Below are 72,089 nucleotides of genomic sequence, written 5' to 3'. Positions count from 1 at the left end.
GCGCAGTATCTTTGCTCTCTTCCTGCTAAAGGCTCCTTGTTCCTGACAGTAAGCCTTCTTGAAGATGATGTTCCCCTTAAATGATCCTTGTGTGGCTCCTTTCTCCAAAATCTGCATCTGACTTACCAGTTATGGAAAGCATAGACTTCTTTCTTTACTCTGTTGACTCCGGTTCAGACTTTTCCTTTGGAATTTCTCAGGTGGGAGTCAAGTACCAGATGTTTATATTCTCCAAACTTTAGTAGACAAACATTCACTTCTCCCAGCAGTACCTTGTTTAATTCATTCAGTAGCTTTGAAGTGAGGAAGAGGCACTTTTCCTCCCTACCTCAAGAGTGGGGGATAGGTAAACTGCCGCTGTATTTGGATAAATTGTGCTAAAGAAATTATCTCATTTATTAAGTTTTTCCAACTACTTACATATCCCTATATTAGATAATAAACCAACAAATGCAAAAAATATTTTGGACTGCCTCCTTTGCATACCCTGTATAAATCATTTAACAAGATGGTTTGAGATGGAGGGCAGGTGGCTTCAGTGGCCTGATGTAAAAGTAACCAGATGAAGTACCATTTTAACATTGTTTTATGTTTTGTATCTAGTTTTTATTTTTCATGACATTACTGTGTAGTCTGTATAGTCTGGCTAAGCTTTTATCTATAAAGAAATTTAATTGCAATTGACTTGCTACATTAACCAAAGATTTTAAAGGTAAGTTAATCATCTGTTTAAAGCTGTGTTGAGTATATACTTGCTGAGCACATTCATATTCCTGTTTGGAAATAGTAATATTTTAGGTTAAATTATATATACCATGATTATTTAAAAATAAATAACCATTTATATAATATTTGTGATGAATTATTAAAATAGTTCATATCTTGTTTGGCATTTAATTTCCATGCTTTGGTGGTAACATCAAAAGCAAGTTTTTCTTCTTTATCCTAATGATTTTGTATTGTGAATATAAGACTCTCACATTCAACTTCCTTCTTAATCTCAAAATAGGTCATGCAAGCATTAGGAGTCCTGATGAATTCTCTGAACTTTTTGAAATTGATACAAAAGTTTGTGCATAAATCTACATTAATATAATACAACTTAATTTTAAAAGGACAAAGCCTTAAAACAGATAATTGAAAAAAATCAACCTGTATTTTGATCAAAGGAAACTGAGTCTTGTTTTTTAAAAGAACTTTGTAACTATATATCAAAATAATTGTGTTTATACATTTGGATTTGACTGGATTTATAGAAATACATTGAGTTGAATAAAATTTTTTTAAAAAGGACTTTCAGTTTAAAATTGGAAGCATATAGTATTATTTCTCCTTCTCTAAGAAATCATAAGTACATAAGAAAGATAAAATTAAACACAAATTTTTTCCTCAATAAAACTAGATGACAGGTGAAACTCCACACTCAAAAATTGTTGCAAAGAGTTCTAAAACAGTTCTAACTGGTTCTATATTATATTTTCTAGTCTCTTGTTAAAAATCTCAGTGTGTTCATCTATCCTTTCCCCTAATTCAGTTAGCATTCTTGTTACTAATGCTTTGAACTCTATCTGGTGAATTGTTTCTTTTTTATTAGTTTTTTCCCAAGAGGGTCTCTTGTGCTTTCCATTGAGGCTAATTCCTCTGTCTCCTCATTTTACTTTTCTTTCTGTCTCCATGAAATGAGGTGAAGCAGTCACCTACGTCGATGTGTCCTTATGTGGGAACATTCCTGCAGAGTCTGCATGTGCCCAGTGACTTTGGTGAGAGCTGGATTTGCTGTGAACACAAGTCACGTCCTTCCTCAGGTATGCTGGCAGCTGTCACCGTGGGAGGATGAGGGGCTGAGGCCTGAGCCAGGCCTGAGACAGGGTTTCCCCACTGTTCAGTGGCCATCACTACCCCAATGGGGCCAGAATCAGGTCCTACGTTGCTAGAGAAGAAGCCCTTGGTTCAGGACCGAGCTGATTCAGCTTCATTTATGTGTGTGCTCTTCCTCCAGCACCTTCGCCCCAGAGCAGTGCTGGAGCAAGAGGGGCTGGTGTGGGTATTCAGAGGGGGCTGGTGCACGGGTTGTGGTGGTCTGGCTGCTGTTCGAGATCCATTCTGCCTCTGATGCTCTCCCTAAGCAACAGCAGTAATGGCTGCCCCCCTCCCTGCTCAGACCTCACATAGGGTATGAGCCTCTTTAGTGTTTCAGAGGTAAATTTTTCCTCTCTGGTGGCAGCCCTTGCTGTCACGTGGAGCTGCAACACGAGACAGGCAGTGCTGGAGCATTTGCTTGGCTCAGGTTGGGGCATACCCTGCGGTGGTCCTGGAAAATCAGTCAGCCACCTTCATGGTTTCAACCTGCCCTCTCTGCCCTGCTTTACGAGAAAGAAAGCATTTACGTGCATCTCATGAGCTGAGTCCAGGCTTCCCTCAGCTCTCCTGTTAGTCCCACCCGCCCCTCAACCGGCCAAGAGGGCTTGTGTTCCCTTTGTCAGAACCCAGGACTGGGGCCCCCAGTATGTGGCTTGAACTTCTCACTCCCCAGGGCAGATCTCCACCTGTGTGATCTCTTCCTTGGAGTGTGTCCCTTCCCTGGGGGCCAGGTTCCGACCTGATCATCTCTCTTCCCTTCCTACCTGTGTGGATCTTTCTTACAGCCTTGACTGTACAGGATTCTTTTTGCTTGTCTCCAGTTAGTTTTCAGTGAGAATTGTTCAATATGCAGGTATATTTTTAATGTGTTTGTAGGAGGTGGTGAGTTCTGCATCCTTCTATTCCACCATCTTGATTCTAGTCTGGTCACACATACATTATATGTTTAAATCTATGTTATGTGATCATATCTTTTAATGTTTAGATAATGAATATGAAGTTTTAAAATTTTTATCTTAGTTTATACAGATATGTAGTTTTTATTTTTAGAAAAAAAATGTGTAAAATTTTGAGAACAATATGCAAAAGATATATAGTTTTTACTCTCAAAGGTGGCCTAATCTGGAAGAAGTACATGGTCATTCTTAAATCGTCACATTGAGGTGAAGCTGCTCTGTCAGTAGATGGCAGTCCTGACAGCCTTATTTAAGGAACAATCATGCCTGTGGGGAAAACCAGTTTAGTTCATATGTATGCTTATGGAGAATATAATTTGATTGTAGAGAGAACTGTGGCTTCCTTGTAGCCATTTCATCTACTTACCACAGATTTGTATAGAGCTGAAGTTAAGCTGCTTGATTCATGCAGACATTTAAAAATTTGTATAGAAGTGTAAATTATCTTTGTAATTCTTTCTGTCATTTGAACTTGTCCCATTTTTCTTCTATAGATTGTGTGAAGTTAGACTGAAACTACAAATGAAAAATAAAAGATGATGTTTCAATTTTACCAATATGTTGAGGTTAGTGAGTGAAAGTCGCTCAGTCATGTCCAACTCTTTGCGACCCCATGGACTGTAGCCCGCCAGGTTCCTCTGTGCGTGGAATTCTCCAGGCCAGAATATTGGAGTGGGTAGCTGTTCTGTTCTCAGGGGATATTCCCAACCCAGGGATTGAACTGAGGTCTACCACATTGCAAGTGGATTCCTTACCATTTGAGCCCACTATAGAAAAGAAAGGATGATGTTTTAATTTTACCAATATGCTGAGGTTAGTAGAAAGTGATCATTGATTAAAAAGAAACTATGAACTCATGGACTGGAAACTCAAAATCTTACTTGTCTAGGGTAGAGTTGAGAACTTCAAACTTGATGTAGTAGAAAAATGTTTCGTTACTTCTAGAATTAGGATGAAAATTAAATTCTAGGCAGAATCTCAACCTGTATGTATTTATGATTTGCAGTTGAGCTGTCAACTGAATTTAATTATCTTTGAATATGTTTGTACTTATATTAGGCATTTCAAACATGGTGTTTATATATTTAATTGACAGGTCAGAAAATTTCAGACTTTAAGATAAATTAAAGCAAGGTTTTTTTTTTTTTTTTTGGAAGGTGGATGAAGGCAACTAAGTTGGGTGAGGTTTCCTCCTGTATCTCTGCCTTTTTCTAGGCTATTACTGTCCTACGTTCTGTGGTCAGAGGAGATGATATGTTCCTGGACTATGCTTTTACTTACCAGATGTGGTAAGGGACATTCTAGGGCTGACTATGATAAAATGTATTTGGAGAGGAAAATCTAAACTATTTAAAAATTTATAGCATAAAAGTAATTTCCCAGGGAAAGATGGTGATTGTAATTTGTAATATTAAGAGGAAGTGGGGGAAACAACGATTTTTTCAGAATGGAAAGTATAGACTAATCTGTGTGGAAGATCTGTGGCAACTTGCCAAAAAGCCATAGTCTTCGATCAGGAAGAATTTAAAAGTATAAGAAGAATGAAGCTGGGGAAAACCCAGCCTGGCATAATAGCATTGAGATGCAACTAAAAGGAAATTGACTTGAAACTCAGGAGTTGAAGATATTTCTCTTCCATGATCTAGGGCACTAGGGTTAGGCACTCAGCATTCCTGGTAAATATCTCAAACTTTTTAGTTTGCAAGTCAGGGTCTTTTGTGAGTTGTCTCAGCCTCTGTTTCTTGTTAATCCTTTATCAGCCAATGTGTATTCAATGAGTAGACATCCAGGGCTGCTCAGTGTCAGACCTTTGTCTAGCCCTTCCTGTCTCAGTGGTGATGGTCCAGGCTCTTGAATCCCTCCTTACCTGGCCATCCACACCAGCACTTGGAAAATGCACATACTCCTCTTACTTGATCGCATGGATCACTTTGTCTATACCTCTCCCACTGATTCCTTCAGTTGGAAGTACTTGTGAAGTGAAGTGAAAGTGTTAGTCGTTCAACCGTGTCCAACTCTTTGCGACCCCATGGACAGGATCTTGCCAGGTTTCTCTGTTCATAGAATTCTCCAGGCAAGAATACTGGAGTGGGTTGCCATTCCCTTCTCCAGGGTATTGAACTTGGGTCTCCTGCATTGCAGGCAGATTTTTTGCTGTCTGAGCCAATCTCATTACTATAGATCTCATTTGGTCACTTAGGGCCTTGTGATTTGAATGTTGATGCATCCCTTTTCCAGGCTGTAAACTCTTGAGGAACAGTTTGTATTTTATTTTTCACAGGGTGAGCCAGACTTGCCAATAAATATGTGCAGGATAATTAACTCATAATTTAATATGTAATTATTAAATTAGTATAATTATAAAGATAACACCATAATTAAAATTATTAATCAAAATGGGTTATTTTTTCATGCAGATTATTGGGCCTTGAGGTCATTAATTTAAAAAAGATACTGAGAACTGGAGAGGAAATCACAATATGGAAGGAATTTCTCAATAATTTAAATCTGTTCGTATAACATTAAGTGAAACTCTAGGCTCATTTACTTTTATCATATCTAGTTTTTATACTATAAGCAACTTTAAATAGGTGTCTGTCTACTGGAATACAATAGCAGGTTGAAAAAATAGTATTTTCTTTTTTTTATGACCTGGAGAACCATAGCCAATGAGAGATATGTCTTCTCCTGGCTTACCAGTGTGGGTGAGCACAGCTCCTTCTATGGAACACGGGGCTCCCGTGTTTTGAGGTTTTCTTTGGGAGCTGTATCATTTCATTGGCTTCCCTGGTGGCTCAGTGGTAGAGAATCCACCTGCAATGCAGAAGATGCGGGTTTGATCCCTGGGTCGGGAAGATCCCCTGGAAGAGGGCATGGTAACCCATTCCAGTATTCTTTCCTGGAGAATCCCATGGACAGAGGAGCCTGATGGGCTACAGCCCATGGAGTTGCAAAGAGTCAGATACAACGGAAGTGACAGCACGGCACAGCATACCATTTCCTCACGTGTTACACTGGTGAAAGCATCTAGCATATTACTATCATATATACTTGATAAAAAATTATTTACTTTGTTGTTGAATTACCAAGTACCTCTGAAAGAATATCCTAGTTATAATCATGAGCTGTGATATAGTCTGAGTCTTGCAAACCACCAGTTGTGAACAGGTTGTGCATAATTTAGGAGTGTAAATGATGCTGTACATACCAGATAATTCTTCTATTTTTATAGCTAGAGAAATGACAAGTCAAGTTGACAGATTTGGAGTTTTTATTTCCTTTAAAAGTCAAGTTCTACTGTAAATATTGGGTAGTGGTTTTAGTTGCTAAGTCATGTTTGACCCTTTTGTGACCCCATGGCCTGTAGCTTGCCGGGCTCTGGTGTCCATGGGATTTTCCAGGAAAGAATACTAGAGTAGGTTGCCATTTTCTTCTCCAAGACAGAAAAGAAACTCTTCCAGACCCAGAGATTGAACCACATTTCCTGCACAACAGGCAGATTCTTTAATTGCTGAGCCACCAGGAGTTATAATATTAATTTTAATAATGCTTTATTTAATTAAATACATAACATTTAAATTATGATATTTAATTGAGCCCTTAGAAATAAGAGAATGCTTTTAAATATTCACTTTAATATTTTTCCTAATATTTAAACAGAAGTTTAGCAAAGTCTTTAAATTGATACTTTAAAACTATGTACCAGATAATTAAGTTGGGATTTGTCAACAGAGAGTGATATTTCTATGTTTCTATGTGGTGGCTCAGAGGTTAAAGCGTCTGCCTGCAATGTGGGAGACCTGGGTTCAACCCCTGGGTCGGGAAGATCCCCTGGAGAAGGAAATGGCAACCCACTTCAGTATTCTTGCCTGGAGAATCCCATGGACGGAGGAGCCTGGTAGGCTACAGCCCACGGGGTCGCAAAAAGTTGGGCATGACTGAGCGACTTCATTTTCACTTTCACTTTCATGCAGTCATACAGGATTCTCAGGTGGTTCAGTGGTAAAGAATCTGCCTGCCAATGCAGGAGATTCAAGTTCGATTCCTGGGTCAGGAAGATCCCCTGGAGGAGGAAATGGCAATCCACTTCAGTATTCTTGCTGAAAAAAATCCCATCACAGAGGAGCCTGGCAGGCTATAGTCCATGGGGGTCACAAAGAGATAGACATGACTGAGCACACACACACGTGCATGCAATAATAGATAGGGAAATTACTTAAATATTATTAAATTTTTAAAAAGAGGTCTGCTTATACTGAAGGAAAGAATAAAAAAGGCTGTAGTGTTTAAATTAAAAATAAAATAATTTCTAGACTATCTCTGTGTTCAGAATGATTGTGCAGCATTTCCCCATTTGTACAGTAGATGTCGCCAAAAAGTTAAAGATGCTTGAGTAGCAAATGTTATTACACAGACGAGGTGATCATGTGTTACTTGAATCTAGTGAAAAAAATGCCAGCAGAAGAAAATGTGCTTTTTCATAGACTATGCCCAACTGATATCAATTAAATGCAATGTTTCTTTCTATTGGACGGATTTAAAGCCCCTGAAAGAACAATGTATTTTATTTCTATTTTTCTTTTTTTTTTTCACATCTTAAAAAATTCCAGCCATGCTTTTTATATGTGGTTTGCAGGCTCTAAGAATAAAAATACCTCATTCAGTAAAGGTTAACCATCTAATAGGTATCAACCTCTGAGATTCTTAGGTGAAAGATATTAAATGAAATTCATGGCTAATTGCAATATGTTCCAATCATTGTATTATTTTTAAATACAGTAAAAGATTCTCCCTGTACCATCAATAATGCCACATCATCATGTTAGAATTTTTGCTGTATAGTCAATTAAGGGTGGTTGAGAGCTGCTTCTCTTGGTTGGAGGCAGAGAAAGAGGATAAGGGCCTCCCAGCTGCTTTCTCAGAGGTATTTGAGGTTACACAGTTGACACCTGTGTTAGATACAGATGTTTGGACCCAGAACTAGTGGGAAATGAATGTGGATTAAAAAGTCTTATGAATAGGCCCCAGCTCAATTTTACCATCAAGGCATGGGGCTGTAGCTGCTGCCGCTGCTAAGTCATTTCAGTCGTGTCTGACTCTGTGCGACCCCATAGACAGCAGCCCGCCAGGCTCCCCCGTCCCTGGGATTCTCCAGGCAAGAACACTGGAGTGGGTTGCCATTTCCTTCTCCAATGCTACTGATTTTGATTTCCTGAAAGCATTGAGGTTGCTGAAGTTTGGGAAGTGGGATGGCCTCAATCCTGCTCTTTGTTCCCCCAGCCCAAGGGCCTGAGATATTTTGGAGGTGTTGTCTTGGGGTCAAACAATCAGTGCAAGCTTGGAATCAGTCAGACTCTGGTAAGTTGAGAAAGCAGCAGCTGCTGCTGCCAAGTTGCTTCAGTCGTGTCTGACCCTGTGCGACCCCATAGACGGCAGCCCACCAGGCTTCCCTGTCCCTGGGATTCTCCAGGCAAGAACACTGGAGTGGGTTGCCATTTCCTTCTCCAAAGCATGAATGTGAAAATGAAGTTGCTCAGTCATGTCCGACTCTTCGGGACCCCATGGACTGCAGCCTACCGGGCTCCTCAGCCCATGGGATTTTCCAGGCAAGAGTACTGGAGTAGGTTGCCATTGCCTTCTCCTGAGAAAGCAGCTGGGAGGCCCTTATCCTTTTTTCTACCTTCTACTGAGAGAAGTAGCTCTCAGTCACCCTTAATTGTAAGGCAAAAATATTCTAACTTGATGATGTTGGCATTATTGATAAGGTGTCAACTGTGTAAGCTCAAATGCCTCTGGGATCCAGGCAAATGACAAAAATGTTTGAACTGGTCCAGACTATTTGTTCTACCATACTACACTCCAACTCAAACCTTTGTCAACATTGCGTCCACCTGAACATAAATGTAAGTCAGTTTTAGCCTCCAGGTCCTTAGCTTTTGACTCTCTGATCTAATGCTTGGTTTATGTATATTTATATATCTCTAGAGAGACAAATCATTAACTTAGGTCTTTATGAAAGCAACCAAAGGATTTGTGCAGGCAGACTGAGTGTTCTCATGAAATTCATGAAGCAATTTTTAACATAATCATACAGGTAAAATTGTAAAGGACGCTGTATATACAGAATAAAATTATAAAGGATATTGAGGGGAGTCCTTGTGTCTCTTTCACTTTCTCCTCACTAAGCACCTTGAAATGATTTCTAGTTAGAACATTCCTGGTTCTGTCTATATTACCTTTTTTGTTGTCATCAGCCTGCACTGAACTTCAATCTCTTGTTTTAGAATCCAAAACATTGTCAATTAATTCAGTGAAATAACTCATCAAACCTTCCATACCTGAACTGATAGCACTGACCAGACATTGTATTGAATGTAATTCCATAGCACACATGTAATTTAAGGATATGGTTTCTGAAATAAATGGCAAAATAGGTTTAACTTGAAGAGCTATATTTAATTATCTTGAGATTATTGAATTCCAATAGAAACCTGAGAAATCTTTTACTCTATTTCTCTCCCCAAATAAATTATAACAAAATATGGATAAAAATTAGGTTCAAAATTAGCAATATTTTCTCTCAAAGTTGTTTTTTCCTTTTCCACATTTTTCTCTGTTCTCTACATCTATGCAGTTTTTTTCAATAGCTATTTGCACTTAATATTTACAATATGTAGCTAGAGTTGGATTATAAAGAAAGCTGTAGAGAAGGCAATGACAACCCATTCCAGTAGTCTTGCCTGGAGAATCCCATGGACAGAGGAGCCTGGTGGGCTACAGTCCATGGGGTCGCGAAGAATCAGACACGACTGACTCAACTTAGCAGCAGCAGCAGCATAAAGAAAGCTGAGCACCAAAGAATTGATGATTTTGAATTGTGGTATTGCAGAAGATTCCTGAGAGTCCCTTAGACTACAGGGAGATCAAACCAATCAATCCTAAAGGAAATCAGTCCTGAATATTCATTCCTTATGTGTCTTTTCAATTTCATCTTTTCCTGAATATGTTTGATTAGTTTTTCCTCTTTATTTATGATATATTTTATAATAAAGAAATAATAGTTCATAGAATAATCTGTTTATCTTTTCCTCTATGGTATCTTTTCTCCCCTTCTTTTTATCAAGATTGTAAATGAGACCACTTTCCTCCAAAGTCTTTCGTTAATTAGCACATATAATTCTTTCTGGCAGCTAAACTGTGGGTAACGTCCCTATTTAGTCATAAATCTCCTGGTTTTGTAGAGAAGGCATGTGATAAAAATTAGCTTTAATAATTCTCATTAACTTTGAAACACTTGCTACAAATATGCTATTATTTACTGTCAACTAATTTCATTGGGAATAACTAAAAATAAAAACTTGCTAGTAATTGGAACAATTGAAAATGCAGTAAATTTTGATACGTGCTGTGTGTGTTAGTCATTCAGTCATGTCCGACTCTTTATGTTTCCATGGACTGTAGCCTGCCAGGTTCCTCTGTCCATGAAGTTCTCCAGGCAAGAATACTAGAGTGGGTAGCCTTTCCCTTGGCCAGGGCATCTTCCCGAACCAGGGATGGAACCTGAGTCTCCTGCATTGCAAGCAGATTCTTTACTGTCTGATGCCAACAAGGAAGCCCAAATTTTGATTTAGTACTGCACAGTTCTGTGAATTTTAGGCTATTTTTTTCCCTTCAACTTACTTACCTAATATTCAACTCTAAGCACCAAGGAATCAATTCTGAAGATTTTTATTTCTCAAAGATATAATGAAATCAATTATTGTTTTATAGAACATACAACTTGTATTAACCAAACAGCTAATTTTCAACCAAACAGCTAACCAGTTTCTAACTGGTTATTCAAAATGTTAACAGTTGCTTTCAAGTTAATTTTCTCTTTATCAAAAAAGAGGCCACATGATTTAAGAATTTTTTGTTTTGTTTTTCTGGACATGGCTGTCTTTAAAATATTCCAATTTATTGATGAAAGAGTGACCTATCCTTTTTTATATAAGAATTTGGGAAGATGAGATGATATCATCAACTTTTAAAATATGAAATATATCTACTACTCAAAATTTGGTTCAGAAAATGCTTTATGCTGATAGGGATTGACTATAATTTGCTGAGTGTCCCCATACAACCCTTCCAAAAACAATTATTAATCACTTAGGCCTAGTGTACTCATTCAAATAGACTAAATAAACTGAATATTTGTTTAGGTCTTCACACATTTCAGATGCAGTAGGGTTTCCCTGATAGCTCAGTTGTTAATGAATCTGTCTGCAATGCAGGAGACCCAAGTTTGAATCCTGGGTTGGGGAGATCTGCTGGAGAAGGGATAGGCTACCCACTCCAGTATTCTTGGGCTTCCCTTGTGGCTCAGCTGGTAAAGAATCCACCTGCAATGCAGGAGACCTGGGTTAGATCCCTGGGTCGGGAAGAGCCCCTGGAGAAGGGAAAAGTTACCCACTCCAGTATTTTGGCCTGGAGAATTCCATGGACTGTATAGTCCATGGGGTTGCAAAGAGTTGGACATGACTGAGTGACTTGCACTGCACTGCAGTTTATTCTTCTTGGTCTTTGTAACATCTAACTGATCTCCAAATCAAGAGGTAAGAGAACAAGAACATGTATCTGGAAGAGATTTCTTAAACCTCATGATCAATCAGTATCACAGAGAGCAAACCACAAATTAATGGAAAGGCAAGACAGAAATCATTGTATTTCTCATTAGATCCTCTGCCTCCCACCTATTAGAATTGCTGACCCCTGTTTCACAAACCTTGATGTATTCTGAGCCCCAGATCCCATCAGCTTAATATCATGTCATTATAAGCTATTATTATTCATTCCTAGAGTGCAAATGAGTCCTCTCATTTGGACACCAAGGGAATGATAATTTGCAAAAAATGAACACATGATTTATTTTTGCCTCCCGAGTTTAAGTTTAATTTTAGGTTTTAAAAAGGAAAAGCTAAAGAGACTGGAGACTTGCTATGGTTAATTCTAATCCTATCATTTCATAATCATAGATGACAGAACCTCAGGGTCGGAAGGCATCTGAGAGTCTCCTACTGAAGTCACACTGGTCTCAGACTGTTGTGTGAGAGATCTTATAAGGAAAACAAGGGACCAGTCTGTGGGAAAGCCTGCAAACAGGAAAGGAGGATGGCAGAAAGGAAGGGAGATGTTCCAGGCATACTGGGATCAATTTCAGTATCTTTTACTCAGGAAATCTTTGCAAAAATGTATTCCTTTGTGAGGCTCTTGTGAGACTTCTCTCTCTGGTACTGTAGTGAAATTCTTAGTGCACTGAAAGTATTGAAAAAACACAGGTGAACCAGAGCTTGCTGGAAATACTGCACTCCTTAGTTTGTCCTAGAGAAGAGTGCAGGGCTAAGGGTGAAGTGACAGCTGTTTCATGCTGGCAACTTTGTTTTATTATGAAATTGCTTCTTTTTGTTTCCTGAGTGAGAGCTTCATTTGCCAAGCAGCTGATTCTTACAAAATGGCATTACTCTAATATTTTTCTTATATTGGAGAAAATAAAAATCACTTATATCCTTTTTCCATGAGGAAGTCTTCTTAACCTGTGAAATTCATATTAAAGTAGTTGTCAGTATTGTCTTCAGACTTCTTGGTAGTTCTTTGATGAAATATTCTAGGTCCATAGGAATTACACCTCATTGTCTTTCAGGTTTTATTATACAGGAAATTCAGGGAAAAGTAGGAATGCTTTGTTTCTTTAGCAGGTACATGCTTGGCCTCTCATGACTGTGACTAATAATGTATTTTCAATATAAAGCATTTTTTTTTTTCCCAGGAAAGTGTTTTAGGGAATATACAGCCAGAAGATTTAATTCTTTGCTGGCTGTTCTTGCCATTGCAGTGTTTTAGGATAATCACTCATTTTTGCCTGTTACCTAATACTCTGTTCCTTCAAGCAACTGAACAAAATAAAATCTGGACACGATCCCCATACTTAAAAAGAATTTTGTCTTGCTTTAATTGCTTGTATATGAAAAATCTCTCTATTTCTCTTTGGTTTTATTTACTTTCTAGATTTTTCAGTTCAGTCACTCAGTCATGTCCGAATCTTTGCAACCCCATGGACTTTAGCAGGCCAGGCCTCCCTGTCCATCACCAACTCCTGGAGCTTGCTCAAACTCATGTCCATCGAGTCGGTGATGCCGTCCAACCACCTCATCCTCTATTGTTCCCTGTTGTCTGTATTATTAGCCAGTCCCTAAGTAGAGCAGGGCTAGGTTTCTGTACTTCCAATCACTATAATCTGAATTTCTTCTACACTCTTTCCCATGGATCATTAAATTGCATTCCCAAATTTACTTTCAAGTAAACTTTCATATCTTCTTTTTGGATCTCCATCTTTCTTTCTTGTTTATTGAAAAAAAAATCTTTGTCTACCTTTGAACTGCTGACTTCTGCTGACCTTGAAAGATCCAGCTCATGTACAATGTCTATGAACTTATCTCTAACTGTTCCAGTCGTAAGTGATTGAACTCTCATCACTAGATGTATTTTGAGCACAAACTGTGTATGAGGCATTACTCTAGGCTCTGATAGAAAATTTCATGAATGAGATGTCATTTAGGAAATGCCTTCAAGGATGAGTAGAATTTGACAGTTAGATTCTTGTTTTTTGGAAAGCTTCTTGGGTGGAGGTAAGGCAAAAGTCATATTAGTGGGGAAGTCTGCAGGCTGTTATGTTAGGATGTAGCTGATAAGCTAGTTTAACTGGAGTATAGGATTTATGAAGGGGAATAATGGGTAAAAATGCTAGAATGGTAGGTTTAGGCAAAGTCTTGGAGAGTGCTATGGGCTTCCCAGTGGTTCAGTGGTAAAGAATCTGCCTGCCAATGCAGTAGACACAGGTTTCACTCTTTGGTCGAGAAGATCCCATGGAGAAAGAAATGGCAACCCACTCCAGTATTCTTGCCTGGGAAATCCCATGGACAGAGGAGCCTGGTGGGATACAGTCCATGGGGTTGCAAAAGAATCAGACATGACTTAGCAACTAAACAATAAGAACATATATAATTATATATATTATGCTATATATAAGTAATATATATAAAATTATATATACATAATTTTTAAAGCAATCTTAAACTTACAAACTCACAAAAAATTGCAAGTTTGGTGCCAAGAACTTCTATTTTCCTCCACCATTTGAGAGTAACTTGTTGACTTGAAGTCTTATCACATCAACTACTTTAGTATGTATTTCATATAAATGGAGACATTTTCCTATACAACCATCCAACATCCAAATGTAGAGGAACCATCCAAATGTGGAAATAATATCTTATCCTTAGACATCATTGCATTTTCTCCAATTTTTCCAGTAATATCCTATACAAGACAAAGACTTTGGTAAAAATCACATTTGAAGGGTATTTCTGAGTATTTCAAATACCCCTGTAGTCCTGTTAAGGGGCTGTGTGCAGTGCTCCAGGAAAGACATATTTATCAGGGCCCTGAGAACCTTAGTTGGTCTCAAACCACTGAGTATTGTGTTCCCAGTGTATCACAATATTTTCTCTGTAAAATCTATTTTATTTTTCTTGTAGTAGTTCTATCCTGATGACGTTTATAGAACACCATGTGGTTTTGACTAGACAGTGAAACCAGGGCAAACCCAAGTGTTCTCTCTTGTCCACAGCAAGGTGATGACACCCTCCCCAAGAGGCAGTGCAGAGGAGGTGGCCTCTTGGTCAGCTCCAGCCGTCCTCCAGTGAGTCCCCATGTCTGAACCTTCATGAAGACATTGCTGAAAATCCCTGCCCCCATTTAAACTGTCTGAACTCAAGGTTTGAAATTTAAAGCTCTCTGGTTTAGAATTTCTATTTAATTGAAAGCATGGAATAGATATATAATAATAAAATTTAAAAAACAAACGGTAAAGGGATGCTCTGTATCACTTCATCACCACCCCGACCCCAGGTTGGCCGCAGACCTATGAGTCAGTATTAGTCTTCACTGGTCTGCGTTCTACCCACAGGTGGATGCTCACCTCACAGCACTCCAAACAGACGTGTTCCTCTTCCCATCACAGTACCTGTATTCACAATAGGCTCTCCTTGGCGTTTGTCAGCCTGAAGTCATTCTGTCATTCTGTGTGTTCTGGTGGGACTTCAGATCATCCAGCTTTCCGTTTCAGTTAGAATATTTTCATCTTGTTAGTAATGAATCTTTAGGTCAGAAACTGATTTTCATTTGGTTTTTAAGGCAACTTTTTGGAAAATTCAAGTAATGGGCAGCATAGTTTAAAACGTTAACTCTGTCACAACATTGGAGTACTAACTGTATCAAGCTCCATCAGTTCCAAATCTATGTCTCCACATTGTGATTACATTTGGCTATGATAGTTCTATTGTATTATTCTTCATAATCTTATATATTTCCTTACTTTCATCAGATTTGAGCAGAAAACGTACCTGGAAGCATCAAAAGATTCCTAGCAGAATTTCATCCGACTCTGTGGCTGTCTTCTCTCAGGGCCTCATTAGTGAAGACGTGGCCTCTGCAAAGTGGCTGCCAGGCGTCCTGCTGATTTCATTCCCTGCTGGTGTAGTTGGATCTTGATGAGGACTGGAGGGAAAACAAAGGAAAACAATCTGTGACCCAAAGCCCTTGTGTCATTTGGGAGAAAAATGTTCCCAATGGGACCTTCAGGACTGAACTCCAAGGTTTGCACACATATATGCAAATAACATTGGATTCATGTTTCAAATAATACCATTATTTTTGAAATACAAATGTGAAACATAAACTTCTTCATCTGTTTATGTAATGTGTCATAGTTGATGCAGAAAGAATAATAGGAATATTCTCATTTTATCTATATTGTAAGGGAATGATGTGCTGAACTGGAATTTATAAAGGGAAATTTAAGGAGGAAAATTTCCAGCGTAGTTGACCTTTTCTTTTTCAGGATGATGGCCTTCTTATCATCCCAAACAAGTATTCCCCATCCTTTGACACTTACTAGTAGAATATTTGTCATAGCAATGAAAACCGTTGTTTGTTGTTAAAAGGACATTTATTACCTATTGTATAAGTTCTGGATGTAGCTTAGAGGATAACAGGCAATTTCTGGTAAGGGTGTTAACAATTTATTTCCATGGTCACTTAATATATGCTTAGTTGCTCAGTTCGGAGAAGGCAATGGCACCCCACTTCAGTACTTTTGCCTGGAAAATCCCATGGATGGAGGAACCTGGTACGCTGCAGTCCATGGGGTCGCTGAGGGTCGGACACGATTGAACGACTTCACTTTCACTTTTCACTTTCATGCATTGGAGAAGGAAATGGCAACCCACTCCAGTGTTCTTGCCTGGAGAATCCCAGGGACAGGGGAGCCTGGTGGGCTGCCTTCTATGGGGTCGCACAGAGTCGGACACGACTGCAGCGACTTAGCAGCAGCAGCAGTTGCTCAGTTATGTCCAACTCTTTGTGACCCCCATGGACTGTAGCCTTCCAGAATCCTCTGTCCATGGGGGTTCTCCAAGCAAGAATACTGGAGTGGGTTGCCATGCCCTTCTCCAGGGGATCTTCCCAACCCAGAGTTCGAACCCAGGTATCCTGCATTTCAGGCTGATTCTTAACTATCTGAGTCACCAGGGAAGCCCCCCACTTAGTAATAGTTTGATCTTAAATTAAACATAAAATATTCATACTAAATTCTTTTGATTATTTACTTTTTTAGTTACGCCAAAAATTAAGTTGTACCTTAAGTAGATTAAAACCTTTTAGGGTAGACATTGCTATTATTAGATTTCTGGTTAGATTATTGAATTCTTTTTCTTCACATCACTGAATATAGCAAAAGTAGGAGACAACATATGGCTTAAAATGTGGGTTCTCATCCATCAAAGGATCACCTTGAATTTTACAGAAGGAATATCTAAGAGATGAATGACTGGTTCTTCTAAGCATTATTGAATGCTCTTGCAGTTAAAACATTTACTTGTAACAAATTGTGTGTGTCAGTCACTGAGTCATGTCCAACTCTTTGCAACAAGTTAAACTTTCTCTAAGTCAGTTTCATTTGCTGCCCAGTGAAGATAATAACTGGAAGGTCTTCTTTAGTGATTTACACACGATCATATGAAAAAGAAAGAAAGAAAGAAAGTGAAGTCGCTCAGTCATGTCCCACTTTTTGTGACCCCATGGACTGTAGCCTACCAGGCTCCTCTGTCCATGGGATTTTCCAGGCAAGAGTACTGAAGTGGGTTGCCATGTCCTTCTCCAGGGATCTTCCCGACCCAGGGATCGAACCCAGGTCTTCTGCATTGCAGGCAGACACTTTACCATCTAAGCTACCAGGGAAGCCTGATTATATGAGAAAATTTCTGTAAAATTAATTTATAAATGAAACACTATACATATTTGCATGACTGTTTAGGTTTAAGATCACTAAATGTTTACTTTTTTCTATTAAAAAATTGAAACTAAGTACTAAATAGTAATGATTCAGTATGTGCACAATAACTCAGTCATGAATTTGGGACAGTGCTCTCTTGTGTGCTCACAGCCCCACCAATAGGAAGGGATGCCCGCAAATAGGAAGGGATGCCCGCCAATAGGAAGGAGACTCAGAGAGCACTGAAGCCCAGAGCACTGTGGGTTGAGGGGCAAGGCAGCTGAGAGGTAGCTCATCGTCTTTGTCTTCCACATAGCAACTGAAACTAGTAGCTGAAAATTAAGTGGGACATCAAACCTACTTTTGGAAGAGACATTTTTATCCCAGGGGTAAAAAAAACCCCTCAGCACATTACATTATTCTATTTCCCTTTCCTATCTTCATTTTAAAGAAAATCTGTCAGAGGATTTTGAACTTTCTTTTTTTTTTTTTTTTCGGGATGATTATATAATAATTTATTTATTATGGACAAATCTATTTTTGTCTTATAAATTAATACTTCATGTCCATTTCCATTTTTTTTAATTAATTTTTTTTTATTTAATTTTAAAATCTTTAATTCTTACATGTGTTCCCAAACATGAAACCCCCTCCCACCTCCCTCCCCATAACATCTCTGTGGGTCATCCCCATGCACCAGCCCCAAGCATGCTGTATCCTGCGTCAGACATAGACTGGCGATTCAATTCTTACATGATAGTATACATGATAGAATGCCATTCTCCCAAATCATCCCACCCTCTCCCTCTCCCTCTGAGTCCAAAAGTCCGTTATACACCGCTGTGTCTTTTTTCCTGTCTTGCATACAGGGTTGTCATTGCTATCTTTCTAAATTCCATATATATGTGTTAGTATACTGTATTGGTGTTTTTCTTTCTGGCTTTCTTTTTAAATCCTTAACCTTTTTGATAGTCTGTTAACAACTGCCTTTAAGACTTTTCTAGTTGTAAAACTATTCAGTAAGAAGGACACTTGAAAAAAATCAATTTGAGGAGGTATGGACATACATCTCTTACAGAGGAGAAAAAGGTTTTCCTCTGCTCCCCTAATACCAATGGCTGGGTCTGAAAGTTAAACTGACAAAGAGAGAGGAACAGGAGAAAAGCATACAAATTAATTAAAATAATTTTTACTTGACACAGGAGCCCTCATAAGGAAACAAAGACCCAAAGAAAATCTGAGTATCATTTTGCTAGCTTTGTTGAAGGGTGGGGCAGTGTGGAGAAATAGGCTAAGGAGTATGAGTTAAGTGTAGTAAACTGGGGGGAACTTGGCAAGGGATGTTCAGATTCTTCTTGGTTGTCCCCTTGTCTTCTCAGATATGAATGCTCCTTTCCCTGAGGACAGGGAGGATACCTCTCACAGGAGGGTTTTACAACATGTCAGAGGAGAAGGGTTGGAGAAATGTCAGGGTGACCTTCCTGCTTTTGCTATTTTCTCAAACTCTTTCAGCTTAAAATGTTCAACATGCCAAGGTGCCATACTTTTGTATGGCATGTGCTGAATCCCATCATTCTATTAGTAGAAGCAAGGAATTCAAGATGAAAAGGTGCCTTTCTATTCAATCTTTAAGAAAGTCAGTCTCATTCCTGTCTATTTTTACTTCTTGTCTTTGGAACATTTATTAGTTTCCTGCTGGTTACCTGTGGAGGGAGGGCTGGGAAGATGGGAGAAAATACACAGAAATATAAATGCTTTGGTCCTCAAGGACCTCAGTTTTAGTAGAGATGGATATCAGCAGTATGAAACAGAGGACCATTAGAAAGTAGTATGTATAGTGTATTTAACTGAATTTAAGGAAATCCTCTTTTATATTTTATGGGCAATTAGTGTTAAAACACTATCAGTGCAGGATTTTTTTTAATCTAAATCATAAAATAATTGAAACTTGATTTTGATATCTCTTCCTTCTATCAATAGTTTGCGTACTTACTTTTTGCTATTTCATCCCTACTCTTAACTTTTACTTGGATCTTTCAGTGATAAGAATGAGCTATGCTAAAATTCCAATGTAAGCACATTTTGTTTTTCCCTTCTCTTCCTCATTTTGTGTCAGAGATTTTTATTCCATTTTATAGCCTCAAAATTGGAAAATAGGAAATGGAAACTTTTATATATCTAGGTTAATTTGATAATTTTAAATGGAGTGATAGTTCTGGATATTTCCAACACTCTTCACTGAACTATGGAAAGGCTACTACTAAGATTTGTTTTCGTTAAACCTTTGTGAAGTTTGCTTCTATAGTACTATGAAATAAAATTGTCCCACAATGTATAAAAAGGCAAATTAATATGGGCAGAATTTCAGGCTTGTGTTTCCAATTTTTAAATTAGAAGGAAAAAAAATTCCTCTTGTATTTGTAATGAATGCATATCCTTATTCTTCAAGTTCCATTTCTTTCCTCATTTATCCCAGGACCTCTAGAAAATCCCTCAGATTCTCACTTTTCCTTTTTTAGCTATTGTAAAACAGCATGCCCTGTTTTTGAAAAACCTCTTTGTAGGATAATTTCAAACCTGTTTTCTCCAGTGGAACAGTGAATGCATTTGCGCTTTTTCTGTTCAGTTTATCTCTTGTTTACAGGTTTATGGGAAATGAGATTATCATCATTTTCAACCCTTTCTATATTATAGTTTCCCTGATGACCAGCAGAAATCTTTAACTGACTTAGTCATGGTAAATAGCAAGATTGGCCTGAGAAACCGTGCAGTTTCTAGCTCATTCTTGAATTCACTATTCAGGTAGAAAAATTTTTTTCCATGTATTTAATATGTCAGTATAAAATATTAATCTCACAATGAAAATATGAATCCATGCACAAAAATATATGTACAGTTCTCACAGCATTCAATGAATTACTCAAAATTCCCTTTTCAATTAACTTAAAGAATATAATTTTCTAAAGAAGTAATCACAGGAAGTTAGGAACTTCACACTGTTATAGTAGAGTATAAGAGGTAGTTTATCTTGCTCCACTTACTTATATCACTATTTACCAGGAAAGGAAGAATTCTTGAAACTTCTGGGATCAGGATTAACCTCTTTTCCCAAAAGAGAAATTAATTTGGCGAGGGTGGGGGGCGGTGGTGGGGGAGTGCAGTTTGTAGCATAGAATTAGCATCCTCTCAGGTAATTTTCTGTTTTCTAATTTACCATATATTTGACTGAATTATAGCATAAATGCAATGATTGCAAATTCTGTAAAACCCATAATACCTTGATCACACAATTATTTTATGTGTAATGTGTGACTTACTTTTCTACAATGTTTAAAATTCCCTATTATTTGTTTTATTGTATTGCTGAAACAGTAACAATTAGGTACTATAAAATCTAATTGATTAATATGAGGTGAGTCCAACTAGCATGCAGTTGACAAAAAGTCATTATATTTTTCTGAATAAAATAGTAGCACTAATTTTCAAGCTCCATAAGAGCAGGGAACAGGTCTGCCTTATTCACATTTGTTCTCAGTGGATTTGGTATAGTGCCTAACATACAAAAGTGTTGAGATAATTTTTCTTAATAATTAATAGAAGAATTTTTACTTAAAAGTCATAAGTAGATTTCTGTATGCTCTATAACTGGAAGGCTTTCTAACTATATAGTCAAATAGAGTCAATATCATGCACACACATATATCTTCCAGCAGGAGTAAACATGTTGGAAGTGTTTTTGAATATGAAGAGTTTTTGTCTGCCGCCACCGCTAAGACTCTTTGGTCGTGTCTGACTCTGCGACCCTATGGACACAGCCCACCAGGCTCCTCCATCCACAGGATTCTCTAGGCAAGAATACTGGAGTGGGTTGCCATTTCCTTCTACAGTTCTTGTCTAAAGGAGTTTATTAATCAATCATTTGAACCTAGTTGAGATTGTTACTTCTGAATCAAAATATTAACTGAATGAATTACTTGCTTTAAAAATCACTTGTATGTATGAAATCACTAAATTTGATATTTCAGTAGCCATCATCAGCTTTTCGCATGTCATTTCCTTAGGAAATATAGAATCCATGCACAAAAATATATGTACAGTTCTCACAGCATTTGGTTAGAAACATCAATACTGATGTTTTAGGTTTGTTTTGTCAAAAGATCTAATCAGCATTATTTTCTTTTCTTAAGATATTCCTGAGTAAAGAATTTAGAAACTGATTAAAATGGATGTGTGTTTAAACTACAAGAGCAACATTAGGAAAATTTTATGGCAAAAGATATCATTAAGTTTAGCTAAAGAATCTTGGTTTTCAGGACATTTTACACTACTTTTAAAATGAGTGACCCATTAAGATTTAATTTATACCAGCTCTGCTGTGCTGTCACAAGCAGCCATTATGTCTCCAAAGCATGAAGCTAATGAAATAATGGCTATTTGAAGTTGGGTATTACACGCACAGAGATATTTTTTCGTGTTTAAAGCTAATTAACATGAAAGACAACTTGATAATTTTAAATGAAATGAGAAAAAAATGCAAATAATGTGTCACAATGAGCCAGACAATGGAAATTTCAAGCATTGAAAGGAAAGGAGAACAAGTATAAACCACATACACTTTTCACATTTTCTAACTTTGAGAAAAGAAACATCTTTTTAGGAAATATTTTAACCAAGTACTGTTAGCTGAAATGATTTCTTCATCAGATAAATTCAGCATAATTCACTGTCTATTATATTATGTATGTGACTCTTGGTATTGTTATTAGTCTAGAAATGATGCAAGAAATCCATCAAGAAAAGTGAAGAAAGTGAATTGAAATAACATTTAAGAACATTTCTCGATATAGCCTTTTGTAGCTGGATCTTAGAAGGGGCCTTATTTGAAAAGAGCCCCTGGAAATACTGAAATTGAGAAAAAAATCACAAGAAGTTTCATTTCAGACTTCTTTGCTATAGAACTGATAGATTCATCCAAATAAAGAGTCAAGAACAAAGGTTGGAGTACCCCAGTATTCACTTATGGCAGAAAGTGAGGAGGAACTAAAGAGCCTCTTGATGAAGGTGAAAGAGGAGAGTGAAAAGCTGGCTTAAAATTCAACATTTAAAAAACTAAGATTATGCCATCTGGTCCCATCACTTCATGGCAAATAGATGGGGAAACAATGGAAACAGTGAGAGACTTTATTTTCTTGGGCTCCAGAATCACTGCAGATGATGACCGCACCGTGAAATTAAAAGATGATGCTCCTTGGAAGAAAAGCTATGACAAGCCTAGATAGCATATTAAAAAGCAGAGACATTACTTTGCCGACAAAGGTCCGCCTAGTCAAAAGCATGGTTTTTTCAGTAGTCATGTATGGATGTGAGTTGGACCGTGGAGAAGGCCGAATGGTGAAAAATGGATGTTTTTGAACTGTGGTGTTGGAGAAGATTCTTGAGAGAGTCCAAGGGTGGATAGCAAGGAGATCAAACCAGTCAATCCTACAGGAAATCAGTCCTTAATATTCACTGAAAGGACTGATGCTGAAGCCGAAGCTCCAATACTTTGGTCACCTGATGCGAAGAGCCAACTCATTAGAAAAGACCCTGATGCTGGGAAAAATTGAAGGCAGGAGGAGAAGGGGATGACAGAGGATGAGATGGTTGGATGGCATCACTGACACTATGGATATGAGTTTGAGCAAGCTCCAGGAGATGGTGAAGGACAGGAAAACCTGGCATGCTGCAGTCAATGGAGTCTCAATGAGTCAGACACGACTGAGCAACTGAACAACAACCAGTATTTACTTGGAATTTTGACACTGCTAAAAAAGTTTCAAGTTCTTCATAAATGGAAGAGAAAACTAAGGATGTCCAGAAACTTGTAACTTCCTATACTGTGCTGTGCTTAGTCTCTCAGTCACGTCCAAGTCTTTGTGACCCCCCACCAGCCTTCTCTGACCATGTATTCTCCAGGCAAGAATACTAGAGTAGGTTGTCATATCCCCCTCCAGGAGATTGAACCCAGGTCTACCAAACTGCAGGCGGACTCTTTACTGTCTGAGCCACTAGGGAATAGTGGTGGGCAAAAGTTACCCTGGAGCCACTGTTAAAGTCAGGTTTCTGGGCTCCACCCCAGAGATTCTAAGTCTGTAGGTATAGGCCAAGAATCAATATCCTGAGTATTTCTGATGTAGCTAAGTCTTCATACTTCTCTTTAAGAAACACTGACCTAGAAACAGGACTAAGGTGATCAAAATAACTTTGAAGACTACTGATACTAATCAAAATGTATAAAATGAATGAGGGAAATAAAGCCCTGTTCCAAATTCTGTTGTTGTGTGCAAGCAACAGAGGAAAGAAAAGGCAGTGATGGTGGGGAAACAGAAGCAGTTAATGAGTCTGCAAGACCTTACCTGGAACTGAAGCATACACCAGTGAAGGAAGAGTGCACAGAACATTATGAGTTAACTGGAAAAGTAAGGATACCTTGGGTGAGATAGAGATGGAATAATGAATATCAAGTGAGAGTGAGTGTTTGCTAAGTCACTTCAGTTGTATCCGATCTTGGCCAAACTATGGACTGTAGCCCATCGGGCTCCTTTTACCCTGGGATTCTCCAGGCAAGAATACTGGACTGGGTTGCCATGTCTTCCTCCAGGGGAGCTTCCCAACCCAGGGATCGAGCCCGTGTCTGCATCTCCTGCATTGCAGGCAGATTCTTTACCACTGAGCACCAGGGAAGCCCTTGTCAGGTAAGTGCTTGGATGCTTTTAACCTTTGATGCTTTTAACCTTTGCTTTTAATCTTTGATGCTTTTAACCTATTGCACAATGATCTCAGGTTTGATATAACTTATAGAAGATTCTTAAAAATACTTAACTGACACTAACTTTTGTTTTAAGAAAAGGAAGTAAGTTGGTATAGGGAAAGCCTTCCTGAGTTGTCACAAAAAAATGTGGAAACATTTAAATTTTATGCCTAAAAATTTCATCATGTATCTTTGGCTTATTTCTTCTAAAACACACCTAATTCACACATTTAAAAAACCTTACCTGCATAACATGCATAAGATAAATGCTTTTCTGACAGTTTCATTCCACATGCTTTTATAATGTTTACTTGTCTTATGTTTTTCAATACAGTATTTATTTTGAGATACAATTTTTATTTTGGGACATACATCTCACCTAGTTTCTCTTATCATTCACATCTTATATTACCAGGGCACATTTGTCAAAACTAAGAAACCAACATGTGTATATTAGTATTAACTGGAATGGCAGGATTTTAAAGGTTTTTCCATCATTATCATATTCTGATCCAGGATCCAATCCAGGATACCATATAGTATTTAGTTGTCTTGCTTCTTCACTCTGTTCTAGTCTGTGATAGTTTCTCAGTCTTTCTTTGTTGTTCACAACTTTGATGGTTTTGAGGTGCATTGGTTAGGTATTTTGTAGAGTGTCCTTGAATTTGTATAATGTTTTTCTCCTGTGTAGACTGGGGTCATTGGTTTTGGCAAGAAAGATCCTGGGATGAAATGCTCTTATCATCACATCATATTGGGGGTGTGCATGCTATCAACATGATTTACCACTGATGATGTTAACCTTGATTCTCATCCAAGGTAGCATGTGCCACATTGCTCCACTGTAAAGTTATTATTTCTTCCTTTCCCTATTTTATCTTTGGAAGCAAGTCACCAAGTCCACACTACATTCAAACAGTAAGGGAGCTTAAGCTCCATCTCTTGGAGGGGAGCATACTCCCATAAATTATTTGGAATTCTTCTTGAAGAAAGATTTGTCTCTTCTTCTCTATTCGTTTATTCAGTCATTTATTTATACCTGTATGGACTCAGGGATGTTTCTTTTATACTTTGGATTATAACCCAGTATTCCATTAATTATTTTTTATCTGAGTTATTCTAGCTTTCATCAGTGAAATCTCTTGCAGGTGGGCTCCCTCATCCCTTTGACATGCCCCATTTTAAAAAATCCTTCCTTCCTTTTTGACACAAGATGTTACAGGCTAACTGTGTATTTGCCTGGCTCTACCATAGAATTAGTTGGCTTTGATTTTTAAAGCCATGAAAACAAGGAGTAAATGTATTTGGTTTCCTATATATAGTACATTGTGCAAAAGCATAATTGCTTGTGGTGATAGTGATGGTAAAGGGCCAAGAACAAAATAGGATCATTTTAGGTTCATTTCCTGCCAGGACAAAATGTAATGAATACTCATTTTTGGCCTCTAGACATTGTTTGGAAAGTGACAAAAGAGAGACTTTAGGATGGATCGCACATTTTCCTTTCCCCTTCCTGTCATTAAGTAGGAATAGTTTGGAGAGAGCAAAGTGGGGAAGGGCTGTGGCTTCACCACTCAACCATCCACAGAATCAGGCATGATCTTGGTCTTTGTGCAGGAACCTTTGTTTCCACAGTAAATAACATTGGCTCTAAACTCCAAAGAGCTGAGAACTATTTTCAGCAAAAGATAAAGAAGAGTAACTTAATGCTTTCTTTTCCTCTCATCTCTCATTATTTCTTGATTAACATGTGCTAAAATTTCTGGGACTTTCATTATTTCAACCAGGAAATGAGTGGCATTGTCCTCTAACATCCATCTTTCTGATGTTCTTATCTTTCTCACCATTGTTGTACCCCAAACAGGTAGAGAATAATGAACAGATTCTTACTACCTTCTGGTAAGCTGGAAATTAGATTAGTGACTGAGTTTGCCTCCTTCCTTCTTCTCGAAAGTTGGGGCATGTACTGCCTAAAAAGTAGTGACTATACACTACAGGCATGAGAGACAGGGGTACATTTAAAAAGAACTGTCCTGAAATGGCTTCACTATAAGCGAGGACTACAGGGAGGTATTGCTCCCAATAGGAATTAGGAAAAAGAAGCAAGTAAATAAATGAGATAAAATAGCTCTGTTTGGCAAAGGAAACCATCAATAAAATGAAAGGGAAACTTACAGAAAAGGAGCCAATATTAGCAAATCATACAGTTGATAAAGGGTCCATATGTAAAATATATAAAGAACTAACCCAACTCAATAGCAAACAAATTAACAGTATGATTAAAAATTAGGCAGAGGAATGAGATAGATACTTTTTCCAAGATGTACAAATAACCAACAGATACATGAAAAGTGAACAACATCCCTAATCATCAGGGAGATACAAATCAAAACCAAAATTAGCTAATACCTCACACCTGTAATAATGGTTATCATCAAAAATGACAATAAATAAGTGTTGGTGAGGATGTGGAGAAAAGGGAACACTTGTGCACTGTTAGTGAGGATGAAAATCATGTAGCCACTATGGAAAACAGCATGGGGTTTCCTCAAAAATTAAAAAAAAATAGAATAACATTATTGTTGTTCAGTTGCTGATTCCTTTCTGACTCTTTGTGACCCCACAGACTGTAGCATGCCACACTTCCCTGTACTTACTATTTCCTGGAACTTGCTCAAACTCATGTCCATTGAGTTGGTGATGTCATCCAACCGTCTCATCCTCTGTCACTCCCTTATCCTCCTGTTCTCAATCTTTCCCAGCATCAGGGTCTTTTCCAGTGAGTCAACTCTTCACATCAGGTGGCCAAAGCATTGGAGCTACAGCTTCAGCACCTGTCCCTTCCATGAACAATCTAAGGAATCTTCTCTAGCATCACAGTTGGAAAGCACCAATTCTTTGGTGCTCAGCTTTCTTTGTGGTACAGCTCTCACATCCATAAATGACTACTGGCAAAACCATAGTTTTGACTATATGGACCTTTGTTGGCAAAGTAATGTCTCTGCTTTTTAATATGCTGTATATGTTTGTCATAGCTTTACTCCCAAGTAGTAAGCATCTTTTAATTTCATGGCTGCAGTCACCATCTACAGTGATCTTGGGGCCCCCCAAAATAAAGTCTGTTACTGTTTCCATTGTTTCCCTATCTATTTGCCATGACGTGATGAGGCCGGATGCCATGATCTTCTGTTTTTGGATGTTGAGTTTTAAGCCAGAATTTTCACTTTCCTCTTTCACCCTCATCCAGAGGCTTTTTAGTTCCTCTTCAACTTCTGCCATTAGAGTGGTATCATCTGCATATGTGACGTTGTCGATATTTCTCCCAGCAATTTTGATTCCAGCTTGTGATTCATCCGGTCTGGTATTTCATGTAATGTACTCTGCATATAAGTTAAATAAGCAGGGTGACAGTATACAGCCTTGTCATACTCCTTTCCCAATTTTGAACCAGTTCATTGTTCCATATCTGGTTTTAACTGTTGCTTCTTGACCTGCATACAGGTTTCTCAGGAGACAGGTAAGGTGGTCTGATATCTCCGTCTCTTTAAGAATTTTCCATAGTTTGTTGTGATCCACACAGTCAAAGGCTTTCACGTAGTCAATGAAGCAAAGTAGATGTTTTTCTGGATTTCTCTTGCTTTCTCCATGGTCCAATGAATTTTGGCAATTTGATCCCTGGTTCCTCTGTCTTTTCTAAACCCACCATGCACATCTGGAAGTTCTTGGTTCACATACTGCTGAAGTCTAGCTTGAAGTATTTTGAGCATAACCTTACTAGCATGTGAAATGAGTGCAATTGTATGGTAGTTTGAACATTCTTTGGCATTTCCCTCCTTGGAATTGGAATGAAAAACTGACCTTTTCCAGTCCTGTGGCCACTGCTGAGTTTTCCAAATTTGCTGACATATTGAGTGCAATACTTTAACAGCATCATTTTTAAGGATTTTTAAATAGTTCAGCTGGAATTCCATCGCCTCCACTACTATATGAACTACTATATTATCCAGTAATTTTACTTCTGGGTATATGTCCAAAGGAAGGAAAATTGCTATCTGGAATAGAAATCTGCACCCCCATGTTTATTACAGCATTGTTTGTAATAACCAAGACATGGAAACAATATAGTGTGTATATGTGGGAATGAATAAGTTAAAATTATTCACCCATAGCAAAGAAGGGAATCCTGCCATTTGTGGCAGCATGGAAGGACTTCAGTACAGTGTTAAAATAAATCAGAGAGAAAGATTTTAACTAAACTTATTGTGGTCATTATTTCACAACATATACACATATCTAATCATTTTGTTGTATAACTTAATCTAATGCAATGTTATAGGTCAATTATATATTGATAAAACAGGAAAACAATTTAAGAAATGCTCTGAATGTGTCCCTTAATTTATCTTACAAGAAATTTCTATCCATGAAAGAAGCCATTTCTAGTGGAAACCTCACAATGATTAGTTGGTATATTCATATGCGTAGAAAGATACATTTCAATGTCAAAATACATTTCTGAAGGTAAGTTTCTGGAGCTGCCTGAAATACAGCTCCTGGACATTTAATTTCAATACACAGTACTTGAGACTACCAAATATTTAACCTCTAAAGATTTTGTGTCCTCTAATACTCTTTCAGTTATTCTGCTTGTGTATTGGATAAAGGCATAGTTAGGTGTTTATACTATTCTACAAGGTCTGTTTCAAATTGTGGCAAACACAAACATAGAAACCAGATGGTCATTATTATTGTGCTAGTAAAAGTGACCTTTAGTACCTAGAGAAATGGACTTTTCAGTCTAAAATGTCCCTGGGGAGGTATATCAGCAAAAAAGGAATAACAATGCACTGATAATTCCTTTAGATAAGTGATTTCCACACTTGATTCTACATTAGAGTCACTAGGGAAACTGTAAAGAATGATGCCCAGATTATAATATCTGAGATGGGTCTAGACATTGGCATCTTTTAAGGCTTCCTAGGTGATTATAATGTGTATCTAATGTCATAGAACAATAATTATTAAATTTTAGTTAACATTTTAAAATATCTGGATAATTTGTTAACAAGGCAGATTCTTGGGGCCAACTGTGGTATTCACATCTATTGATCAGGTATAGTGTCCAAAAATCTGCACCTCTAAAAAATAAGTCCTTAAGTTCTTGGGTTCATTGCATTATACTTAGATCTTGATTGCTATAGCTGCTTGTGATGCCAGTCAAGTTGTGATAGCAGCCAAGCCCAGGTGTCCACTGCTGCCTGGAGCTGGCCAAAGCTCCATGGAACTGCTTGGTTTTCTTTGCAAGCTCTGAGCTCTTCTTATTTCAGTTATGCCCTTTCACAACTGTCTAGATAACTCATCCTTTGACATTCAGCTTGCTTAGCTTACCCATGGAATTTCTCCAATCCTCCAAGCTCTCTCTGTCCCTGTGTTTCCATGTGATTTTCTTACTGTTTTGTAAATCTTAGTATTCTTATCTATGTTTTTCATGACACACTAAATTCCTTGAGATGACCAGCTGTGAGTTGCTCATTTTTATAGTTCTCACACCTGCCTCAATTCCTTATCATTGGGTGCCCTCAAAACTCCAAGTGTAACAGACAAAACCTTTTCAATAATTATAATATTTTGTGAAATATTCTCTCTCAATGATAAATGCAATATGCCATAGCAATCCAGATTTTTTCATCTGTAAATTAATTTATTCATGACATTTCTTCTTCCCCACAATTAGCATGAATAATTCAGAGGAGGCTATATTCTGACTAGTTGTGAATAAGAAGTTCACATGCAGTTGACTCAATTTTCCAAGCTATTGGAGAGGAACACAAGCAGATAATCCAAAAATCACTTATGTTTTTGTTTGGAATACATTTTGGCATTTCCTCTGGAATAATAAGTGTGGCTGATGATCTAGGAATTTCTAATATTTCATACAAAAATTTGAAATCATATCTGTAAGACCTGATTCTCCAGAAGCCAGAAATTGCCCTCCTGTTTAGTCCTCCACACACTAACCATATGGCCTGCTTTCCTGAGAATTTCTCTAGGCGTAAGGGAAGCTATTTATTGAAATAAAAAGGAACAAAAATAGGATTAGTATTTGTTGTGCGCTTTGTGTTTTAATGTAGGACTCCTACCCCTCAAAGGTAGTGCTCTTCTATTTCTTTCCACATGTAAAAGAATATCCTATTTATGTCAACAAAAGAGTTAATGAAGCAAAACAGTTTGTGATACATTTAAGACCTTGAATGCAAGCTAAAAGAATCAGGGGTAATTTCTTTAAATGATATAGTGGATTTATATTTTTACCCATAAATATTTAGCCATTTATAAAAAAATTATTTTTTTTCAAAAAGAATTTTAGGAGTTCTTACAAATTGGGCAGTTTAACTTTCTTTAACATAAGTACTCAGTAGAAAAACACTGTAAATTTACAACATCCAGATTAAAATTAGTTACCACAGTTTCTATTAGAAGTGTAAAAATATGCTCATAGATATATACATGTGGTATGTTCTTTATTGTATTCTCTCATCTCTTTAGATGATAGTGATATATTTTTAAAAATTTATAAAGTCTACAAAGAAGTAACTAAAATATCCTCCTTAAATCTCTGACTTTCATTGTGGACATGATCAGGAGTCTCTCTAGCAGTTACTTTCTCTCCCTTATTGGGCATATATAGGGTTCTGGGTAGGCAGAAGCCAAGTAGCAAAATCATATCTTGGTAACTGGTTTGGAGAACTTAAAAAAAGTTGATCTACTCAGAGGAAAAGTGGGAATTTTTAGTCAGTAGCTAGGATGGGAAACAGTCTCCCTTTGGAGTAATAGGAAAAGCACACATGTATCCAGTTGCAGTTGGCAACCATCTAGTTACCTCAAACTGACAGATCCTTGGTGAAATCTTTTAGTCATCAATCAAGCTATCCTTGAAGGCAGTCCTCCTTTAGTGTTTTTAGTTGTGTTAACTACTAACTATTTTGTACAACAGTTCAGTCGGTTCAGTTGCTCAGTCGTGTTTGACTCTTTCGACCCCATGGACTGTAGCACGCCAGACTTCCCTGCTGCTGCTAAGTCACTTCAGTCGAGTCCGACTCTGTGCGACCCCATAGATGGCAGCCCACCAGGCTCCCCTGTCCCTGGGATTCTCCAGGCAAGAACACTGGAGTGGGTTGCCATTTCCTTCTCCAATGCGTGAAAGTGAAAAGTGAAAGTGAAAAGTGAAAGTGAAGTTGTTCAGTCGTGTCTGACCCTCAACGACGCCATGGACTGCAGCCTTCAAGGCTCCTCCGTCCGTGGGATTTTCCAGGTAAGAGTACTGGAGTGGGGTGCCACTGCCTTCTCCGCCAGACTTCCCTATCGGTCACCAACTCCTGGAGCTTGCTCAAATTCATGTCCATCAAGTCGGTAATGCCATCCAACCATCTCATTCCTCTGTCATCCCATTCTCCTGCTTTCAATCTTTCCCAACATCAAGGTCTTTTCCAATAAATCAGTTCTTTGTATCAGGTGGCCAAAGTATTGGAGTTTCAGCTTCAGCATCAGTCCTTCATATGAATATTCAGGACTGAGTCCCTTTAGGATGGACTTTGTACAACATGTGACTTTCAGTGCTTCCCTGCACTTCCTACTCCATCCAGTAGCCTGACCACATGACTCGCTGAGGTAAAATGAGTGATGTGGCAGAATCATGGAGTGCACTTATGTAGGGTGGCTTGTGCTTGTACCATTACAGCCAGTCCCAGAGGGTACTGTTATTCCATCCCTGATCCTAGAATCAGAGGACCCATGGAAAAGTTCCTCTGCCTAGAGTAAGAATGAGGATACAGTTAACATTAATGAGGAAGAAACACTTGTTATAGTAAGCCATTGAAAGTTGGGGTGGTTTGTTATTTTAGCAAAGCTGACTAATATTCTAAGGCTCAGGAGCAAGTATGCCATGTGTTGTAGAATAAAGAAAAGAAAAAAATCCTGTGCATTTAGAAAACACTTTCTGCATTTCTCTGGCTATATAAAGGACATAATACTGTTTGTTTTTTTTTTTTCTTATGTGACTAACATCTTACAGAACCTGGGTTACCTTGTATCTTCATTTTTGCTAACTGTGGGGAAGAAGAAATCACACAAACAAATCAAATTACAGATAAGTAACAAAATCTATATTAGTATGGCACTTTGAGTCCATCCTGTGGTAGGAGAAACCCTACTGTATATTATTTAATGTATCTCAAACTGGACTGTTGATCTCTTAGGAACAGGTACTATTCTAGGGACTAAACCTGTAGAGATTAAGATGACATGCTTGTTGAGATCAAAGAGGTCAGAGTAGGTTGTCTTGTTGTTGTTTAGACATTGGGACCTGCAGTAAGACTACTGTGATGTACGAGATTGAAACACCTGTGAAAGAATACGGCATACTATATCTGTTTAGAAATGCCAGGAAATTCCAAGAGAATCCAAATGCTAAACAGTAAAAGAAAAGTTATCAAAATAGGGGCGGGGCCAGCCTATGCAAAGTTAGGCAGTCATTAAATAATTCCACAGGCAAATGTGGGATGACAGGGAGGAACAGACGTGAGCCTAACCAGAGCAGACTTTATAAGACTAAGGAACTGGCCTTTGTTCTTTACATAATAACAGATCACCTAAGGAATATTAACAAAATGCTGACATGGACAGAATTTAGTTTTGCAAATATCTCTTTTTTTGGGGGGGGGAGAATGAAGAATAAAATCTGGTATCACTAGTAAGAGGACTTTGAAAGTTGTCTGTGTTACTGTGGGTAAGGAAGGCTAAGACGTTGCATTAAAAGCGACAGCTGTGGGACAGAAGAGTAGATTTTTTTAAAGGTATACTGCTGAGTTTTGTGAAAGTTGAGGTAGAAGTCACTTTTCCTTAGGCAAATAGATATACAGGAAAGTTATGTCAGATATTTTGATTAAAAAAATGTGAAACAGCCCAAGGCAATGATTTTGGACTTGAGACTAAGAGAGGATATCATTTATTATCTCTCTGGTCTTTTAATTTTTTATGTCTCAGTTTCCTCCTTGTAAAATAGATACAATAAAGTATCTTTCTTATAAGGCTGTAGTGACAGTGAAATAATATGGAGCATAAAAATATTTTAACCTTCTGACCCATATAAGGGGCTTATAATATTTTAGTCATATCTCTCCCCAACTAATTATTAATTCTAGAACATCTGCTAAAAGAGGAAATATGGGAGATTTGGGATGAAAGATGGGGAGAGAGACAATTTCAATCTGAAAATCTAGACTCTGATTTTTTGTAAGATACCCATATGGAAGTATCTAGCAGGTAGCTGGCAATTCAAGGATATATCTAGCAGGTGACTGATAATTTAAAAGAGACATAAAAGAAGGTACCGATGGGAAGTAGGGCATATTAAAATTGATGTCATAGTTGTAAATGACATTGCCAGAGACAGTGTATAGAAATAAGAAGGGAAGAGGGACCCCAGTAAAGAAGGGACCCCCAAAAAGGATACTGAGAAGGAGAAACCTGGCAGTGAGTGAGTGAGTGGGTAACCAGCGTTAAATAGTGTTTTATAAAGCAAGGAAGGAGTTTTTAAAAGAAAGGATTTAATTACAGGTAAATACTCCAGGTAGAAGGGTATAATATGTTGAAAGGATCAAATGTAGACAGTTACAGAGACGTTAGACTGAAAGATGCTCCATGAATTAAGCAGTGAATTAAAAGTGATCAAATAGGGAGCAGTAATTTAAGATTGTTCTTTTCAGACCATGAAGGGTAAAGGGAAGGAGACTGTAAAGGCTCCTGTTTGCCTGCTCAGTCGCCTCAGTCGTGTCCAACTCTTTGCGACCCCATGGGCCGTTGCCTGTCAGTCTCCTCTGTTGCCTGCCCACGGGGATACTCCAGGCAAGAATACTGGAGTAGGTTGCCAAGACCTTTTCCAGAGGATCTTCCCCACCTCGGGATCCAACGGGTGTCTCTTATATCTCCTGCACTGGCAGACGGGTTCTTTATCACTAGCGCCTCGGAAGAAGCCAATAAAGATTCCTAGTTGCGTGCTTTATATCAGCTTTGTCCTTTTCACTGAGGCACAGAACTCTTATATGATTGATCACAGTATTATGCCCAGTTTAATGCTGGACAGAAAAAATTTCTTCCCTGGCCCTCACCCATTGGGTGGCTAGTGAGTATGATCGCAGGCCATTGGGCGGGGCTTCCAGGGAGCCACTTAAAAAGGCTGCCTCAGCTGGGGGTCATGTCCTTTCCCCTTTCCAATTCTACCCTCCTGAAATGGAGACGAGATGGCAGAAGTCAGAGCAACCACTGTGGGACCTTGAAAAAAAGTCACAAGAGTCTCAGGTACGTAAGCACTAGTATTCTTGAACTGAGTCAATGTCACCAATGGTTTACTACTGTTATGTGAGAAGAATAATTATTAAGTCCTGTGGTTGTAACTCTGTTTTTAGCAGCTAGATGCAATTGTAATTATAAACTGACCAAGTATAATATCTAGGTGACATAAGATGAGAAGAATATGTGTATATTCGAAGCAGTGACTTAAAAATCCTCTTGACATTATTTTCTTTATATTTTTACTATTCTTCCTGCAGTAAGGAACACTGAAAAATCATGATCTGTACTTAACAGGTTACACCTGGTAACCTCATGAACACCTGGACCTGATTTCAATGATTTTAACCTGGTGCTCTAATGGGAGCCCCTTTGGAAGGGACGGTCAAACGTAGGAGCAGATGCTCCGCATCGCTGGGAAAGGCAAATTAAAACCAAAATGAAATATCATTAGGTATTCACTAGAAGGGCTAAAATTAAAAATACTGATAGTACCATATGTTGGAGAGGATGGGGGCAACTGGACATCTTGTAAAATATGCAGTGATTCCAACACTTGGGAATAAAGTTTGGCAGATTTTTACAAAGTTAAACTACACTTACCATAGAACCCAACAATTCTCTTACATATTTACCCAAGATACATGAGCACATGTGTTTACACAAAGAGTTGTCCATAATCATACAGCTTTATTTATAATAGCCCCAAACAGGAAACAGTCCAAATGTCCGGCACTAGGTAATGCAAGCATAATGGTGGTCCATCCTACAATGGGATACCCCTACCCAATGCCCGAACACAGAGGAGGTGCTGATTCCAGCCCACTCCTAAGAGACACAGGACTCTTCTATGGGAGACTGACTGGAGGATGCCCCTTTGACCTGGCCAAGGCTTTCTTGGGGTTGCACTGTGCTGCCTGAGTATTTCTCTACCCTCTCCTTCTGCCTTCTCATTTTATTCGCTTGTATCAGAGCTGCATTAGTCTGTAGGTTCTCCACACCTTGGTTTTCTTCCCTTTATCCTTCACATTATTTCCCCTAGATCTATTTAATGAGGAATTATCTCTTGGCATCTACTTCCTGGAGGATTTAAATTAACATAATGAGTGCCTGAATCAGACAGTAGAGGCATGAAGGAACTTTTGGGTATGATGGAAAAATGTTTTAGGCTCTATCATTGTGGTGGTTACATGGGTATATTCGTTTGTTGAAAAGTGAGTATATTTTATTCCTAAATAAAATTGACTTAGAAAAAATAATCCCAGTGGTACCATGGCTTACTGTTCAGGTCAGGTAGTGGTTAGATAACATGTTTTATACAGACTACAAGGCAAAGGGGATAAACAAAGCACCTGGTGTTGAAAAAAACACATTCCTCACTTATTTAGGAATTGCCTTTGTAAATCTTTAGGAATCATAAATCTTCTTTTAAGGTCAAGCCTATACCATTAGGTCACTTTGGTGATTTGCTCATAAGTGGGTGTAAAAAATATTAAAAGCCCAAATGGCGATAGCAGGGGTAATATTTGAATGCGATAGAGAAATTACCATGAAGTAATGGCTTTATTAAAAAAAAAAAAAAGGATAATGGTTCTAGAGGTAGCTTTTTATCTGATAATTATTTTTTCCTTGTAAATCTGGAATGGCTCCTGCATTTGTAACCACTGATGGTGCAGGGTGAGAGGATGTTCTGAGACAGCATCCAGCATATGTTACAAAACAGATACTGGAGAGAAAAGGCAGCTCTAGCAGTCTTCAGGGTATTTAAATGCCCCTTCCCTGTCCATCTTTATCCCTCATATTGTGATTTCAAGGAGCATGATGACCAGGGCTTTATCCATTCTCTCTGTTTCTGGAATCACTAGGTCACTATGGGCAAGCAATACTTTTTCATTGAATAAATTATTAAAGAATAAATAACTTTTCATCACAACCCTCCTTCTCATGGGACAGTCTCTCAAGACATAAATTGCTCATTTTCTTCCAGACAAACTCAGTACCTATAATGACAGGGTTGTTTTATTGATTGTGTTTTTCTTAATTTTGCCATCTATTTATTTTACTGTCTATTTTGCCATCTATCTATTTATTTGCCATCTATTTTAGCAAAGGTTTAGCCTTTGCTGAAAACTAAGGAGCCAGATCAAAAGAGGATACCCTATTGTATTTGAGGTCAGAAAGCTTTGTCTTCCAAAATCTTGAGTGGGGATGGTTTGACATTTCATATAATTGAATTGCTGTGTTGCTCAATCTGAATGCAATCTTTTCAAGGTGACTTTACTATAGAAGAACAATTAGAGATGTCAAAATCCATCTGATGTAGAATTTTTCATTACATAGCTTTTAAAAAATCCATAGTGCCACAGTATGAAGAAAACAATAGTTCTCTTTTTAAAAAATAAACTTTTAATTTTCAAGTACATTTTGACTTAGAGAAAAGTTGCAAAGATAGTAGAGTTCTAGCTACCCTGATGTTAACATCTTTTATTACTCTGGTATATTTATCACACTAAGATGACAACCTTGGTTTGTTACTATTAACTGAGCTACATACTTTATTCAGATTTCACTAGTTTTTTCCCTAAGGTCTGTTTTCTGCTCATTATATTTTGTCATCATATTGCCTCAGTTTCCTCCACATGTGATAGTTTCTCCAGCTTTCTTTTTTTTTTTTTTATGACCTTGTCAGTTTTGAGGAGTACTTTGTAGAGCATCCTCCAGTATGGGTTTGTCTAATGTTTTTCTCTTCGTTAGACTAGGGTCATGGGTTTTGGGGAGCAAGACCAGAGAGGTGAATTCTTATCACATCATATCAGGCTACATGTTACTCCCATGATTTATTAGTGATGATGATGCTAATCTTAATCATCTTGTTGAGGCAGTGCTCGCAAGGTTTTTCCAATTTGAGGTTAATTCCTCTCTCTGTTTTCCTTGCGCTAAGGACACCAGTCACTCTGGGTAGCTCACACTTAAAAGTAGGGCATGATTTAAGCTCCATCTCCTGAAATGGGAGCATTCAAATACATTATTTGAAATTCTTCATAAGGCAGAATTGTCTCTTCCCCCTTGGTTCATTTATTACATCATTTATTGATATCTGTATGGACCTGAGATATGTATTGTATGCTTTGGATTATCATCCAATACCATTGTTTTTTTGTTTTTCAAGTTATTCCAGTTCTGGCCATTCGGAACTCTTTCACTCTGCCTCCATTGACAGGCCCCAGTCTTTTGTTCTCTGAGCACTTTTCTTATTTTCTGACCCTTTAAGATGCTCCTGATTCATCATGTCTGTTCCCTTCCCTAGCTCTAGAAACAGCTAGCTATTTCTCCAGTGAACTCTGGTTCTTTTCATTGGAGAATGGTATCAGAATCCAAGATCCGGACATGGGATAACTGGTATTTTTTTTAAGAGCACAATTATTGAAGTTCCAGCACCTACCAATATACCATTATCTTTACTTAGGCATAGTAGCATTGTATCTATTTATGTCTAATATTTAGCTAAGGGAAGAATTTTGTTTTATGTATTAGATTATTGGGGTTCTGTCTTACATTATTTTTCTTTTAGTTCAGTTTATTTTTTAATTTCCTTCTAACTTCTTATAAAATGTATGGAATTATGGATTATGGTAGGCATAGTTTTGGCAGCAAGAAATGTCTTATTTTGAAAATGAAGTTATTCTGGATTAATTTTCTCCCAGTAGAGTTACACTATAGCTGCTGTGCAGAGTTCACTGGGTTGAAGAGGCCTTTTACCTAGGTCTGTTTTATATTTCCAATATATAAAGATATTTTCATTTGGTGGATTAAGCATATTTGGAGTTTTGTCCTCTTTTGTTCCTGCCGTTTTATTAGAGAAAGAGCTGATCTATCGCTCAGGAGTGGACTCATGTTATTCAAGCTCGTAGAAATGGATAAATTCCATAATTCTGTTTTATTCATTTACAGTAAGAAATGCAGTGATAAGTGAACTAGGATGCTTATATCAGACTCTTTCCTATCTAATGTCTGTTTAGGAAGCAATAGTACATTCAGAAGCCTTTCTGGTGAGCATGGTTCAAAATAAGGGGAGTGTCACAATTTGCCTGTTGAATGTATGCTGTCTAAGTAGCCTGCTGTTCCTTCTCCCTGATAAGACCATCACTATCTCAAGGAGTAGAAAATTCTGCATGGGCAAAGCCTGCTTCTAGTTGTTTGGGTCTCTTCTTTGGTCCTCTAGCCTGACAGTTCTGCCTTCTTTCAGCATTTATTCACAACACACTACATGCACACAGGGCATTTTCTCAATACAAAATTTCCATATACCTTCTCTAGAAAAAACTGCCTAACAACCTTGATTCAAGATTTAGATGTTTACAAAATTTTCAGTCACACATTACAAAATACAAAACTATGTATATCAGTTTGGGGGTTTATTTCTATAAAAGGCTTAAGCACAGTTATTGCTTATGGATTTTTCTAGTTTAATCCAGAAAGAGCAAATTTTTCCCTTTTCCACAATTCTACTTCCCGACTCCCTACACTTTATCCTCATACTCCTCCTGGGAGAGGAACTTCTCTGTTGTTTGCATGTGATTGTGTGAGCAAAGGTGAAGTACTTAACTTCCGAAGTCCTGCATCTTCTCACCCGTGAAATGAGAAAAAAGCAATATCCATTCAGAAGGTTGCTGTATAGATTACATTCTCATTTAAAATATGTCAAATGTCTTAAAAAATTACTGGCAAATATATGCATTCATGGGCTTCCCAAGAAGCACTAGTGGTAAAGAAACTGGTTCCCAACATAGAAGACTTAAGAGACGGGGTTTCAATTCCTGGATCCGGAGAATCCCTTGGAGAAGGAAATGGCAACCCAATCCAGTATTCTTGCCTGGAGAATCATGGACAGAGGAGACTGGTGCACACAGGTCATAGGGTGCACAGAGTTGGCCATGACTGAAGTAACGTAGCATAGCCCAGCGTATGAATTCATAAAGGTTAACTGCAGTGGCCAAAATATCCCTAAACATCAGCTTAAAATTATAGTCAGCATTTCAAATGCTACAGCAGCAATCTTCACCCTGACTCAGTGTTGCCCTGTTAAAGTGGTGTGGATAAGTCAGCATCTATCTAGTGAATAAGGACTTGTGCTGTGCTGTGCTTAGTCGCTCAGTCATATCCGACTGTTTGTGACTCCATGGACTGTAGCCCACCAGGCTCCTCTGTACATGGGGATTCTCCAGGCGAGAATACTGGAGTGGGTTGCCATGCCCTCCTCCAGGGGATCTTCTGACCCAGGGATCAAACCCAGGTGCAAATTATTTAACCATATGAGCCACCAGGGAAGCCCAAGAATACTGGAATGGGTAGCCTATCCCTTCTTCAGGCAACGTCCTGACTCACGAATTGAACTGGGATCTCCTTCATCGCAGGCGGATTCATTACCAGCTGAGCTACCAGGGAAGCCCCGAATCAGGGCATCAGTTCAGTTCAGTCACTCAGTCACGTCTGACTCTTTGTGACCCCATGGACTGCAGCACCTTAAATTTCATCTTAAGTTTCAAAACTTAAATTTCATCTTAAGTTTCATCAGCCAGATATTGGCTGTTAGAACTAGTGCTCCAGGAGGATGCTCCCAAATGTGGTCACCAACATCTCTGTGGAGTGGACTGGATCTTGGAGGCTCATCTGTTCCCCAAACCAGGGGTTGTGAGGCACACACAACTGTTGACTACAGTTAAAATCCACGTATACTCATACTTACTTCTTTGAAGAACAATTGCTTGTTTTCAACCCCCAAGTTTAAATTCTCTGATTTAGACTTATTTCTCCTGATGTTTTTGTGTTTTTTTTTTGGTCTGATTTAAGTCTTGAATCCAGGCTGGGATATCTTGTCATACTCTGCTCTGCCCCTTGCCTAGTTAGGTTCTCTCAACATTGACCACAATCTTTGACTCTTAAGCATATTTTTGGCCTCATGTAGGAAGGCAATGGCACCCCACTCCAGTACTCTTGCCTGGAAAATCCCATGGATGGAGGAACCTTGTGGGCTGCAGTCCATGGGGTCGCTAAGAGTCAGACACGACTGCGCAATTTCACTTTCGCTTTTCACTTTCATGCACTGGAGAAGGAAATGGCAACCCACTCCAGTGTTCTTGCCTGGAGAATCCCAGGGTCGGGGGAGCCTGGTGGGCTGCCGTCTATAGGGTCGCACAGAGTCGGACACGACTGAAGTGATTTAGCAGCAGCAGGTTTGAATAGCAGCTCTGTCCTTCACTCTTTCAATGGAAATGAATTTGAGCAAACTTGGGAAGATGGTGAAAGACAGGGAAGCCTGGCATGCTGCAGTCCATGGGGTTGTGAAGAGTCAGATACGACTTAGTGACTGAGCTTCTGAAATGTAACTTTGGCCTCCTACCGAGAAATGGTCCTTGCCTATGTGCCTGGTTTTGACCTCATTAACTTGGAGAACAATGCCAGGATCCACAATCCTAGCTGTTGCAGCTGTACTCCAACTTGGATCACTGAGTGTCATGCTGGCCTCAGACAAATGATGTTTCTCATATTATACATGATACAGGTAATGGAGTTAACTATTCTTATTTTTGGAGGATCATAAGCACTTCTTTCCTGAAAAATCAGGAAAAAAAATTAGAAATTATGTTATTGCCAAGTTTATTTTTCCATCTTAGAGATTTTTGTGAAAAAATTTGAACAGGGGTAAACACAATAGTTATGTTTATTATTTTTTAAAACAAGACAGTTATCTTTAATTCCTTTCCTTTTCATATTTTTCAAACTCACATAACTTCTAAAATGTTTGAGGTGATACTCTGATTTCAGTTTTTATAATTTGAAGATACTCAAGTGGGAAATGTGAAAATGGGTATCTTTAAATCAGTGAACCATAGTAATAAGATCTACCCTTCAGGAATTGCCATAAATATCAATGAGTTTATACATGTAAAGTGCTTCACTCAGTGCCTTGTACATGAAGGGTACTATTAATTATCTGTTATTATTATTAAATTTCATATTTATAAAATGTATAGTTTGTACCATATGACCTACAATGTCCTTCAGTTCAGTCACTCAGTCGTGTCCGACTCTTTGTGACTCCATGGACTGCAGCACGCCAGGCTTCCTTGTCTATCACCAACTCCCAGAGCTTGCTCAAACTCATGTCCATTGAGTCAGTGATGCCATCCAATCATCTCATCCTCTGTTGTCCCCTTTTCTTCACACCTTCAATCTTTCTCAGCATCAGGGTCTTTTCAAAAGGATCAGTTCTTCACATCAGATGGCCAAAATATTGGAGTTTCAGCTTCAGCATCAGTCCTTCCAACGAATATTCAGGACTGATTTCCTTCAGGATGGACTGGTTGGATCTCCTTGCAGTCCAAGGGACTCTCAAGAGTCTTCTCCAACACCACAGTTCAAAAGCATCAATTCGTTGGCACTCAGCTTTCTTTATAGTCCAACTCTCACATCCATACATGACTACTGAAAAAACCATAGCCTTGACTAGACAGACCTTAGTTGGCAAAGTAATGTCTCTGCTTTTTAATATGCTGTCTAGGTTGGTCATAACTTTCCTTCCAAGGAGTAAGTGTCTTTTAATTTCGTGGATGTAGTCACCAACTGCAGTGATTTTGGAGCCCTCCCCCAAAAAAGTCAGCCACTGTTTCCATTGTTTCCCCATCTATTTCCCATGAAGTGATGAAACTGGATGCCATGATCTTAGTTTTCTGAATTTTGAGCTTTAGCCCAACTTTTTCACTCTCCTCTTGCACTTTCATCAAGAGGCTTTTTAGTTCCTCTTCACTTTCTGCCATGAGAGTGGTGTCATCTGCATATCTGAGGATGTTGATATTTCTCCAGGCAATCATGATTCCAGCTTGTGTTTCATCCAGCCCAGTGTTTCTCATGGTACTCTGCATATAAGTTAAATAAGCAGGGTGAAAATATATAGTCTTGAGGTACTCCTTTCTTGATTTGGAACCAGTCTGTTGTTCCATGTCCAGTTCTAACTGTTGCTTCCTGACCTGCATACAGATTTTTCAGGAGGCAGGTCAGGTGGTCTAGAATTCCCATCTCTTCAAGAGTTTTCCATAGTTTGTTGTGATCCACACAGTCAAAGGCTTTGGCATAGTCAATAAAGCAGAAGTAGATGTTTTTCTGGAACTCTCTTGCTTTTTTGATGATCCAGTGGATGTTGGAAATTTGATCTCTGGTTCCTCTACCTTTTCTAAAATCAGCTTGAACATCTGGAAGTTCACAGTTCTCCAAGTCTGGCTTGGAGAATTTTGAGCATTACTTTGCTAGTGTGTGAGATCATTGTGCAATAGTTTGAGAATTCTTTGGCATTGCCTTTCTTTGGGATTGGAATGAAAACTGACCTTTTCCAGTCCTGTGGCCACTGCTGAGTTTTCCCAATTTGCTGGCATATCGAGTGCAGCACTTTCACAGCATCATCTTTCAGGATTTGAAGTAGCTCAGCTGGAATGCCATCACCTCCAATAGCTTTGTTCGTATTGATGCTTCCTAAGGCCCACTTGACTTCACATTCCAGGATGTCTGGCCCTAGGTGAGTGATCACACCATCGTGATAATCTGGGTCATGAAGATCTTTTTTGTACAGCTCTTCTGTGTATTCTTGCCACCTCTTCTTAATATCTTCTGCTTCTATTAGGTCCATACCATTTCTGTCCTTTATTGAAATATTTCCTTGGTATCTCTAATTATTTGAAGAGATCTCTAGTCTTTACCATTCTATTGTTTTCCTCTCTTTCTTTGCATTGATCACTGAGGAAGGGTTTCTTATCTCTCCTTGCCATTCTTTGGAACTCTGCATTCAAATGGGTATATCTTTCCTTTTCTCATTTGACTTTCACTTCTCTTTTCTCAGCTATTCGTAAGGCCTCGTCAGACAACCATTTTGCCTTTTTGCATTTCTTTTTCTTGCAGATGGTCTTGATCACTGCCTCCTGTACAAATGTCAATAACCTCAGTCCATAGTTCTGAGGCACTCTATCAGAATTAATACCTTGAATCTATTTGTCACTTCCACTGTATAATCATAATGGATTTGATTTAGGTCATAGGAAGGACTGATGCTGAAGCTGAAACTCCAATACTTAGGCCCCCTGATGCAAAGAGCTGACTCATTTGAAAAGACCCTGATGCTGGGAAAGATTGATGGCAGGAGAAGGGGACGACAGAGGATGAGATGGTTGGATGGCATCACCGACTCAATAGACATGAGTTTGGGTATGTTCTGGAAGTTGGTGATGGACATGCAGGCCTGGTGTGCTACAGTTCATGGGGTCACAAAAGTTGGAAACGACTGGGCAACTGAACTGAACTGAATGGTGTAGTGGTTTTCCCTACTTTCTTCAATTTAAGTATGAATTTGGCAATAAGGTTCATGATCTGAGCCACAGTCAGCTCCCGGTCTTGTTTTTGCTGACTGTATACAGCTTCTCCATCTCTGGCTGCAAAGAATATAATCAATCTGATTTCAGTATTGACTATCTGATGATGTCCATGTGTACAGTCTTCTCTTGTGTTGTTGGAAGACTTTGTTTGCTATGACCAGTGCCTTCTCTTTGCTAAACTCTGTTAGCCTTTGCCCATCCAAACTCCAAGTCCAAATTTGCTTGTTAGTCCAGGTAACTATTGACTTCCTACTTTCGCATTCCAGTCCCCTATAATGAAAAGGACATCTTTTTTGTGTGCTAGTACTAGAAAGTCTTGTAGGTCTTCATAAAACCGTTCAACTTCAGCTTCTTCAGCCTTACTGTTTGGGGCATAGACTTGGATTACTGTGATATTGAGTGGTTTATCTTGGAAATGAACAGAGGTCATTCTGTCATTTTTGAGATTGCATCCAAGTACTCCATTTTGGACTCTTTTGTTGACTATGAGGGCTACTCCATTTCTTCTAAGGGAGTCTTGCCCACAGTAGTATATATAAATGAACCCATTCCAGCCCATTTTAGTTCACTGATTCCGAAAATGTTGATGTTCGCTTTTGCCATCTCTTGTTTGACCACTTTCAGTTTGCCTTGATTCATTTACCTAACATTCCAGGTTCCTGTGCAGTATTGCTCTTTACAGCATTGGACTTTACTTTCATCACCAGTCACATCCACAGCTGGGTGTTGTTTTTGCTTTTGCTCCGTCTCTTCATCTTTCCAGAGTTATTTCTCCACTGTTCTTCAGTAGTGTACTGGGCACCTACCGACCTGGGGAGTTCATCTTTCAGTGTTCTATATATTTGCCTTTTCATACTATTCATGGGATTCTCAAGGCAAGAATAATGAAGTGGTTTGCCATTCCCTTCCCCAGTGGACCATGTTTTGTCAGAACTCTCCACTGTGACCTGTCCGTCTTGGGTGGCCCTACACAGCACGGCTCATAGTTTCATTGAGTTAGACAAGGCTGTGGTTCATGTGATCTTGGTTAGTTTTCTGTGATTGTGGTTTTCAGTCTGCCTGCCGTCTAATGGAGAAGGATAAGAGGCTTATGGAAGCTTCCTGATGGGAGAGACTCACTAAGGGGGGGACCTGGGTCTTTTTTTGATGGGTGGGGCCATGCTCAGTAAATCTATAATCCAATTTTCTATTGATGGGTAGGGCTGTGTTCCCTCCCTGTTATTTAACTGGAGGCCAAACTATGGTGGAGGTAATGAAGATGATGAAGACCTCCTTCAGAAGGTCCCATGCACACACTACTATACTCAGTGCCCCCAGTCCTGCAGCAGGCCACCGCCAACCCACACCTCTGCCTGGACACTCACAGGCAAGTCTGGGTCAGTCTCTTGTGGGGTCACTGCTCCTTTCTCCTGGTTTCTGGTGCACACACTGTGCTGTTGTGCCCTCCAAGAGTCTGTTTCCCCAGTTCTGTTTTGGATTAGGTTAAAGTCATTATGCTAAAAGTAGTGTATTTGAATTCTAGCCTGAGTACTGTTATTGAGCTGTGTAATCTGAACACAGCTTTTCTCTGGGCTTCATGTTTCTCACCAGTTCAGAAACATGTATTTATTAAGCTCACACTGTGTGCAAGGCTTTGTGCTTGGTATTAGGAACAGAGAAATGAATAAGACAACCTCATAAGAGAGATAGGTATGGAAACAATTAAAACATACATGTTAAAATACATCCACATTTTCTGTTTAAATAAAACAGAGTGCTAGTGATTAATCTGCCAGGGAAATAGGTTTAGGAAAAACTTCAGAGAAAGGACATTTAAGAATTTATTAGGAATCAGACAAAAAAGTGGAAGAAAGTCATTATGCAGTTTATTAAGGACAGCTTAAAATTTCGTGATTTTAGCCATATACATTTTGGAGCTTTTGGAAATGGACATGGGACAAGATGCTAACAATATCAATGAACCATTAAAAGTGATATTCAGATGCTCTGAAAATGCTGAAAACTTCATAAGTAAAACTTCTTACCATTTAGATATTTAAAAATGCTGTTTGGGAGTTTTTTTGGCCTTGTTTATACATTCCCAACTAGGAATATTTCTTTCTGAAATGTGGAACTCCCTTTATCATAAAGTAGCTTACTTCCACTAAGTCATTTGACTAATAGTCGAGAATAATATCTTGGTTTTATCTTAGCTTGCATTTAGCTATTAAGATACAACATTTTTGCATCATTATATGTAGATTCACTATATATATGTTTCTCTCACTGTATAGATTTTTGTAAAACAGAGCTAATATCAATATATAGTTTATCCCTCAATGATTGCTGCTTTTGTTTCAGATACTACAGAATTCACGTTTTAAAAATATAAATCTTCCTAAACCATACTCCCCCCAACCCCCCTACCAAGTTAACAACAAAGACATTTGGATTCACAGAGATTCTAACAAAAGATTACCCAACATTTTCTCTTATCTTAGAATTGGATGTATTACCTTGGGATAGGACCTTGTCCAGTACTAAGACTGTTCAGTCAAATGGGTTTTTTGGTTGGCTGAACTCACAGTCACTTAGTCAGATCAACAGAAGAAGAGACTTTGCTTCATACAGTGACTATATCAAATAGCTATTGTTAGGATGTAAAGGTCTCAGTCGATCAGGACTTGAGGGTCTAAAAGAATTTGATTTCTCTTTAAGAGTCCTTTAGAACAGTCTGGAGAACACAGAGCCACCCTTGTTAAATAAAAGATGAAGATGGCTGTACGATCAAAGGGGCTTTTACCTCAATGGAATATGAGAGAAAGAACGGGAGTAGATCTCAGACTAATAGAATTTTAGTGTAGGAAGGGCTCTTAGAAATAGCTCAGCAAATGCCCTCAATCCACATATGAGAAAACTGAAGTGCAGAACTGTTAGATGCCTTCCAAAAACCATGTATCCAGTTTTCGTCCAAAGAGTCAGAAAGTATGTTTAATGCAGGATTCAAATTCAGACATTTGACAATATTTGCACATTAATTCATATAAGCACATACCAAGCTATAATAATATCACATATATTCATTCTACAAATTTAAATGTGCCACAATATGTTTTCTTTTTTATTTTTTTTTAAATCATGAAAATATGATAGTGCATTTACAGGAGACTTGGAAAATACAGAACAAGGTTACATATTGTTCCACTATATATATTACAATTTTTTAAGTAGATAAATTAAGATTTTTAGTTGGAGTTTCAATATCCAACCCTCAAAAATGAATAGAACAAACATACAGAGAAGTAGAAGGATACAGGAGACTTAAAAAGCACTATGAACCGATTCAACATCATTAAGATTTACACATTTCACACAGCAGTAGAATAGAAATTCTACTCAAGTTCTCATATACTACAAACTAGGAGCTACTGGAACATATTCAGGGATATGAAATAAGGCGCAAAAATTTTTCATAGTCGAAGGGTATTGAGTCTGTTAGCAGACTCAACAGATCATACAGGGTCTGTTCTCTCATCAGTGTAGAATTATGTTAGAAATCAATATCAAAAGGTATTTGAAAATAACCCACATATCTTCAAGTGCAGTGTGACATTTACCAGGAGAGATCTTTGACTTAGCCATTGAAAGCCTCAGTAAAGTTAGAAGGCTGAAAAAACAGAGGGTGATTGCAGAGAAGAAAGCCTTTAAATGAGAAATTAACATCAAAGATAATTTCTATAATCCTCTTCCCTTCACAGTTTAAGTAGGCCCCCAACCCCTATGCTTTTCAGTATCCTTTCCCAATATCCTAGAAATTTACAGGTGTACATTTTAATCATCATTTTGGTCACTGTCCATTTCAAAATAAACTGTATGATGCAGTTTAAAAATTATGAGTTTTGGAGGAAATATATACATAAAATATAAGGGAAAACAGAGCTTTAGGCAAACTGGAACCAAAAAGCCTTTGGAGCTCTAAAACATAAGTTCAGTGTATATCAATGAGAAAATAATTTATCAGATACATTTTCAACTCCCTTCTCTCTCTCTCTTCCTTCTGGGACCACTATCACATGAATATTGGTATGCTTGATGTTCCAGAAAATTTCCTTAAACTTTTCTCATTTTTGAAAATTTGTAGGTTTTTCTGTGTATGTTCCAATAGAGCCATATCTATTTTTCTATCATCAGATCACTTAGCATTCTTTTTATTTTAAAAAAATAAATTTAATAATTTATTGACTCTTTTTTATGAAACATATAAAGTTACTGCAGTCTCAAGACTAGCTAGCTCTAGAGGCTCCAACATCTTCATCAGGACCAGGGTATCTTTCTCTCTCTCTCCATCTCTCAGCTTTGCTTCCTTTGTGACAGTGTCATTCTTAGGCAGCAGCTTGGTTCCAATGGCCCCAAGCTTACTCCCACCTGAACAGGAGTTTGATTTTGTTAGTTCCTGCAGAAGTCAGTTGATTCCTTCTAGTGTGTTTTTCATTTCAGTTATTCTACAGTTATGACTGTTTTCAAAAAAATATTTTCTAGTTACTTATTAAAATTCTCAGTGTGTTTATCTATTCTTTTCCCTAATTCAGTAAGAATTCTTGTTACTAATGCTCTTAACTCTATCTGGTAAACTGTTTGTTTCATTAGTTAGCTTTTAAGGGTTTTTCTCTCACTCTTTGACTGAGACAAATTCTTCTGTCTTCTCATTTTGCTTATCTTTCTCTGTCTCTGGAACTTGGTTGAAACAGTTGCCTGGGGTGGTCTTGAAGTGGTGTGCTTACATTGGCGCATCCCTATGCAGTTTGTGTGAGCCCAGTGGCTTTGGTGTGAGAGCTGGATAGCAGGTGAACATAAGTCACATCTTTCCTCAGGGTATCTGGCGGCTGTCACCTTGGTAGGAGGTAAGACTGAAGATAAAGGAACTAGGGCCAGAGCCAGGTGTGAGCTCATGCTCCCCGTCTGCTTAGTGGCTGTTACCATGTTGTCACAGGCAGGGCTCATCCCAAGTTGCTGGAGCAGAAGTCCTGATTGTTGGGTCTGAGCTGACTCCATTCCCTTTAAATGCATAATCTCCTTGCTCCCAGTACTAGCACCCTTGCTTTTGACCTACTTCAGGAGCAAGCAAACTGCTGTGAAGTCCTCTACATGTAGAGCTCGAGCTTCCAGCAGCGCTCCTGCTAGTCCCACCAGCCCTACAGCCCACCATGGGAGCTATCTTCTTATGTTGTACCCCAGGACAGGGGAGTCCAATAGGTGGCTTGTAATGTTTATGCTGTGGTCCATGTGATCAGATTGGCTAGTTTTCTGCGATTATGATCACTCACCTAGACCCAGACATCCTGGACTTTAAAGTCAAGGGCCTTACAAAGGATCACGACGAACAAAGCTAGTGGAGGTCATGGCATTCCAGTTGAGCTATTTCAAATCCTGAAAGATGATGCTGTGAAAGTGCTGTACTCAATATGCCAGCAAGTTTGGAAAACTCAGCAGTGGCCACAGGACTGGAAAAGGTCAGTTTTCGTCCAAATCTCAAAGAAAGGCAATGCCAAAGAATGCTCAAACTACCACACAATTGCACTCATCTCACACACTAGTAAACATAATGCTCAAAATTCTCCAAGCCAGGCTTCAGCAATACGTGAACTGTGAACTTCCTGATGTTCAAGCTGGTTTTAGAAAAGGCAGAGGAACCAGAAATCAAATTTCCAACATCCACTGGATCATCAAAAAAGCAACAGAGTTCCAGAAAAACATCTATTTTTGCTTTATTGACTATGCCAAAGCCTTTGACTGTGTGGATCACAATAAACTGTGGAAAATTCTGAAAGAGATGGGAATAGCAGACCACCTAATCTGCCTCTTGAGAAATCTGTATGCAGGTCAGGAAGCAACAGTTAGAACTGGACATGGACAACAGACTGGTTTCAAATAGGAAAAGGAGTACGTCAAGGCTGTATATTGTCACCCTGCTCATTTAACTTCTATGCAGAGTACATCATGAGAAACGCTGGGCTGGAAGAAGCACAAGCTGGAATCAAGATTGCCAGGAGAAATATTAATAACCTCAGATATGCAGATGACACCACCCTTATGGCAGAAAGTGAAGAGGAACTAAAATGCCTCTTGATGAAAGTGAAAGAAGAGAGTGAACAAGTTGGCTTAAAGCTCAACATTCAGAAAACAAAGATCATGGCATCCGATCCCATCACTTCATGGGAAATAGATGGGGAAACAGTGTCAGACTTTATTTTTTGGGGCTCCAAAATCAGTGCAGATGGTGACTGCAGCCATGAAATTAAAAGACGCTTACTCCTTGGAAGAAAAGTTATGACCAACCTAGACAGCATATTGAAAAGCAGAGACATTACTTTGCCAACAAAGGTCTGTCTAGTCAAGGCTATGGTTTTTCTTGTGGTCATGTATGGATGTGAGAGTTGGACTGTGAAGAAAGCTGAGCACCAAAGAATTGATGCTTTTGAACTGTGGTGTTGGGGAAGACTCTTGAGAGTCCCTTGGACTGCAAGGAGATCCAACCAGTCCATCCTAAAGGAGATCAGTCCTGGGTGTTCATTGGAAGGACTGATGCTGAAGCTGAAACTCCAATACTTTGGCCACCTGATGCGAAGAGTTGACTCATTGGAAAAGAAGCTGATGCTGGGAGGGATTGGGGGCAGGAGGAGAAGGCGACGACAGAGGATGAGATGGCTGGATGGCCTCACTGACTCGATGGACATGAGTTTGAGTGAACTCCGGGAGTTGGTGATGGACAGGGAGGCCTGGCATGCTGTGATTCATGGGGTCACAAAGAGTTGAACACGACTGAGTGACTGAACTGAACTGAATGCTTATGCCCCAGGATGGATCTCCTCCCATGTAATCTCTTTTTTCCTCTGTGTCCCCTCCAAGAAGCACAGGTCCTGACCTGATTGCTTCTCTTTCCTTCCTAGCCAATTCCTTGTGGCTCTTTCTTATACCTTTCTTTGTACAAATGACTTCCTGCCAGTTTCTAGTTAGAACTATTCTACATGTAGGTGTCTTTTTGATGTCTGTGGAGGGAGGTGAGTTCCATGTCCTCCTATTCCTCCATCTTGATTTCCTCCCAATTTTAGATTTTGTCCTTTTAATTAGATCTCCTATGACATTAAGCTTTCTCCAAAAGTGGAGTTCTGAGTTAGGTGACACTTTTCCTTCTAAACCATGATTATGAAATATTAATTATTTTCATAATTACATTCTATTTAAAGAGTCTAAGAAAAAGAAGACTGATAGTCATTGAATATGGTGGTGACAATATAAGTTCAATTGCAATTATTAACTGAACTTTACTAATTCTGCTTTACTGTCTTTACATCTGAATAATGCTGATGAGTTCCCTTACCTCAAACGTCCTTCAAGATATTTATATTTGTTTCTTGTGGAAAGAAATATCAATACACTGACAGTTAAACTTGTAAAACCAAATATTAGAAGATAATAAGTTTTTTTGAAATATTGAATTATTGAAACATTTTTTTTTTCAGTTCACACAAAGAGTGATCATAATGTTCTATTTAAACCAACCATCTCTAGGACATAATACATGCTCAGTTCAGTTCAGTTGCTCAGTCATGTCCAAACCTTTGTGACCTCATGGACTGTAGCATGTCAGGCTTCTCTGTGCATCATCAACTCCCAGAGCTTACTCACTCATGTTCATTGAGTTCGTGATGCCATCCAACCATCTCATCTGCTGTCATCCCCTTCTCCTCCTGCTCTCAATCTTTCCCAGTATGAGGGTCTTTTCAAATGAGTCAGCACTTCGTATCAGGTGGCCAAAGTACTGGAGTTTCAGCTTCAACATCAGTTCTTCCAATGAACACCCATGACTGATCTTTAGAATGGACTGGTTGGATCTCCTTCCAGTCCATGGGACTCTCTACAGTCTTCTCCAACACCACAGTCAAAAGCATCGATTCTTCAGTGCTCAGCCTTCTTTACACTCCAGTTCTCACCTCCATACATGACTACTGGAAAAACCATAACTTTGACAAGACAAACCTTGTTGGAAGTAATGACTATGCTTTTTAATAGAGAAAAAACCATCTGGGTTGGTCATAGCTTTTCTTCCAAGGAGCAAGCATCTTTTAAATTCATGGTTGCAGTCAACATCTGCAGTTATTTTGAGCCCCCCAAAATAAAGTCTCTCATTATTTCCATTGTCTCCTCATCTATTTGCCATGAAGTGATGGGACCAGATGCCATGATCTTAATTTTATGAATGTTGAGTTTTAAGCCAACTTTTTCACTCTCCTCTTTGACTTTCATCAAGAGACGCTTTAATTCTTCGTTCAGTTCAGTTTCAGTTCAGTCGCTCAGTCATGTCTGACTCTTTGCGACCCCTTATGGCAGAAAGTGAAGAAGAGCTAAAAAGCCTCTTAATGAAAGTGAAAGAGGAGAGTGAAAAAGTTGGCTTAAAGCTCAACATTCAGAAAATGAAGATCATGGCATCCGGTCCCATCACTTCATGGCAGATAGATGGGGAAACAGTGGAAACGGTGTCAGACTTTATTTTTTTGGGCTCCAAAATCACTGCAGATGGTGATTGCAGCCATGAAATAAAAAGACGCTTACTCTTTGGAAGGAAAGTTATGACCAAACTAGATAGTATATTCAAAAGCAGAGACATCACTTTGCCGACTAAGGTCCATCTAGTCAAGGCTATGGTTTTTCCTGTGGTCATGTATGGATGTGAGAGTTGGACTGTGAAGAAAACTGAGTCCTGAAGAATTGATGCTTTTGAAGTGTGTTGTTGGGGAAGACTCTTGAGAGTCCCTTGGACTGCAAGGAGATCCAACCAGTCCATTCTGAAGGAGATCAACCCTGGGATTTCTTTGGAAGGAATGATGCTAAAGCTGAAGCTCCAGTACTTTGGCCACCTCATGCGAAGAGTTGACTCATTAGAAAGACTCTGATGCTGGGAGGGATTGGAGGCAGGAGAAGGGGACGACCGAGGATGAGATGGCTGGATGGCATCACTGACCCGATGGACATGAATCTGAGTGAACTCCGGGAGTTGGTGATGGACAGGGAGGCCTGGCGTGCTGTGATTCATGGGGTCGCAAAGAGTCAGACACGACTGAGCGACTGAACTTAACTGAGTTGCAGCACGCCAGGCCTCTCTGTCCATCACCAACTCCCGGAGTTAACTCTGATTAACGTCCATCAAGTCAGTGATGCCATCTAGCCATCTCATCTTCTGTGGGCCCCTTCTTCTCCTGCCTCCAATCCCTCCCAGCATCAGAGTTTTTTCCAATGAGTCAACTCTTCTGCCATAAGGGTGGTGTCATCTGCATATCTGAGGTTATTGATATTTCTCCAGGCAATCTTGATTCCAGCTTGTGCTTCATCCAGCTCGGCATTTTGCATGATGTACTCTGCATATAAGTTAAATAAGCAGGGTGGCAGTATGCAGCCTTGCTGTACTCCTTTTCCTATTTGGACCCAGTCTGTTGTTCCCTGTCCAGTTCTAACTGTTGCTTCCTGACCTGCATACAGATTTCTCAGGAGACAGGTCAGGTGGTCTGGTATTCCCATCTCTCTGAGAATTTTCCACAGTTTGGTGTGATCTACACAATCAAATGCTTTGGCGTAGTCAATAAAGCAAAAGTAGATGTATTTCTGGGACTCTTTCACATTTTCGATGATTCAGTGGATGCTGGCAATATGATATCTGGTCCTCTGCCTTTTCTAAGTCCAGCTTCAACATCTGGAAGTTCACGGTTCATGTACTGTTGAAACCTGGCTTGGAGAATTTTGAGCATTACTTTGCTAGTATGTTCAGTTCAGTTCAGTCGCTCAGTCGTGTCTGACTCTTTGCGACCCCATGAATCACAGCACGCCAGGCCTCCCTGTCCATCACCAACTCCCGGAGTTCACTCAGACTCTCATTCATCGAGTCAGTGATGTCATCCAGCCATCTCATCCTCGGTCATCCCCTTCACTCCTGCCCCCAATCCCTCCCAGCATCAGAGTCTTTTCCAATGAATCAACTCTTCACATGAGGTGGCCAAAGTACTGGAGTTTCAGCTTTAGCATCATTCCTTCCAAAGAAATCCCAGGGTTGATCTCCTTGCAGTACAAGAGAGTCTCAAGAGTCTTCTCCAACACCACAGTTTAAAAGCATCAATTCTTCGGCGCTCAGCCTTCTTCACAGTCCAACTCTCACATCCATACATGACCACAGGAAAAACCATAGCCTTGACTAGATGGACCTTAGTCGGCAAAGTAATGTCTCTGCTTTTGAATATGCTATTGAGGTTGGTCATAACTTTTCTTCCAAGGAGTAAGCGTCTTTTAATTTCATGGCTGCAATCACCATCTGCAGTGATTTTGGAGCCCCAAAAAATAAAGTCTGACACTGTTTCCACTGTTTCCCCATCTATTTCCCATGAAGTGATGGGACCAGATGCCATGATCTTCGTTTTCTGAATGTTGAGCTTTAAGCCAACTTTGTCACTCTCTTCTTTCACTTTCATCAAGAGGCTTTTTAGTTCCTCTTCACTTTCTGCCATAAGGGTGGTGTCATCTGCATATCTGAGGTTATTGAGATTTCTCCTGGAAATCTTGATTCCAGCTTGTGTTTCTTCCAGTCCAGTGTTTCTCATGATGTACTCTGCATAGAAGTTAAATAAGCAGGGTGACAATATACAGCCTTGATGTACTCCTTTTCCTATTTGGAAGCAGTCTGTTGTTCCATGTCCAGTTCTAACTGTTGCTTCCTAGCCTGCATACAGATTTCTCAAGAGACAGGTGAGGTGGTCTGGTATTCCCATCTCTCTCAGAATTTTCCACAGTTTATTGTGATCCACACAGTCAAAGGCTTTGGCATAGTCAATAAAGCAGAAATAGATGTTTTTCTGGAACTCTCTTGCTTTTTCCATGATCCAGCGGACGTTGGCAATTTGATCTCTGGTTCCTCTGCCTTTTCTAAAACCAGCTTGAACATCTGGAAATTCACGGCTCACGTATTGCTGAAGCCTGGCTTGGAGAATTTTGAGCATTATGTTTACTAGTGTGTGAGATGAGTGCAATTGTGCGGTAGTTTGAGCATTCTTTGGCATTGCCTTTCTTTGGGATTGGAATGAAAACTGACCTTTTCCAGTCCTGTGGCCACTGCTGAGTTTTCCAAGTTTGCTGGCATATTGAGTGCAGCACTTTCACAGCATCATCTTTCAGGATTTGAAATAGCTCTACCTGAATTCCATCATTTCCACTAGCTTTGTTCATAATGATGCTTTCTAAGGCCCGCTTGACTTCACATTCCAAGATGTCTGGCTCTAGATGAGTGATCACACCATTGTGATTATCTGGGTCGTGATGTTAGATGAGGTCAATTGTGTGGTAGTTTGAACATTCTTTGGCATTGCCTTTCTTTAGAGTTGGAATGAAAACTAACCTTTTCCAGTCCTGTGGCCACTACTGAGTTTTCCAAATTTGCTGGCATATCGAGTGCAGCACTTTCGCAGCATCATCTGGTAGGATTTGAAATAGCTCAACTGGAATGTCATCACTTCCACTAGCTTTGTTTGTAGTGATGCTTCCTAAGGCCCACTTGACATCACATTCCAGGATGTCTGGCTCTAGGTGAGTGATCACACCATCATGATTATCTGAGTCATGAAGATCTTTTTTGTATAGTATTTTTGTGTATTCTTGCCATCTCTTCTTAATATCTTTTGCTCTGTTAAGTCCATACCATTTCTGTCCTTTATTGTGCCCATCTTTGCATGGATGTTCCATTGGTATCTCTAATTTATTTGAAAGATCTCCAGTCTTTCCAATTCTATTGTTTTCATCTATTTCTAGCACTGAGGAAGGGTTTCTTATCTCTCCTTGCTATTCTTTGGAACTGTGGATTCAAATGGGTTTATCTTTCCTTTTCTCCTTTGTCTTTCACTTCTATCTCAGCTATTTTTGAGGCCTCGTGAGACAACCTCTTTGCATTCATTTTCTTGGGGATGGTATTGATCACTGCCTCCTGTACAATGTCACAAACCTCTGTCCCTCATTCTTCAGGCACTCTGTGTATCAGATCTAATCCCTTGAATCTATTTTCACTTCCACTATATAATTGTAAGGGATATGATTTAGGTCATACCTGAATGGTCTAGTGGTTTTCCCTACTTTCTTCAATTTAAGTCTGAATATGGCAATAAGGAGTTCATGTTTGGTCCACTCCTGTTCTTGTTTTTTCCGTCTGTATAGAGCTTTTCTATCTTCAGCTACAGAAAGTATAATCAATCTGACTTTGGTGTTGACCATCTGGTGATGTCCATGTGTAGAGTCTTCTCTTGTGTTTTTGGAAGAAGGTGTTTGCTATGACTGGTGCTTTCTCTTGGTAAAGCTCTATCAGCCTTTGCCCTGCTTTATTCTGTACTCCAAGGCCAGATTTGCCTGTTAGTCCAGGTATCTGTTGACTTCCCACTTTTGCATTCCAGTCCCCTGTAATGAAAAGGCCATCTTTCTTGAGTGTTAGTTCTGGAGAGTCTTATAGGTCTTCATAGAATCGTTCAGCTTCTTTAGCCTTACTGTTTGGGGCATAGACTTGGATTACTGTGATATTGAGTGGTTACCTTGGAAATGAACACAGATCATTCTGTCGTTTTTGAGATTGCATCCAGCGGACTTTTTGGACTCTTTTGTTGCCTATGATGGCTACTCCATTTCTTCTAAGGGATTCTTGCCTATGATAGTAGATATAATGGTCATCTGAATTTAATTCACCTATTCCAGTCCATTTTAATTCACTGATTCCTAAAATGTCGATTTTCACTCTTGCCATCTCCTGTTTGACCACTTCCAATTTACCTTGATTCATGGACCTATCATTCCAGGTTCCTATGCAATATTGGTCTTACAGCATTGAACTTTATTTTAACCAACTATCACATCCCAAACTGCGTGTTGTTCTTGCTTTTGCTCCATCTCTTCATTCTTTCTGGAGTTATTTCTCCACTGTTCTTCAGTAGCGTATTGGGCGCCTACCAACCTGGGGGAGTTCATCTTTCAGTGTCCTATTTTTTTGCCCTTTCATACTATTCATGGAGTTCTCAAGGCAGGAACACTGAAGTGGTTTGCCATTCCTTTCTCTAATAGACTACTTTTTGTCAGAACTCCCCACCATGAACCATCCTTCTTGGGTGGCCCCACATGTGGCATGGCTCATAGTTTCATTGAGTTAGACAAGGCTGTTGTCCATGTGATCAGCTTGATTGGTTTTCTGTGGTTGTGGTTTTCAATAAAACATATTGAATTCTTTCAAAGTTTCAAGCAAATTTAAGGAGCATTCCTATATATTTTTTTTTTGCATTCCTATAATTTGATGACTATGTATAATTTTAAATGTTGCCACAATCTCTGTCTGCCCTTTTAGTGTGCCTGTTTTCTTACTATGACTAAGCTTACTGAGGTTTACAGTGAAATATCTGACATGTGTCCTTTGTAAGATAGTTTTCTAATGTCCTTGGGTTCTCTGCTATGTTGAAATTTGCAGTGACAGCCCTCCACTGTTACTGCTCATGAATTCCTCTGGAATTAGGAGGTGGGGGGAAAGAGCCAGAACTAGATCTCTTCTGCTAAGCTTTCTTTTCAGCCCCATTACACTGCACAGTTATATGTAGGTTTCTGAAGAATATGGGCCATTTCAGAAGGAAATTACAGAAAATCCTTCAGGGTCAGGATCCTCCATATTCTGATATGATAGTTCGTCCTTCTTTCAGGGACAGATAGTGTTAATGGCCTGTAGTGTGTCCCCCAGTAAAGAAGTGTGAGGCTGTGCAACTAAACCCAGCTCATAGTTTATCCATTTTGTGAGAAAGAGCTTGTAATATTTATGAATTTCCAGGAAAGACTCTTTGTATGAAAGATAATATTTTATTTATTTTTTTTAGTATTTCTACTAGAGAGTAGAATGAAAATTTCCTTGTAATGTCTCTAATGAGGTACAGAAATCAGACTCTTGATTTCTGCTTAGACAGTCATTATGAAAAAGTGTTAGAGCATCTCCCACTTCTTTCAAAATAGTTGTCTTTCCTGCCCACAGAGATGACCCCAGGTGTGCCCCTAAGTCCAAAGTGAGCCATGCCAACTAAGAGTTATGGGATTTTATGGATATTCTAAAAACCTTTGGCAGAAGTCAATTAGTAGCTGAATACTGCTTAGCACTCCCTTGTACAAGGATTTGGAAGAGGAAATGGCAACCCAATCCAATATTCTGGCCTGGAGAATCCCATGGGCAGCAGAGCCTGGCAGGCTACAGTCCATGAATTTGCAAAGATTTGGACAAAACTGAGCATGCATGCATACAAGGATTGAATGAATATTGACGTTTAAGCAGGTCTGTCTCAGTCTGGTAATGTTTATTCTATTATTACTATAATTAAAAAATTCTATCTAACTTATATTTTCTCTTGGAAGTGCAAGGAAAAAGCATCTAAATACCTTGGTCTCCATGGAGGGCAAGGGAGTCCATCATTAATATCTTCCCCCTTCTTCTGACATAAGCACCATGTACCTTTACCCCTGCCTTCAGGTAATGGTCCTTATCCACCTTTTGTTACTGTTGTGTGAATGTATACAAAGTATCCGGCCCACTCAGTCCCTCTTCTGATCACCAGGATGCTCATATGATCCAGTCTGACTAATAACACTCCATCCCTAGAATTAGACTTGTTTATCAAAGGGTGTGTGATCTGTTCTGTTCTGTGCTAAGCCAGTACAATTCAGTTTCCTCTCTGGGATTTTATATGACCAGGAAGAAAGAGAGAAGCCCTCTTTTCTCTGAGTAATTAACCTGGGAAAAGGTAAACCCAGAACATATCCATGATTTTTCTTCCTTTGCCCTTAACTTTGGGCAAAATTGTCTACAATGTGGGCAATGAAATCAACCCACAGAAGCGAGGATCGACAAGAGTGTAGCATACATTCCAGATTCTACTTTGTCATATTCCCAGCCCTGTTTGGGTTCCCCGTGAGGCTCAATCACTCAGTGGTGCCTGACTCTTTGTGACCCTGTGGACTGTAGCCCACTAGGCTCCTCTGTCCATGGAGTTTTCCAGGTAAGAATACTGGAGTGGATTGCCATTTCCTTCTGCAGGGGATCTTCCCAACCCAGGGATGAAACATGCATATCTTGCATCTCCTACACTGGCAGGCAGATTCTTTACCATTGTGCCACCTGAGTTCCCTTGCTGCTGCTGCTGCTGCTAAGTCACTTCAGTCGTGTCCGACTCTGTGCGACCCCATAGATGGCATCCCACCAGGCTCCCCCGTCCCTGGGATTCACCAGGCAAGAACACTGGAGTGGGTTGCCATTTCCTTCTCCAATGCATGAAAGTGAAAAGTGAAAGGGAAGTCGCTCAGTTGTATTGGACTCTTAGCGACCCCATGGGCTTCAGCCTGCCAGGCTCCTCCATCCATAGGAGTTCCCTTAGGTTTCCTTTATTCCCTTGAGTCTTTTAATTATTCCATTATGCCATGACAAGATACAACAGACTGGGGTGCTTAAACTACTGAAATTAATTTTCTTACAGTTCTGGAGGCTGAAAGTCCAAGGTCAAGTGTTGAGAGGTTTGGTTTCAGCTGAGGTCTCTCCGCCTGGCTTGTAGAAGGCCACCTTCCTGCTGTGTCCTCACAGGGCTTTCTCCCTCTGCACAGGCACCTGTGGTGTCTCTCTTCCTCTAGGGATACTAGTCATACTGGATTGGGCCCCATCCTTATGACCTCATGTGACTTTCGTTACCTCCCTATCAGCTCCATTTCCAAATATGATCATGTTAGGAGTTAGGGCTTAAACATATGACATTTTAGTTGAGTTCAATCACTCAGTCATGACTGACTCTTTACGACCCCATGGACTGCAGCATGCCAGGCTTCCCTGTACATCAGAAACTCCTGGAGCTTGCTCAGACTCATGTCCATCAAGTCAGTGATGCCATCCTACCATCTCATCTTCTGTCATCCCCTTCTCCTCCTGAGCATCAGGGTCTTTTCCAATGAGTCAGTTCTTCACATCAGCTGGCCAAAATATTGGAGCTTCAGCATCAGTCCTTCCAATGAATATTCAGGACTGATTTCCTTTAGGATTGACTGGTTGGATCTCCTTGCAGTCCAAGGGACTCTCAAGAGTCTTCTCCAACACCACAGTTCAAAAGCGTCAATTCTTCGGTGCTCAACTTTCTTTATAGTCCAACTCTCACATCCATACATGACTACTGGAAAAGCCCTAGCTTTGACTAGATGGACTTTTGTTGGCAAAGTAATGGCTCTGCTTTTTAATATGCTAAGTTGGTCATAGCTTTTCTTCCATGGAGCAAGCATCTTTTAATTTCATCACTGCAGTTACCATCTGCAGTGATGTTGGAGCCCCCCAAAATAAAATCTCTCACTGTTTCCACTGTTTTCTCATCTATTTTCCATGAAATAATGGGGCCAGATGCCTTGATCTTAGTTTTTTGAATTTTTTTTTTAAGTCAGCTTTTTCACTCTCCTCTTTCACTTTCATCAAGAGGCTCTTTAGTTCTTCTTTGCATTCTGCCATAATGGTGGTGTCATCTGCATATTTGAGGTTATTGATATTTCTCCTGGCAGTCTTGACTCCAGCTTGTATTTCATCCAGCCCAGTGTTTCTCATGAGGTACTCTGCATGGAAGTTAAATAAGCAGAGTAGCAATATGCAGCCTTGACATACACCTTTCACAATTTGGAAGCAGTCCTTTGTTTCATAACCAGTTCTAACTGCTGCTTCTTGACCTGCATACAGATTTCTCATGAGACAGGTAAGGTGGTCTGGTATTCCCATCTTTTTAAGAATTTTCCAGTTTGGTGTGATCCACACAGTCAAAGGCTTTGGTGTAGTCAATAAATCAGAAGTAGATGTTTTTCAGGAACTCTCTTGGCTTTTTGTGTGATCCAATGGATGTTGGCCATTTGATCTCTGGTTCCTCTGCCTTTCTAAATACACTTTGAACATCTAGAAGTTCTTGGATGATGAAGTACTGTTGAAGCCTAGCTTGGAGAATTTTGAGCATTACTTTGCTATCATGTGTGATGAGTACAATTGTGCAGTAGTTTGAATATTCTTTAGCATTACCTTTCTTTGGGATTAGAATGAAAGCAAACCTTTTCCAGTCCTGTGGCCACTGTTGAATTTTCCAGATTTGCTGGCATAATGAGTGCAGCACTTTTACAGCATCATCTTTTAGGATTTGAAATAGCATAACTGGAATTCCATCACCTCCATTAGCTTTGTTCATAGTGATGCTTCCTAAGGCCCACTTGACTTCACACTCCAGGATGTCTGGCTCTAGGAGAGTGATCCCACCATCATGGTTATCTGGGTTATGAAGATATTTTTTGTATAGTTTTTCTGTGTATTCTTGCCACCTCTTCCGAATATCTTCTTCTTCTCTTAGGTCCTTCCCGTTTCTGTCCTTTATTGTGCCCATCTTTGCATGAAATATTCCTTTGGTATCTCTAATTTTTTGAAGAGATCTCTAGTCTTTCCCATTCTATTGTTTTCTTCTATTGCTTTGCGTTTCTCACTGAGGAAGGCCTTCTTATCTCTCATTGCTATTCTTTGGAACTCTGCATATATCTTTCCTTTTCTCCTTTGCCTTTTGCATCTCTTCTTTTCTCAGCTCTTTGTAAGGCCTCCTCAGACAACCATTTCACCTTTTTGCATTTCTTTTTCGTGGGGATGGTCTTGAACACTGCCTCCAGTATAATGTCCCTAACCTCTGTCCTTAGTTCTTCAGGCAGTCTATCAGATCTAATCCCTTTAATCTATTTGTCACTTCCACTGTATAATTGTAAGGAGTTTGATTTAGGTCAAATATGACTTTTAAAAGGATACATCTCAATCCATAACATCCCCAACACAGGAAAGTCAGTTTTTTAATTGGGAATAAAAACCTTGTGTTTTGGGTTCCAGCTCCCACCCATGCAATGAAATGCCCTGGCCTGAGTCCTGTGGTCTACTCTCTGAAGCTCTGCACTCCACTGGCCATCACTGGACAGTTTCACAAACTATGAAGGGAGCATGGCTGGGAATGCTTCCACAGTCTCCTTTTTGATGTTTCTGCTAGTTCTTCAGTTTCTCTACCAATTCATCTATTCAAGACAGCACATCTCCCAAGGACAAGCATCATCATTATTATTATCATTATATTAGTACTTCTACTATTATTATTTTCTAAGAGTAAATGTAGCCCTAAAATTCTGGGGGAAAACATTTCTTCTTTTATAAAGGCACTTGCTCTGCCCTTGGTGTAAATGAGACCTTATTATTAATAGTTCGTTTAATTCCAGCTGGGCCTGTCAGAGTCCTGAAGACATGCATCAGCCTTAACCTGAGTTCATTTTATTTTCCTTGAGAAGCTTTCCAAACGTTATTACATTTCAATTCCTTCCACCTTCAGCCATACATTTAAACCAGCAGGCTGTTCTAAGCTGGCTTGTCACGTGGCTGTGTGCCTTCTCTCCAGCTACCTTCATCTGCTTAGGGGAAGGCACAGAATAGGCAGACAGTCGAACTTAACTAGGGGTATGGTTATGATCACAAGAGGCTCAAATGGTAGAAAACTGAGGGCATGGAAGTTGTGTACATGTGCAAGGGAGTGAATCCAACCTGGAGAGTGTGAGAAGTGAGGTGGGGAAAAAGTGATGACCATAGCAAGAGGATGGGTGGTTAAAGATTATTCAAGCAAACCAGAAGGAGTAGAGGCAGGCAGGCAGAGAGGAAATTTTTAAAACTGGGTTTTTGAAAGTGTTGCAGTTATTGGTAATGAGACAGTCTAGGGCAGGGTAAGTCAGCTTAGGTAGATAGTAAATATTTTCAGCTGTGTAGACCAGTGCAAGAGACATGAGAGACACAGGTTTGATCCCTGGGTCAGGAAGATCCCCTGGAGGAGGGCATGGCTACCCACTCCAGTACTGTTGCCCGGAGAATTCTATGGACAGAGGAGCCTGGTAGGCTACAATCCAAAGGGTCACAAAGAGTCAGACATGACTGAAGCAATTTAGCACACATACACACAGGCCATAGGTATGTCTTGACAACTCAGCTCATTGTTACAGGGAACTGTTATTGTTCACTGTGAACTGTGAACCATTCACTGAAATACAGGGAACTGTTACTGAACTGTTATTGTTACAGTGAAGAAAGTAATCATAGATGATATAAATATGAATGAACATGAGTGGACTCCACTTTAAAAAGCTAAAATCCATCCTTAGTTTGCAGGCTGGAAAAAAACAGGCAGTGGTCTGGATTTGGCTGCAGGCCAGTTTGCCAACTGTTTGCTCTAGGGTATAACTATGGATAAAAGTGGCAGCAAGTGAAGTGTAAAACGTTGTATATGGAAAGATTTGCGGATTGAAGAGTTAGAAGCCTGAATGGATCATCAGCGTAGATGTTAAACTCACCGTGCAAAATGACAAGGATTCTGTAGGAATAAACACTTGAAGTGCGAAAATCTTCAATGACTATAGGGAGTAACCAGGTGAATGGCAGATACCTATGAAAATGAAAGGTGGTATAATGATGGCATACACTTCAAGTAGGTTTGGTTTTTTTATTTGTTTTTTGTTTCTTTTTATGGCAAGGAAAGGAACATTGATCTGGAAACCATGATAGGGAGGCTGCCAACCCACTTGCCTCTCCTGTGAGAAGAGGGGGGGACATTCCTCACCTGTGAGGCCTATAGGAAAGGTAATGTCTTCCAGAGCATAGTCTGATTCCAACAGAAGAGAAAGTTACAGGAACATTCAGAGGACTTGAGGTTGCAGGCTTCATGCAGATGCTGTCATGGGAGGCACAGTGAGTGAAAAGGCAGCTGCAGTGAGGGGTTGAGTAAGCAAAGGGGCTGATACGGAAGGAGGGGAGAGGCTGAGAGACTAGGAGTTCTTATGTCAAAGGAAGAAGGTTGTAAATGCAGTGAGGCTAATATGCATGATTTCTTATAAGGAAAAGTAATAGTGAATAATTGATTCTAATTGTGGTATCCTTCTAGAGACTGTTCTCTTTGGCTGTGAGACAGGCAACATTTTGAAATGGGGTTGGGAAGCTGAGGGGCTGTTCATCCAGGACGGTGAGGATCCCTGAGGATTTCTCTCAGCTCCTGCTCAGGTCCTGGGCATCCTTTATCATTATATTCCCAGTGGCTACTATAATTTGTGGCAATCCATCTTCATAATAAAGACAAATTCACAAACCACAATAATAAAAGGCACAATAAAGAATGGTGTAAGAGATGTCCTGACAAAGCAATTGAGGAAAAAAAGAGGGTGAAGTTTATCAGATTAAAAATTCAGAAAAATATATCAGAAGGTGATGCCTTTACTGAGGGCACTGGCAGATGAATTTTTGACACGTCACCAGTGGTGACCGATGCTGCGGGTATAGTGACTGAGGGCGTCCATGTGGTTTCACGACCGTCTAACAATGATTGCTTCCAGGGATCCCAGTTATGTCTATATGTTTTCAGTGATCAAAATGAAAAGATTTGGCCATTCCAAATTTTTGTGTGTTCTTTGTTACATTTCCCAAGAGATAAGGTGCTAGAAATGGCTGAACAGGTAGCAACAAATTGCAACCCCTAATGATCTCATCTGCTGTCTGCTTTAAAGGGATGCTGGGGCCTCCTTGGAAAGATACCAAGGGTGGAGACAAAAAAAGAAAACACAGGAATTGAAAGATTATTTCTATTATTTCTCAAGGAAATAATTGGTGTATATATATATAAAACTGCCTTCACCTTCGAGCTAAGTCTTGGTGAAATGTCAGTATTGTGTAGAATGCCACGTTCAGTCAGCCTCTTCATATGTCCAATTCAGTCAGCAGAGAGCCCGAGGGCTCTTATAGATATAGAATGATTTCCTTGTGCTGTCAGAGCAGGAAAGTAACAACTCAATGCTTTCAATTTGGATTTGCTCCTTTGGTCTAGTTTTCAATAAAATTATAGCCATAGACTATTTTTATAAAATTCCCAAGATGGTACAAAATTACTTTAACCTGAAGAGTTCTTTTCCACACTTAGATTCACTTTACCTCAAATTTTTCCATCAGTCTAGGTATAATCTGTGATGGAAAATATTTCCTCTTCACAGATATGAACATAAATGAAGAAAGAGTTCTGAAGTCCTTCTTTCAATTGATTTTTCACTTTAGAAGAATTGTTCCAAACCTGGAGTCTTCATGAAAAAAACTGAGTAATACTCACCTCACTCCTCACAAGAGACAGTTGCACAAACCACCTGAAAGAAAAACAGAACAAAACTTTCCCCACCTGGTTATTTATCTTCAGTATCATAGAAAAATGTTTAACTAATGTTGAGTAATACATTATCCCAAAATGTAACAGCATGAAATAATGACTATTCATTATCACATAGTTTTGAGGGTCAAGAAACTAAGACGGTGAGAAATCAGGCTGGTTCTGGCTTAGAGTCTCTGGTGAGGTTGCAGATGCCCTTCTGGTGGGACCTTCAGGTTTGTTGGCAGGCTTCAGTTCCTTATTGGCTGTTAGCTGGAGACGTCTATTCCTTGACACGTGGGCCACTTTATAGGCTGCTTGAGAGTCTTTATGACATGGCAATGGCTTCCCTCCGATCAAGTGATGAGAAAGAAGAGAACCCAAGACAGAGACTAGAGTCTGTTATAATCTAATTTTGGAAGTGACATCTGCTGTAATCTCATGGGTCACACAGCCCAACCCTGACACAGCCCAGGGGGGGAGTCTATACGAAGGTGAGGGTCATTAGGGACCATCCTGGAGACTAGCTGTCACTAATATTAATTCAACTTAATGTTCTGTTATAAAAGAATTGCATATTTTGGTAACTTCAGAAATGGAGACCTAGAGAAAAGAATAGCTTTCTGAGATAGTTGCTGTGACCGTGTTGGCATATGCACATCTGTCCAGGGGTTTGCTTTGCATGTGTTGATCACATAATTCATATGAAACTGGTTTTTCTGAGTTAATGTTTCAAGTTAACTCATTTCTTCCATTACAGGCAATTGTTTTATTATAAAATGTTTACTTTTTGTTCAGAAATAACACTCCTTCCTTTCTTTATGTATAAATTACTCCCTTGTCCCATGGCACATTTTGCAACTTTAGTTCCCAAACCTGCGTTAAGAAGGGCCTGGCATGTTCCTCTGATGTCAGGGGCTGTGCAGCAGCAGCACACTCTGTCCCTGCAACAGTTGTTTTCCATTTTGGCAGGAAACCTTTGGTTGAGCAATAGCGACAGGATAAGGCTTTCTCACCTCTAGCTTTGGACTAGGGGTGGGGCGCTGAGGGAGTAGAAACTAAGAGGAAGGACAAGCCTAGAACAGGATAAAAAATCGGATCTGGAAAAGCTATAATGGATCCACAGCTAAGGTGAGAGGCAGAACACAAAGAACTGTTTGCTTCCCACAAGGCAGAATTAATCTCGTCCTTTGGTCTGCAGTAATGTTCCTTTGAAACCTCTGAAAGAGCCTCCCTAGGTGGCAGCTAATGTGGGGAGGGGATAGCTCTAATTCTCACCCTCTGAGTGTTACCCTTTGGTGAGTCCCTGTCTCTGCAGGTCAGGACAGGGGTGGAGTTAGTGGAGAAGCTATGGGGTATTTTGTTATTTCCCATGGGTATTTTATTTTGCTCTTTGTTTCTGTTTTGGAAAAAAACTTTTTTTCTTCCTAAAAACTCTGTTTTTAAAAAAATAACAGATATTAATACTAACCATTGACTTGATGGTGAGTTATAAAGGATACCTTTTATTATGTGAAGTTATTAAATATATTTACAGTGTTTTATTTAATGCAACCAACTTGGTAATACCATTATTATCACACTTCTACAGATGAGAAAAGAGGGATATAGCATATTAAGTGTCCTACCCTGAGAAACTAAGCTGGTGAGTGTCAGAGTGTGGTTCCCATGAGTATCAGAGTTTGGCTCCAGAGCACGCTCACCAGCCACGTGTGATCACTTCCGCATGTGTCCTAGGTTCTGTGCTAAGCACCATGCATATATTCTCTCAGTTCAGTTCAGTGTGTCAGACTCTTTGTGACCCCGTGGACTGCAACATGCCAGGCCTCCCTGTCTGTTACCAGCTTCTGGAGCCTACTCAAACTCGTGTCCATTGCGTCGGTGATGCCATCCAACCATTTCATCCTTTGTTGTCCCTTTCTCCTCTTGCTTTCAATCTTTCCCAGTGTCAGGGTCTTTTCTTTTTTTTTAATTTTTATTTTTACTTTATTTTACTTTACAATACTGTATTGGTTTTGCTATACATTGACATGAATCCACCACGGGTGTACATGCGTTCCCAAACATGAACCCCCCTGCCACCTCCCTCCCCATAACATCTCTCTGGGTCATCCCCGTGCACCAGCCCCAAGCATCCTGTATCCTGCATCAGACATAGACTGGCGATTCGTTTCTTACATGATAGTATACATGTTTCAATGCCATTCTCCCAAATCATCCCACCCTCTCCCTCTCCCTCTGAGTCCAAAAGTCCACTCTACACATCTGTGTCTCTTTTGCTGTCTTGCATACAGGGTCATCATTGCCATCTTTTTAAATTCCATATATATGTGTTAGTATACTGTATTGGTGTTTTTCTTTCTGGCTCCAGTTTCATCCATCTCATTAGAACTGATTCAAATGTATTCTTTTTAACGGCTGAGTAATACTCCATTGTGTATATGTACCACAGCTTTCTTATCCATTCATCTGCTGATGGACATCCAGGTTGTTTCCATGTCCTGGCTATTATAAACAGTGCTGCGATGAACACTGGGGTACATGTGTCTCTTTCAATTCTGGTTTCCTCAGTGTGTATGCCCAGCAGTGGGATTGCTGGGTCATAAGGCAGTTCTATTTGCAATTTTTTAAGGAATCTCCACACTGTTCTCCATAGTGGCTGTACTAGTTTGCACTCCCACCAACAGTGTAAGAGGGTTCCCTTTTCTCCACACCCTCTCCAGCATTTATTGCTTGCAGACTTTTGGATTGCAGACATTCTGACTGGTGTGAAGTGGTACCTCATTGTGGTTTTGATTTGCATTTCTCTAATAATGAGTGATGTTGAGCATCTTTTCATGTGTTTGTTAGCCATCCATATGTCTTCTTTGGAGAAATGTCTATTTAGTTCTTTGGCCCATTTTTTGATTGGGTGGTTTATTTTTCTGGAATTGAGCTGCATAAGTTGCTTGTATATTTTTGAGACTAGTTGTTTGTCAGTTGCTTCATTTGCTATTATTTTCTCCCATTCAGAAGGCTGTCTTTTCACCTTGCTTATAGTTTCCTTTGTTGTGCAGAAGCTTTTAATTTTAATTAGATCCCATTTGTTTATTTTTGCTTTTATTTCCAGAATTCTGGGAGGTGGATCATAGAGGATCCTGCTGTGATTTATGTCGGAGAGTGTTTTGCCTATGTTCTCCTCTAGGAGTTTTATAGTTTCTGATCTTACATTTAGATCTTTAATCCATTTTGAGTTTATTTTTGTGTGTGGTGTTACAAAGTGATCTAGTTTCATTCTTTTACAAGTGGTTGACCAGTTTTCCCAGCACCCCTTGTTAAAGAGCTTGTGTTTTCTCCATTGTATATTCTTGCCTCCTTTGTCAAAGATAAGGTGTCCATAGGTGTGTGGATTTATCTCTGGGCTTTCAAATGAGTCAGTTCTTCACATCAGGTGGCCAAAGTATTAGAGTTTCAGCTTCAGCATCAGTACTTCCAATGAATATTCAGGACTGATTTCCTTTAGGATGGACTGGTTGGATCTCCTTGCAGTCCAGGGGACTCTTAAAGTCTTCTCCACCACCACAGTTCAAAAGCATCAATTCTTCAGCACCCAGCTTTCTTTATAGTCCAACTCTCACATCCATATGTGACTACTGGAAAAGCCATAGCTTTGACTAGATGGACCTTTGTTGGCAAAGTAATGTCTCTGCTTTTTAATATGCTATCTAGGTTGGCCATAGCTTTTCTTCCAAGGAGCAAGCATCTTTTAATTTCATGACTGCAGTCACCATCTGCAGTGATTTTGGAGCCCCCCCAAAATAGTCTCTCACTGTTTCCATTGTCTCCTCATCTATTTGCCATGAAGTGCTGGGACCAACCAGATGCCATGATCTTAGTTTTCTGAATGTTGAGTTTTAAGCCAACATTTTCACTCTCCTCTTTCACTTTCATCAAGAGGCTCTTTAGTTCTTTGCTTTCTGCCACAAGGATGGTGTCATCTGCATATCTGGGGTTATTGATATTTGTCCCAGCAATCTTGACTCCAGCTTGTGCTTCTTCCAGTTTGGCATTTAACATGATGTACTCTGTGCAGAAATTAAATAAGCAGGGTGACAATATACAGCCTTGATGTACTCCTTTCCTGATTTGGAATCATTCTGTTGTTCCATGTCCAGTTCTAACTGTTGTTTCTTGACCTGCATACAGATTTCTCAGGATACAAGTCAGGTGGTGTGGTATTCCCATCTCTTTCAGAATTTTCCAGTTTGGTGTGATCCACACAGTCAAAGGCTTTGGTCTAGTCAATAAAGCAAAAGTACATGTTTTTCCGGAATGCTATTGCTTTTGCAATGATTCAATGGATGTTGGCAATTTGATCTCTGTTTCCTCTGTCTTTTCCAAATCCAGTTTGAACATCTGGAAGTTCATTGTTCATGTACTGTTGAAGCCTGACTTGGAGAATTTGAGCATTACTTGGCTAGTTTGTGAGATGAGTGCAACTGTGTGGTAGTTTAAACATTCTTTGGCATTGCCTTTCTTTGGGATTGGAATGAAAGCTGACCTTTTCCAGTCCTGTGGCCACTGCTGAGTTTTCCAAATTTGCTGGAATATTGAGTGCAGCACTTTCACAGCATCACCTTTTAGGATTTGAAATACCTCAACTGGAATTCCATCACCTCCACTAACTTTGCATAGTGATGCTTCCTAAGGCCCACTTGACTTTGAATTCCAGGATGTCTGGCTCTAAGTGAGTGACCACACCATTGTGGTTTTCTGGTTCATGAAGATCTTTTTTGTATAGTTCTTGTGGGTATTCTTGCCACCTCTCCTTATCTTCTGCTCCTGTTAGGTCCATACCACTTCTGTCCTTTATTGTGACCGTCTTTGCATGAAATGTTCCCTTGGTATCTCTGATTTTCTTGAAGGGATCTCTAGTCCTTCCCATTCTGTTGTTTGCCTCTATTTCTTTGCATTGATCACTGAGGAAGACCTTCTTATGTCTCTTTGTTATTCTTTGGAACTCTGCATTCAAATGAATATGTCTTTCCTTTCTGTTTTGCATTTCACTTCTCTTCTTTTCTCAGCTATTTGTGAGGCTTCCTCAGAAAACCGTTTTGCCTTTTTGCATTTCTTTTTCTTGAAAATGGTCTTGATACCTGCCTCCTGTACAGTGTCACAAACCTCTGTCCATAGTTCTTCAGACACTCTATCAGATCTCATCCTTTGAATCTATTTGTCACTTTCACTGTAAAATAATAAGGGATCTGTTTTAGGTCATACCTGAGTGGTCTAGTGGTTTTCCCTAATTTCTTCATATCAAGTTTGAATTTGGCAATAAGGAGTTCATGATCTGAGCCACAGTCACCTCTCAGTCTTGTTTTTGCTGACTGTATAGAGCTTCTTCATCTTTGGCTGCAAAGAGTATAATCAGTCTGATTTGGGAATTGACCATCTGGTGATGTCCATGTGTAGAGTCTTCTCTTGTGTTGTTGGAAGAGGGTGTTTGCTAAGACCAGTGTGTTCTCTTGGCAAAACTCTACTAGTCTTTGCCCTGCTTCTTTCTGTACTCAAGGCCAAAGTTGCCTGTTATTCCAGGTATTTCTTGACTTCCTACATTCCAGTCCCCTATAATTAAAAGGGCATCTTTTTGGGGTGTTAGTCTTAGAAGGTCTTGTAGGTCTTCATCAGTTCAGTTGCTCAGTTGTGTCCGACTCTTTGCGACCCCATGAATCGCAGCACACCAGGCCTCCCTGTCCATCACCAATTCCCGGAGTTCACTCAGACTCACATCCATCGAGTCAGTGATGCCATCTCATCCTCTGTCTTCTCCTCCTGCCCCCAATCCCTCCCAGCATCCAAGTCTTTTTCAATGAGTCAACTCTTCGCATGAGGTGGCCAAAGTACTGGAGTTTCAGCTTTAGCATCATTCCTTCCAAAGAAATCCCAGGGCTGATCTCCTTCAGAATGGACTAGTTGGATCTCCTTGCAGTCCAAGGGACTCTCAAAAGTCTTCTCCAACACCACAGTTCAAAAGCATCAAGTCTTCAGCGCTCAGCCTTCTTCATCTCACATACATACATGACCACAGGAAAAACCGTAGCCTTGACTAGATGGACCTTAGAACCATTCAACTTCAGCTTCTTCAGCATTACTGATTGGGGCATAAACTTGTATTATTGTGATATTGAATGGTTTATATTGGAAATGAACACAGATAATTCTGTCGTTTTTGAGATTGCATCCAAGGGACTTTTTGGACTCTTTTGTTGCCTATGATGGCTACTGCGTTTCTTCTAAGGGATTCATGGCCAAAGTAATAGATATAATGGTCATCTGAGTTAAATTCACCCATTCCAGTACATTTTAGTTGGCTGATTCCTAATCTAAAGGAGATCAGCCCTGGGTGTTCTTTGGAAGGAATGATGCTAAAGCTGAAACTCCAGTACTTTGGCCACCTCATGCGAAGAGTTGACTCATTGGAAAAGACTCTGATGCCGGGAGGGATTGAGGGCAGAAGGAAAAGGGGATGACAGAGGGTGAGATGGCTGGATGGCATCACCAACTCACTGGATGTGAGTTTGAGTGAACTCCGGAAGTTGGTGATGGACAGGGGGGCCTGGCGTGCTGCGATTCATCAGGTCACAAAGAGTTGCACACGAATGACTAAACTGAACTGAAAATGCTGACATTCACTCTTGCCATCTCCTGTTTGACCACTTCTAATTTCCCTTGATTCATGGACCTGGCATTCCAGGTTCCTATGCAGTATTGCTCTTTACAGCATCGGATTTCACTTCCATCACCAGTCACATCTACAACTGGGTGTGGTTTTTGCTTTGGCTCCATGTCTTCATTCTTTCTGGAGTTATTTCTTTACTGTTCTCCAGTAGCATATTGGGCACCTACTGATCTGGGGAGTTCGTCTTTCAGTGTCCTACCTTTTTGACTTTTCATCCTGTTCATGAGGTTCTCAAAGCAAGAATAATGAAGTGGTTTGCCATTCCCTTCCCCAGTGGACCACGTTTTTTCAGATCTCGCCACCGTGACCTGTCCATCTTGGGTGGCCCTACACGGCATGGCTCATAGTTTCACTGAGTTAGA

Source organism: Capricornis sumatraensis, chromosome 7 (genome assembly GCF_032405125.1).
Source record: "Capricornis sumatraensis isolate serow.1 chromosome 7, serow.2, whole genome shotgun sequence".
Lineage (NCBI taxonomy): Eukaryota > Metazoa > Chordata > Mammalia > Artiodactyla > Bovidae > Capricornis > Capricornis sumatraensis.
This window is presented reverse-complemented; position numbering follows the sequence as displayed.